General features: G+C 38.3%; 2 protein-coding genes across 2 annotated transcripts; one reads left to right on the forward strand and one right to left on the reverse strand.

Moving 5' to 3' along the window:
* Positions 1-13,658: 13,658 nt before the first annotated feature.
* On the forward strand, positions 13,659-16,813 carry LOC306886001 (transmembrane protein 151B-like; the record flags this gene model as incomplete). The annotated part of the gene is made up of 2 exons (XM_079442849.1): positions 13,659-13,745; positions 15,410-16,813. 2 exons carry the CDS (start codon positions 13,659-13,661, stop codon positions 16,811-16,813), a joined length of 1,491 nt encoding a protein of 496 aa, XP_079298975.1.
* Positions 16,814-19,519: 2,706 nt separating this feature from the next.
* Positions 19,520-32,779, reverse strand: LOC306885945 (calpain-14-like). The gene is made up of 20 exons (XM_079442771.1): positions 32,537-32,779; positions 32,105-32,174; positions 26,112-26,230; positions 25,883-26,016; positions 25,585-25,759; positions 24,699-24,779; positions 24,488-24,573; positions 24,336-24,407; positions 24,023-24,183; positions 23,294-23,469; positions 22,902-23,110; positions 22,719-22,752; positions 22,584-22,640; positions 22,335-22,392; positions 22,160-22,224; positions 21,941-22,009; positions 21,752-21,830; positions 21,518-21,634; positions 20,037-20,092; positions 19,520-19,947 (listed from the first exon to the last, which is right to left on the reverse strand). Exons 1-20 carry the CDS (start codon positions 32,771-32,773, stop codon positions 19,921-19,923), a joined length of 2,082 nt encoding a protein of 693 aa, XP_079298897.1. The 5' UTR covers positions 32,774-32,779; the 3' UTR covers positions 19,520-19,920.
* Positions 32,780-72,089: the final 39,310 nt, after the last annotated feature.

Below are 72,089 nucleotides of genomic sequence, written 5' to 3' on the forward strand. Positions count from 1 at the left end.
CTTCAGAAAGTGTAAGGCTACATGAAGATTTCCAAGTCATTAAAAATTCCTAGAGACACAGCTGGTAGCATTATTTCTTAGCTTAAAATGTGTTGTACCAGAAAACCTTTCAGGGTGTTGAAGAAAAACCAGTCTTGTTGTGGGGGTGTTTTACTGCTGCAGGAAGTGGAAATCATGACTGTATGAAGAACATCATGGATTCTTTGAAGTATCAGGCCATTTTGGCAAGAATTGTGATGCCTCACATTGATGATCAATGGGCTTTCAGGACAATTATCCCAAAGTATACATGCAAATCTGCTTATGCTTGGTTCAGGGATCAGTTGTAGAATGTTATACTTGTTATATAACATTGGTTATATAACACAGTTGTTATATATATATATATATATATATATATATAGAGAGAGAGAGAGAGAGAGAGAGAGAGAGAGAGAGAGAGAGAGAGAGAGAGAGAGAGAGAGAGAGAGAGAGAGAGAGAGAGAGAGTGGCCTCTTAAGTCTCCAAATTGGAAATATTTGTTGAATTTGAAGAAAGCAATGGCGATGTGAAAGCCAAAGATTATCAGTGATCTGAAAGCTGTTTCAGTTGAGGAATGGGCCAAGATTGCAGTAGAGAGGTGACAGAAGCTTCTAAGCACCCCAAGCAGTGTTTTTCGGTGGTTTTAAACAATAAAAGACTGCACGACTTTTGGGAGTTGAATAATTTTGAACATGAATGTTTAGAGCCAATTAGATTTTTTTCATTACTTTACATTCTTAGAATTGCTCATGTGTATTATTTAAACTTTCTCTAATAGTGTACTAATCTCTAGCAGGTGAAGGGGGTTGAATATTTTGGTTTCAACTGTACACACACTTATTTTATTTAACTTTTAGTTATTTTACATCTGAGAAATGTTGAATTTAGCTGAAATAAATCATTTCCAGTTAAGTGACCCTTTTTGATGGTTTTAATTTATAGTTTCAGTTTTAGTTAACTATACCAACCCTGATATAACATTTTTAATAAATAACACTTATTCAGGAAGGATGCATTCATTTGATCAATAGTGACAATAAAGACATTGATACAAAATATTCCTATTTCAAATAAACGTTGATCTTTTGAATTAGTGAAATACATTACATTTTAAAATATTACAACAGAAAATAGATATTTTAAACATTAATATATATTGTATTTTTCATAAAAAAAGAGAAACACTTATTTTCGAGATTGTTAATATAAATGTTCAAACCAAAATACGCAGATTCAGTAGAATGAATGTAACTTACATATAAATAGGACATTTTAGTGTTTATTATTGATTCACCTGTGTGCACAAAACAACATTAAAATGAATGATGCACTTCTACACGGCTGTTAGTTGTGGGAAAAAAAAATCAATAGTGCTAGTTTTGTTTGAAAATGCAGTTAGGTTAGTCACTACCTGTTTTACGTCCCCATCCCTGATTCTCTGTCCTGCTTATATCATGGCCAAACAAACCGGGGAGATGTGCTCGTCTCTGCCACTGAGGATGCAATCGTTGCCTACAGTATGTGGAGCTTTTGGCTGCTAGAGCATACAGAGCGCTTGGGCCAAAGGCTAGAAAGCCCATATGGTGCTCAGCACACATGGACAGAGGCTTCACAGCGCTCTCAGCCTAATGCAAATCCTCAGCGCTTACCAAACAGAAGAGTGGGATTATTAGCGGTGATTGGGGTTTGTGTGCTGTGTGTTTTATCTGTACAGGCAGCACAACACGTCCCATTCCACTTCAGCCTAAGCACTTCACTGGCTTCCCGCTTCTTCACGCTTGCTGTCCATTTGCAACTTCACGTTCGACTCTCACCAGCCCAATTTTTTGCCCTGGTGGAGCTTTGCTTAGAAAAACCAGCAGTTACGTGACCTGACCGAGTCTCTGGTCTGTGGGGAAATGGATGGCATTTCTAACAGATTCACAGAAATGTTTGCTGTAAAGGTGAAGTGTGTCATTTCAGCTCATCTTTCATTGGATGGGCTCCAAGTTATTACCTAAAACCATAAAAAAACATGGTAACACTTTACAGTAAGGTTCCATTTGTTAACATGAGTTAATTACATGACATGAACATGAACTAACAATGAAAAATTCCACTGAAACATTTATTAGTTGATGTTAATTTCAAATAATATATTTACTTATACAGTATGTTATTAATAATAAAATATTATTATATAATAACATGTTATTAATAATATTAGCAAAGATAAAAAATACAGTAGAAACGGAACTGATCATTGTTGGTTAATGCATTAATGTTAACTAATGGGACTTTATTGTAAAGTGTTATTGAAAGCATTTTTTGTTTCTTGAAATAAAATAAACGGTAACTGCAAGAAAATAAAATATTAACACTTAAACTTACTTTATTTCAGCTAATAGCCACGGAAACAGTTCTCATTTTCATTTAGTTTTACTTTGTGTACTAATAACTAACACCGAATTAATGTAGTTTTAAAACTACAGACATTTTTAAAAACAACAAAATTACTAAAACTGTAAACTAAAATTAAAAAGAAAACAGAAAATATAAAAATATATTCAAACTATTGAGATAAAAACTATAATTATTAATAAATACTTTAAGTATTATTAATGTTGATTGCATATTAATCTTGGAAACAAGAAAGGCCTGTATGATATTTTTGCTTTTCCACGGATTGTGGTCAGCATTAATTAGTTGACTACACACTCAAAGAAACTTAGCTTATGAACATTTTTAGTTTGATCATGACATCTCCATACAAATGCAATGCTTTTGACAAGGTGAAGTGCAAAGTTATGTTCAAAATAACCTCAATTTTATATTTTGCATTTTTGCTTTGCAAAGTACAATGCATCATGTAATTACAGAAAAGCAAGAACACTTCCAGGTCATATTTCACTACAAAAAGTGTGGATAATTATATTTTGGCTTGTCTAGTTGGATAAACGGCACTTAAACTAGAGATCAGTTAAGTAGTCGACTGGGTACTCAAAGAAACTTAGTTTATGAACCTACATTTTTAGTTTGAACATGAAGTCTCCATCCAACACTCTCATAAAAAAGGTAAAAGCTGTCACTGGGGCAGTACCTTTTCAAATGGTACACTTCTGTACCTTTTAGGTACTAATATGTGCACTTTAGGAACAAATATGTATCTTTGAGATACCAATATGGACCCTTTAGGTACAAAGGCATGTCTTTTGAAAAGGTACTGCCCCAGTGACAGCTATTGTCTCTTTATTTCTGAGAGTGAAATGCAATGCTTTTGACTGGGTCAAGTGCAAAGATCATAAATGCATGTTCAAAATAGCATTGATTTTGCATTTTCTGAAGAAACTTCAGGTAGATTATGTAATCTCAGAAAACCTATCAAGATCCCTTGTATTTCACTACAAAACCAAAATAAAATAATAACAATCTTAAAAATAAAAGTCCCGAAAGGGTGTTTTCACAGCGATGCCATAGAAGAACCATTTTGGTCTCCAAATAACCTTTTAGTGAACAGTACTCAAAAGAAGCATTTTTTCTTAGTGTGAAGAACATTTTATATTGGTATACTGCATCCCTAAAATAAATAATAAAAAAATGGAAAACAAGATTCATATTAAGAAAGGCTGAAAACGTCTTTGTTTCAGGCATCACCAAAGGATCTGAAAGTTTAGGGAAGCTCAATTTATAGAATCTCCGAAAACCATGAAGTGCCCTGTTTCCATGGGAACTGCAAAGCAATGGAGATGAGGTTACCCACCTGACATTAGTGAGATCCCACGGCACCATCGCAGTCTGTAGGCAGGAACTTTAAACCTTATGACTCCTAAAACAAAGACTAACAAATACACAACACTTCAGATCGAACACCACGACTGTAGTGGGACTAATAACTGATTAGTGATGAAACACTCATGTGATTTATCATGTTGGCCATGAATGCTGCAGTAATGCATTCATGTTGAATGTCTGTTTATATTTTGTGGATATTTTTTGACAAATCCCCAACTGTATTATATACCAGTCTATTCCAATTCTGACCTAATTCAATACAGGGAAACCTTTCTCCTCTGTGGAGCCTCTTCTGACATCAGTGTGTTTTTGCAGGGAATTGGGTGTGGAACAAGTGAGCTGTGAAAATCCACCGCTGTGAATCTATTACTATTGTTACATTCACTACAGAATTATTGATTAACTGCCTTCAAAAACAATTAAAACCTTGAAGAGAGTAAACCTACCCTTTTCTCATTGGCTGAATCTTTTAAAAACACTTCCAGGTCGCATCACAGCTCGGGATCTTCATTTTCAGAGGCACAGATCCATCCTCTATTCACCTCATGCAGTTTACCTAATTTGCCGCGAGTCTAATTTCACAGTCACTGTTGCGTGGCGGGAAGTTTCCACCTGACGTTGAGATTATTATCTTGGGTGTCAGACGAGGCATTTCAAAAGGAAACTTCAATAGGATTCTTGGCACAAATTCACTGTCACCGAAAAAAAAAAAAAAATCATCAAAACATTATTTAATTTGTATGTTAATGCATGAATTCAATTTGAATAATGTGGAGGGGCTTGAATGGGTTTGTATTATAAAAAAAAAAAAAAAAAAAAAAAAAAAAAAAAAAAACAGTAAAAACAATTGAGGATTACTGGAGACAGACACTGCACAATGAAAGTCATCTTACATTCATGTGTGCAGTGTAAGCTGCATAACACTTATTAAAGCCATAAATTATGTTATACATGCGGTTTCCAACTGCTACTGAATACTGGAAAATGTATTTGTATAAATATCCCCTGCTGATTTTGTACATTTGTCCACTGACAAAGAAATGATCAGTCTATAATTTTAATGGTAGGTTTATTTGATCAGCGAGAGAAAACAGATTTGAAAAAAAGTTATGAATTGATTTGCATTTTAATGAGTGAAATACGTATGTGATCCCCTATCAATCAGTAAGATTTCTGGCTCTCAGGTGTCTTTTATACAGGTAAGGAGCTGAGATTAGGAGCACTCTCTTAAAGGGAGTCTCAGCTTGTTACCTGTATAAAAGACAACCAGTCCACAGAAGCAATCAATCAATCAGATTCCAAACTCTCCACCATGGCCAAGACCAAAGAGCTGTCCAAGGATGTCAGGGACAAGATTGTAGACCTACACAATGCTGGAATGGGCTACAAGACCATCGCCAAGCAGCTTGGTGAGATGGTGACAACAGTTGGTGCGATTATTCGTAAATGGAAGAAACAAAATAACTACCAATCTCCCTTGGACTGGGGCTCCATGCAAGATCTCACCTCGCGGAGTTTCAATGATCATGAGAACGGTGAGGAATCAGCCCAGAACTACACAAGAGGATCTTGTCAATGATCTCAAGGCAGCTAGGACCATAGTCACCAAGAAAACAATTGGTAACACACTACGCCGTGAAGGACTGAAATCACCCTGCTCAAGAAAGCACATGTACATGCCCGTCTGAAGTTTGCCAATGATTCAGAGGAGAACTGGGTGAAAGTGTTGTAGTCAGATGAGACCAAAATCCAGCTCTTTGACATCAACTGAACTCACCGTGTTTGGAGGAGGAGGAATGCTGCCTATGACTCCAAGAACACCATCCCCACCATCAAACATGGAGGTGGAAACATTATGCTTTGGGGGTGTTTTTCTGCTAAGGGCACAGGACAACTGCACCGCATCAAAGGGATGATGGACGGGGTCATGTACCATCAGGGCCAGGGCATTGAAAATGGGTCGTGGATGGGTATTCCAGCATGACAATGACCCAAAACACACGGCCAAGGCAACAAAAGAGTGGCTCAAGAAGAAGCACATTAAGGTCCTGAAGTCGCCGAGCCAGTCTCCAGACCTTAATACAATAGAGAATTTGTGGCGGGAGCTGAAGGTTCAAGTTGCCAAACATCAGCCTCGAAACCTTAAAATAATTTATGGCTTTTTTAGGGAAGTCGTGGCCTAATGGTTAGAGAGTTGGACTTGTAATCCAAAGGTTGTGGGTTCGAGTCTCGGACCGGCAGGGATTGTAGGTGGGGGGAGTGAATGTCCAGCGCTCTCTCCACCCTCAATACCACGACTGAGGTGCCCTTGAGCAAGGCACCGAACCCCCAACTGCTCCCCGGGCGCTGCAGCATAACTGGCTGCCCACTGCTCCGGGTGTGTGTTCACGGTGTGTGTGTGTTCACTGCTGTGTGTGTGTGTGTTTACTGCTGTGTGTGTGCACGTTGGATGGGTTAAATGCAGAGCACGAATTCTGAGTATGGGTCACCATACTTGGCAGTATGTCACTTCACTTCACTTAATGACTTGGAGAGGATCTGCAAAGAGGAGTGGGACAAAATCCCTCCTGAGATGTGTACAAACCTGGTGGCCAACTACAAGAAACGTCTGACCTCTGTGATTGCCAACAAGGGTTTTGCCACCAAGTACTAAGTCATGTTATGTGAAGGGGTCAAATACTTATTTGACTTATTAAATTGCAAATCAACTTTTTTTTCTGGATTTTTGTTGTTGTTATTCTCTCTCTCTGTTCAAATAAACCTACCATTAAAATTATAGACTGATCATTTCTTTGTCAGTGGGCAAACGTACAAAATCAGCAGGGGATCAACTAATATTTCCCTCACTATATATATATATACACATATATATTCGGGTATTATTTCACCCCAAAATCAAAAAGAAATTGTTTTGAAATTATGGATTATGATAAATTAAATGAACAGCTCATCCAAAAATGAACATTTGTCGACAATTTACTCACCCTCAGGCCATCCAATAGAGGAGTTTTTTTTTTTTTATTAGATTTGGAGAAATGTAGCATTCCATCACTTGTTCACCAATGGATCCTCTGCAGTGAATGGGTGCCGTCAGAATGAGAGTCCAAACAGTTGATAAAAACATCACAATAATCCACAAGTAATCCACACCACTCCAGTCCATCAGATAACCTCTTGAGAAGACAAAAGCTGCATGTTTGTAAGAAACAAATCCATCTTTAAGACATTCTTAACTTCAAACCATTGCTTCTGACTAAAATACAAGTCCATAATCCATAATAATCCTACATCCAGTGAAAAAGTCCATCTCCTGTTGTCTCTCACATCAAAATGCAGCCACATATTTGTTCAGAACATTTTTGTCAGGGTTTCTAAGAGAGAGGACTCAAATGCAGGTTAAGAGTTGACAGTTTATTAACGAAACAGCTGACAGGACAAGAGATGGTGAGGAGGGGAGAGAACACAGTCCAGACAATAGGCAGGGAATGAATGATGACAGGCGGCCTAGGTGAGCAGCCATAGAGTCCAGTCCAGGATGGCAGACCGCCAGAGAGCAGTGAAGGCAGCAAAGCTGGAGGCTGGAGGTTAGCAGTGGTGGCCAGACACTTCACACTATTCCACTCCACACTAGTGATGTCACAGGCTCGGCACAGGCCTAGCAGCGTGGCCGACCCAGGGAGGGGACCGGTAGCCCAGCCTGCTGGACAGAACAGGACAAGACGAGACGAGACTATACAGGGGACTGAAGAGACTGAATCTACAAACAACTAGGTAGGGAATAAGCAGTATCACAGGACTAGTAAGACAGAGCAAACAAACACTGACATAGCACAACAAACTGGCAAAACAAGAGGGAAAGGGAGAACAATATAAAAGGACAGGAGAACATGAGGAACAGGTGACAACACTCAGACAAACAAGAGAGAACGAGAGGGACAGGTAACAGCACTCAGACAAACGAGATCAGAGACATGAGGGGCAGGTGGCAATACTCAGACAAACCAGGACTCCACAAGGACTACACAAGGTGGCGTGGTAACAAGTAACAAGGCGGCAGGACAGGGGGAGCACATGGCAGACAACATCAAAGACAGAGCCATGTGCTTGAACACAAAACAAACATAGAAACATGAAACACAGACCAGACAGTGAGGGCAGGATCCTGACAGTTTTGGCTTCTAAACAGTGCTTGATATGAGCAGATTTCTTTCCTGATTCAGACCAGACTACGGACTTAAATTTTTCTCAGAAGCAACAGTTTGAAGTTAAAAATGTTTTAATGTTGGATTTGTTTCTTACAAACACACAGCTTTTGACTTCACAAGATGCTAATTGATGGACTTGAGTGGTGTGGATTACTTGTGGATTATTGTGATGTTTTTATCAGCTGTTTGGACGGCACCCATTCACTGCAGAGGATCCATTGGTGAGCAGGTGAGAATGCTACTTTCTCCAAATCTGTTCCCATCTTGGCCTGAGGGTGAGCACATTGCAAATTTCTGGGTGAACTATTCCTTTAACTCGCCTTATAGACATAGATTTGATCCATCTGAAGAAAACACTCCCTGGTAAAAGAGAATAATTTCACTGCATCAACTCTATGGTGCTGAGCCAAAAATACAGAGTCAAGGCCAGCAAACAAGCAGTCGGAAACCATGTCAGAGAGCTAATTAAAGGTCTGAAGTGTGAGGCGGCTCGCGGCTGATAATCCTGCTCACTTCAGTGTATCAGCGTCAAACACTTCAGAAAATCTGGACTTTGCAAAGGTCAACCGTGTCCAGCAGTATCTTCAAAATGAAATACTACATGCAATTGCTATGGATATTTATACAGTCACAGCAAACGTCTTCACTAGTATATTCTGTCATAGTTAAATTCCCAAAAATATCTGGTCTCACAAATAAAAAATGTGTTAAAAACAAGTGTTAACAGGTCATTTTCAGCAAAAAACATTTGATTGATAAATTACACTTCCTGTTACTCATAAATATTACTTTAAAATGATTTCCGAGGTTTAGCAGGTTTATTTTGATGCTTGTTCCTACTGTGACAAAATCACAGGCAACTTTAATGTAGCTTTAATAAATGACAAACAAAATTAATAAAGTCTCATTAATCTGTATTTATGATCTCTCAAGTAAAGAAAATAATTTCGTTTAATCAAAGTCCTTCAGTAAATCAAGCTGCTTTGATTCTCACATCAGCTCAGGCTCTTTTCTGCAGATTTCCTCGGATATCTTCTCTGTGATTCTAACAATCTGTGTTCATTCCATCATGCTGACGCAGAGATTCAGAAGCCACAGAACATCAGATGCAACTTTCAATTTTAACCAGTGTTAAACAAAACCTCCCCGTAAACTGTTTGTTTGGCCTTTTTCTGCTTCTTGCATGCTATTTCAGTCTTTAGATACTCATAAAGACAACATGGATTATGACAAACATGATGTAACGGGGCGAACGAGACGTGAGGATCCAAGTGCAAGCTTTTATTTATAAACATAGTCAATAAACAGGCAGGGTCAAACAACGGCAAACAGGTATAGTACGGGCAAGACAGAGCAATCCTAGGGCTAGCGAGAGTCGACGATCGGCGAACAATATCCAACAGGGCAAGGCAGAGAGATAATCCAGGTATACGAGCAGTAGTCCAAGAGAGGTGCAAACAGAGTCCAAACGGCAAGGCAAAGGGTAAATCCAGGAAACACAGGCAAGAATCAAAATACTAGAAAAACACACAAGGCAAGACCATGATAACAAAGAGGGTTCCGTATCACAGCTAAAACTAGGAGAGTTATAAATGAAGAACAACACTGGAACTAAACAGAAAAACACAGAATTGCTCAGTAAGGCAGCTAACACTAGGGGAGTGATAAACGCAATACAATACTCGGCAGAGAGGAAGAGGAAGTCCATGGTTTATGTAGGGTGTGTGATCAGTGCAATCAGCTGTGTGTGTGGTCAGTGCAATGGATGATGGGAATTGTAGTCTGAGGTGGCGTGCAACAGTTAGTGTGGTGCAAGAGTCCATGCAGTGAGCGAGTGACCGCTGGTGGTGCGTTAACGGAAGTTCATGGCAAGGATTCGTGACACATGACACCTGAGGATATTAGAAAGGGGTTAGATCATCTAACAAACCGCATAATGTTTGTCATAATACATTTAGAAGGAATCCATCATATGCAGCTGCCTGTGATTGAGAGATGCCTGAAAAATTCCTTTCATGTCAAAATTAATGTTCTCCGTGAAAGTAAAATTAATTTGATGTCAAAGCAAATTTATCCAAGTCTAACAATAAATAACAGATATACTGGTAAACTATATGAAACCGTGTCAATTCCATATATATAGGAATGTGAGGAAAAATTCCAGCAGTACTTGTGATAAGGAGATATTTTATTATAACAATACCAACGCGTTTCGGCCTAAGAGCCTTCCTCAGGGTATATATACAGGTCCTTTTCAAAAAATTAGCATATTGTGATAAAGTTCATTATTTTCTGTAATGTACTGATAAACATTAGACTTTCATATATTTTAGATTCATTACAACACAACTGAAGTAGTTCAAGCCTTTTATTGTTTTAATATTGATGATTTTGGCATACAGCTCATGAAAACCCAAAATTCCTATCTCAAAAAATTAGCATATTTCATCCGACCAATAAAAGAAAAGTGTTTTTAATACAAAAAAAAGTCAACCTTCAAATAATTATGTTCAGTTATGCACTCAATACTTGGTCGGGAATCCTTTTGCAGAAATGACTGCTTCAATGCGGCGTGGCATGGAGGCAATCAGCCTGTGGCACTGCTGAGGTGTTATGGAGGCCCAGGATGCTTCGATAGCGGCCTTAAGCTCATCCAGAGTGTTGGGTCTTGCGTCTCTCAACTTTCTCTTCACAATATCCCACAGATTCTCTATGGGGTTCAGGTCAGGAGAGTTGGCAGGCCATTTGAGCGCAGTAATACCATGGTCAGTAAACCATTTACCAGTGGTTTTGGCACTGTGAGCAGGTGCCAGGTCGTGCTGAAAAATGAAATCTTCATCTCCATAAAGCTTTTCAGCAGATGGAAGCATGAAGTGCTCCAAAATCTCCTGATAGCTAGCTGCATTGACCCTGCCCTTGATAAAACACAGTGGACCAACACCAGCATCACTGACTGTGGGTACTTGACTTCAGGCATTTTGGCATTTCCCTCTCCCCAGTCTGCCTCCAGACTCTGGCACCTTGATTTCCGAATGACATGCAAAATTTGCTTTCATCCGAAAAAAGTACTTTGGACCACTGAGCAACAGTCCAGTGCTGCTTCTCTGTAGCCCAGGTCAGGCGCTTCTGCCGCTGTTTCTGGTTCAAAAGTGGCTTGACCTGGGGAATGCGGCACCTGTAGCCCATTTCCTGCACACGCCTGTACACGGTGGCTCTGGATGTTTCTACTCCAGACTCAGTCCACTGCTTCCGCAGGTCCCCCAAGGTCTGGAATCGGTCCTTCTCCACAATCTTCCTCAGGGTCCGGTCACCTCTTCTCGTTGTGCTGCGTTTTCTGCCACACTTTTTCCTTCCCACAGACTTCCCACTGAGGTGCCTTGATACAGCACTCTGGGAACAGCCTATTCATTCAGAAATTTCTTTCTGTGTCTTACCCTCTTGCTTGAGGGTGTCAATGATGGCCTTCTGGACAGCAGTCAGGTCGGCAGTCTTACCCATGATTGCGGTTTTGAGTAATGAACCAGGCTGGGAGTTTTTAAAAGCCTCAGGAATCTTTTGCAGGTGTTTAGAGTTAATTAGTTGATTCAGATGATTAGGTTAATAGCTCGTTTAGAGAACCTTTTCATGATATGCTAATTTTTTGAGATAGGAATTTTGGGTTTTCATGAGCTGTATGCCAAAATCATCAATATTAAAACAATAAAAGGCTTGAACTACTTCAGTTGTGTTGTAATGAATCTAAAATATATGAAAGTCTAATGTTTATCAGTACATTACAGAAAATAATGAACTTTATCACAATATGCTAATTTTTTTAAAAGGACCTGTATATATATATATATATATATATATATATATATATATATATATATATATATATATATATATATATATATAGATAGATAGATAGATATATGCAGTAATTAACTTAACTGCAACATGGATAAAAACGCTATATATAAATAGAGGATCTATTATCTTTACAGAGAACAAAACGTGCAGACATAGACGCTGAAAAAAAGAGAAAGACTACAGCGCTATCTGGTGGACATTTGGCAAATTATACAGAGCTGTTGAGTTGCTGGCTGTTGAATTACTTATAGCTGTAAGAATTACTAGCTGCTCATTTTTCAATAACAATTCATAGTGCCTGCACTTCCACGTCTGAGTCCCCTAGATTTAATTTATATGCACATTAAAAATCACAGTATATATGCATAATATAAAGAGAATTCAGGCAAATTGAGATATTTTGTCTTTAAAATGCCCCAACTGTAAACCACTGAACTTACCAACAATTGACCATCTGATAAATTAATGTCCATTCAGGCAAAACCTTTAACTATGAAGCAACTACTAAAGTATTTGGTACTCAATAAAGTACTAATCAAAGAAAGTTGAGCCAAAGATGGAAATACTGTCATTTACTTTGATTTAAGTGGTTTCAAACCTGTACGACTTTTGTCCCGTTGTGGAACATTAAATATGGTGTTAAGCATAACAACAACCTTTCTTTCATTGCACCTTTTTTATACCCCTTCTTCAGTGTTTCGCTGTCCATGGTGCTGAATATGAAATGGGTCAGATAAGACCGCTGTCAATCATTTTACATTCACTGACACCTTGCATTGCATTCAAGTTATACATTTTAGCAGTTTATCAAACCATGATAAAATCACTACCAACACAATTATTAAAATCATGAAAAATGATGAGCTATGCAAAGCGTGCAATAGTTAGCAGTGGCTAATAAATTACAAGTTTTATTGAACAGAAAATTGAAATTAGTGAAATTCACAAATTCACATTCAAAGAAATTAAATACTACATCTAAAAAAAAAAGGTTTTCTACAAATAATTGCTTCAACTTTTCACCATAATGTCAGAACTTGATTCTACTAACCAATAATTTAATTCAAAATTGGGTGAAAGTGAAATACATTTAACAACTTTTTAGCGTAAAATAACTTGCATTCATTTTTAAACTGTTTGTACATTGTATATACATTTTTTTAGATACTGGACACAGTATTAATTTTCTTTGATTGCATGTGTGAATTTCATCAGAAGCATGTGAATTTAAATGCGCTCGGTTGTCGACATCTGCTGTCAGGAGCTTCACCGAGCACCACCACCATCATCCTCCTCATCCTCCTCCCCACCCCTCAACCTCTCCCTGCGGGAACGTCAATATCCAGCTCTTAACATGCCCAATTTGGAATTTCAAATCCTCGCCAAAGGACCCAGTTTGAGCGGCATAAACCACATTCTTTCTTTAATGGCATCAGAAACGCGTCTCACGCTCGCGTTATCGTACAAGAGGTATGGCGGCTAATCAGACGCTCTGTGAATCCGCATCAGTCAGCTTTTCAATGCATGCGTTTGAGGTGATTGTAATACGATCATTTAAGCATAATATCGATCTTTAATAGGCATTCAAAATATGCATATATTATGCGCATATGTTGCACAAATAGCCTGATCAAATCGCAGGTGTTGCTGCAAACAGGATTAAGCAATGAAATTCAATTTCAAAATGCATGACGGAATGGACAGATTGATTTGAAAGCGCAGGTTGCATTGGTGTGAGTTTGCAATTACTGGATGCTGAAGAGTCGTGGGAGAGTTTGAGGTGGTCCACACCCCGTCATTGTTCCAGCCATGTTCCCTCCAGCATCCGCAGCGACAGCCAGTGAGAGCAGCACCACCACTGTGTTTGAGGACGACCCAGACGGCACTAGAGAGGAGGTACTCAATAACTGATGCCGTTTTCATTTTGCAGTCTTGACGATGCATGAATGGCGCGTGATTGTAGTGAAACAAGAAATGTAAACATGAGCATCTATGTTCACAACATGGAAGCATGCATGTTTATGTGGACATCACTGCATGAGAATGCATGAACAGAGATTGGCGGACAGCAGACAACCAGCATGACACCTAAAGTCAAGTCAGACATTAACAATGCTGATTGATCACATAATCAACCATTGTAGTGATGAACCAATATACTGGCCAGGCCAATATTTGGTCATGCGTATTTGGCAGATTACTGTAGGTGTAGTACTGCAGACTAAACCAGCCTAAGATGGTTTGCTAATTGGTATGCTGGTCTTAAAGCATGAAATGCATGCAAAAAAGCTTTTACAATCAGCTAATACCATGCTGGGAGACCAGCTTATAGGCTTGATTCAACAAGGTTCAAAATCTACAAACAGCTTTGTATATGGATAATGACCATTTTCAATTTCTTTTAGGGAATTGTGTAGTATTTAGTGAATATTTTTTTTTAAATATTGTTCAAATTAAGTATTTATTTTCAAAACATGAAATTAAATTCAAACACCAAACTAATTTACATTAAAAAAAAATAGGGAGGCCTACAGTCCAGAATCAAATGAGAGGAACATCAAATATGCAATTAGTGACAAAAAAGTGTTCAAAAAGGAAAATGGACAAAGTAAAAAAAATAAAAATAATTTTACAGTTTAAAATGAGCTCAGTATGTTTATCTAAAAATAACTAAATAAATCTGAACAACAAACTAATTTAGATTCAAAAATGAAAATTCAAGATTCAATGAATAACAAAAAAGTCATAGATTACACAAAAAAAAAGCACAAGACAAATATGACCAAAAAAACGTGAACATGAATTACAAGCCATTTTCAATGTTCATATATCCAGCATGCATTTGACATAATATTACATGCATTTGCGATGATGTAATGTGTATGGCAGCATTATCTCATCCATCTCTAGATACGGAAAGATTTAGATATATATTAGCTATATGTGCTGCTCTATGATGATAATGAGATGCTGCATGAATATAAACCAGTAAAGGAATACATTTGTGACCATGGACCACAAAATCAGTCTTGTAAGTGTACATTTTTCAAAATTGAGATTTATACATCATCTGAAAGCTGAATAAATACGCTTCATTAATGGTTAGGATAGGACAATATTCGACCGAGATACAACTATTTGAAAATCTGGAATCTAAGGGTGCAAAAAAAAAATTAATATTGAGAAAATCACCTTTAAAGTTGTCCAAATTAAGTTCTTAGCAATGCATATTACTAATCAAAAATGAAGTTTTGATATATTTACAGTAAGAAATTTACAAAATATCTTCATGGAACATGATCTTTACTTAATATCCTAATTATTTTTGGCATAAAAGAAAAATCAATAATTTTGACCCGTACAATGTATTTTTGGCAATATACCCCAGCGACTTAAGACTGGTTTTGTGGTCCAAGGTCACATTTGTGCAAATTCATCATCTTGATTTCAAACAACAGCATGCATGATGCTGCATTTGCATAATTCACTGTACTCACCGTTTCCATGTCCTTTTGAACTCATCTGCATTCTCTTTGTTCTCTTTTGTGGTTGACGAGCAGCAGAGGCCTGTGAAACAGTCACTGAGCAAGTCCATGTGCAGAGAGGTGTTCTGCAAATGCCTGCTGCTGTCCATGCTCATGTACGGCTGCATGGGAGCCATGGTGTGGTGCCACGTCACCAAGGTCACCCGCTTGACCTTTGACAGTGCCTACAAAGGGAAGTCCATGATGTATCATGACAGTCCCTGCTCCGATGGCTACATCTACATCCCCCTGGCCTTCCTCATCATGCTTTATGTTGTTTACCTGGTGGAGTGCTGGCACTACCATGCCAGAAATGAGCTTCAGTATAAAGTGCATGTGGAGGGGATTTACGAAAGAGTCCAGAGGATGCAGCAGGCCAAGCCTTGCATCTGGTGGAAGGCTATCAGCTACCACTACGTGCGGCGGACGCGGCAAGTCACAAGGTACCGCAACGGAGATGCGTACACCACCACGCAGGTATATCACGAGAGGGTGAACACGCATGTAGCCGAGGCAGAGTTAGACTACGGACACTGTGGAGTTAAGGATGTCTCCAAGCAGCTTGTCAGTCTGGAAAAGTCAGCCATCACCAAACTGAGGTTCACTAAGTGCTTTAGCTTCGCCAACGTGGAGTCCGAAAACTCCTATTTGACCCAACGGGCAAGGTTCTTCACCGACAACGAAGGACTAGATGATTATATGGAGGCCCGGGAGGGGATGCACCTGAAAAACGTAGACTTCAAAGAGAACGTGATTGCCTTCTCCAACCCCGACCACCATCCTTGGTACATCTCCAACTACATCTTCTGGACAGCGGCCTTTCTTACCTTATCCTGGCCGTTACGGGTGCTGACCGAGTACCGCACGGCCTACGTCCATTACCGTGTGGAAAAGCTCTTTGGTGCTGACTACATACCTGTGACGCCCTGCGATGAGAGACCTTACTGTAGACGCATCCCAAGGGTCAACACTATTGACAGCACCGAACTGGAGTGGCACATTCGCTCCAACCAGCAGCTGGTGCCCAGCTACTCCGAGGCGGGTCTGATGGACCTGGCGCAACATTCAGGAGGCGTCAGACAGAACTGCGAACGCTGCCATCGCACCATCAGCAGCTCCTCCGTGTTCTCCCGCAGCGCCCTCAGCATCTGCAACGGCAGTCCACGGATCGCCTTCAGCGGGAGTCGCTTCTCCTTGGGAAGACTGTACGGTTCCCGCCGCAGTTGCTTCTGGAGAAGCGGGAGTGGCAGTCTGGACGAACCCGAGAGCCCCAGCGAAAACACGCGATGCCTGTCCGGACAGATCAATGTTGATGAGGAAGACCCACCGCCCTACCAGGATGCGTTGTATTTCCCGGTGCTTATCGTCCATTGCAGTGAGAGTTGCCCCAATCATCGCTCCTTCCATAGGAATGGCTCGTGCGTGGAGACGTCTTTATGATGGACCTCTGTCCACCGATACAAGTTCAAAAGACTTGAGAGTCTTTCCGCTAATGCAGAAAAATCTCAATACCGGATGTGTCCTGTTACTCAGGAATCATTTATTGGCCCACAACACTGTACGCTTACAACAATGGATGGAGCAATTAAGAAATAACTCCAGTAATGCATATTTATAGCAATAATGCAAACAAAGCATTGAAGTTCTTGGTACAAGTAATAATTTTGATTTAACTTGCGCTCTAGGACAGCAAAAATGGGCTGATTTTGTTCACGTGTTCTTGACAGCTATAAAGAACAATGCAAAAACCTCAGCAAAAACCTGATCTTTTTTCTACAAGTATGACCATTTTCACCTTTATGGACCTTCTTAAGTGTTGCACTTGAGGTTACATCAGTCAAAACATCTGTAAAAGAATTTTACTTTGTTTCTCTCATGTAGTGGATTCCATTGGCCCATGAAATGTACGGTTTACATTCATATAAGAACACTCCTCATGTATGCAAAAAAAATATGATGGGTTATTTGTACTTTTATTGTGATTTAACTGTATCAAGCAGAACTATATACAATTATGGCGATGTTTGCAACACTATCTCAAACCATAAAACACATTTCAGGCTATGCAGCTATTAACCTCTGGTATGTTACGCCTTTAAAACGTATATACAATTTACAATGGAATGTATGACTGTTGAAGCTTTTCTTTACATCGCTTGTATGTAGTGTACAAACTATCCAACAAGGACTTTATTATTTAGTGAAGACAGACACAAACAGGCTTGACTATTAGTGAATGTTTAAGGATTTAATTGCTGGCGGCTGCTCTTGTACTTAGCCAGAAACTGCAGTGGATCAGAGTAATTGAAAATGATCAATTAAACACAGTATAAGAGAATATATACGTTTCTTTATGCAGCTATACATTCATTTATTGATTAGTTAATATAGTTTTGCATTTACCATAACAAAGGTGCAGCCTCATGAAAGCTCCATTCAATGTGTTTTTACGGTACCAATGATATCTGAATGCTGATAAGAAGTATTGACCCTCAACAATGGCCTAGAGCTTCCCAAAGACTTTTTTTTTTTTTTTATCTCGTTCATGCAGTCGATCCAGATATAGCCTATATATCTCTGGTCTGTTACCTGTTGTGTCTAAAGGTTCCAAAAGCATTTATCAAAATTGTGTCATATCACTTTTATACTATCTAGATAATGTATACCATATCATGAAAAAGTAAAAACGCCATCACTATGCTGCCTTCATATAGCACACATTAAACATTGTTATGTTAAAGGGATATAAAATCACTGAATAAACTGCTTGTGGATACACAGAAATGAGTAACCACTGTGTAAATATGACTTGCCAGAAAAAAGAGCAAAAGTCATGTCAAGTTACACTAAGGTCATTCCTGTTTTTGTTTTTTTTTATTATTTAAGGAAGTATTTCTATAAAAGTGTTTATAAATCTGCTCTGGTCAACCTTTAATTTTGATTAATTACAAACTGCTTTAATTTGATGAATGTTCTAGAGACACCACAAAACATCCCAGATCAATTCATATCCATTGATGTTACTTACAAATGTTTGCTGTTGATTTTACGCCAAAATAATTTCACTTCGTGGAGGAATAAAGCAAAAAAGGCAGATTTCCTTCCAGTGTGCAGTTATGAGAAAACACCACTAGATGTCAATATAGAATTTGTCATAAAATATCATGGGAAATTTATAAGCAGAACTATATATTTAAGTGTCATGCTGTCTAACTGCATATAACTAAATTAAGCAGTAGTAATAACCAGTTGTTTTAGATGGCTCCACACACAGATGACAGAAGACTTGGTGAGTTTCTGATTAAACTGTGCATGTGTTTGAAGTTCCTGTTTGGCTTAACACTCATGTTTTGTGTCTAATTCAAAGAAAATATTAAACAGCAAGAATAACTGGTTTTGAATGGCATACAGAAAAGACATTTATAAGGCAAGTTAGAAGCAGCCTATTGAAACTTGGGTCAATGTTTGGACACTGACCTAACTGGTAAAGTCTTAACGCTTTTGTTATCAGTCATGTCCCACCCTAAGTACACACACAGAGTTGAGGGAGAGCCTGCTACTGTCTATTACTACAACAAGCAAAACAAAATACAGGTAATCATTTACAAAGCCCGTCAGAATAAAGTAAAGGTACGAATTCAAAGATTCAGTTTCCAAAGTCGGACATCGCTTATGATTTTCAAGGGTGTAGAATTTAGTAGGGATACTATGTCCCTATTTCCAGCGACTAATGATTAATGAACAACAAACACTTCTAAAAGGACCCTATAGTATTATTGCATTTTTAGACATTTAACATGATAATTTAAGTACCTTGGAGTTTGAAGTACTAGGCCTGTACTGATCTACATATATATACATATATATACTGATCTATGATATTTGGATATAGCCTATAACTTAAGTCTAACTGAATTGTTAACAAGTTACCCACCTTTCTGTGTGGCCTCGTGTGCCAACTACTTATATCCTAGTAGCTACAAACACACTAGTTTCCGCTGAGGAGCTAACGCTTTACTGTAGGAAGGATTCATTAATTGGAGTCCAAAGTTAATTTATTTGAGTTATGGCGTTAGACTGCATTTTACTGTAAGTGTAAAGTAGTAACGTGTCAAAACATATAAGTACGATAGAACAGTGAATTCTGAGGTACTGAGTATTGATTTATTGGTTATACAGTATGTAGCACAGTACAGCAAAACAGATTTTTCTAAATGTAGACATTGTGGGGTTTGTTCATCTCATTAAAAAGTGCCATTGAAGATAAAAACAAAACAAAAAAACTAGATTAGTGTGATCTGAATGAAAGTTTCTGACTGAAAACTGTAATTAAATAAGCTAAACTAAACAATTCATGCTATTTAATAAAATGCACATCACAATTTATCAGCATATGCAAAATCAAATAAATTATGAATAACAAGCCTGCATTATGCCACATGTATAAAGTATGAAGGTAAAGTTGAATTTGTGTATTTTATTTCTGTATTGTTATCAGTGCTGTCTCAGAAGTCTGTCCAGGATCCATTTTCTCAGTCTCATCTGGATCATGAGTACATGGTGAGATGCATCCACTACAACAGAGCATCAGTTAAACAGCTGTTATGATCTATGAGTTTTATTAATCTTACTATGAATTAAATATTTGCATTAATAACATTACTTCATTTTCTCCCAGCATCATGTTCGGCCCTCCAGCAGAGAGTCTCTTGAATGTTTCTGGTGATGATCATATGAATTTATACTTGGTGTACATTAATAACAGCAATTAACGTAAATAATCCAGACATGACAAGGACATAATGCACTACAGAGGTTTGGTGTGGATGTTATGCAGTCATTTAATTATCTTTATAAAACATGAATCGAATCATTTAAAGGGGACCTATTATGCAAAAATCACTTTTATAAGGTGTTTGCACACAGTTGTTTGGCTGCAGTGTGTGAAAACATCCAGCCTGTAATGGTAAAAATCCACCCACTCATTTTTTATAATCTAAAGAAATCACAAACAAGCTATTTCAGATTCTCCCTCTGTTCACGTCACCGAGGGGACAAAGCCCCGCCCATTCGTGATGCTGCCCTATAAGCATAGACACAGCCCGGAGTGAGAAGCAGCGGTCCACCTCCGCCATTACTGTTTACTTGCTGTAGCTGCTGGAGATATACGTACATTGTCAGCGCCAAAGAGGCATTTCAAGTGTTGTGTTTTGGGATGCACTAACGAACATAGGAGTCTCCATAGACTTCCTCCATCTGAGCCGCTGAGGACACTGTGGTTAAGTTTCATTGTCTAAGGAAATGTCCCGGAAAAAAATTGGTAAAGTCCCCAATACGTGTAGGGATCAATACCAACGCTTCATGCACGATCGTCAGCCCCAGATTAAGTAAGTATCATGCGTTTGTTTTCCAAATTGCCCTTCTGAAAGAGCTTCTTGGCACTCTGTAAGGCTAAAGCTACCATTGTCTCTGTCTGTTTTCAATGGTGTTGCCTTCTTCAATGATCGTGAATAGGAATGTGGTAGTTAAAAGTTGCATATGAAAGCAATGTGAGTCGATCGCTTGAGTTTATTGAGCTCATAACCACGAGTGGGTCTTATAAAGTTTGTGATAGCATGCCATGCACCATGAGACCAGCTATGTTGTTATTTTCATCCTGCCGTGCTCCCTGTCTGTGTAATTCACAAACGCAAATGTATTATGCACAGTACAATCAGATGACTGACTTTTAAAGAGTATGTCTTCTGTAAAGATAACAGGCTTGTACTAATAGTGAAATGTGATTTTCAAAGGCTAGCACTGCTAATGAAGGAGCTTGAGCTCTTGAAGCTCCGCCCTCTTCTCCGGGAGCACCAGCTCATTTGCATTAAAGCAACATACTCAAAATCAGAGCGTTTTGGCTCACACCCTAAAAGTAGCAATTTTAACAAGCTATAAAAAATGATCTGTCGGGTATTTTGAGTTAAAACGTCACATACACACTCATATCAGAGACTTATTTTACATCTTGTAAAAAGGAGCATAATAGGTCCCCTTTAAGTTGAATTCTAACTTATCTATCTTAGATCAAGTTATTTTTAGGATTTTTTATTAAACATAATATTTTGAACTGTAATAGTACACAAGCTAATGTTTTAGACTCACTGGCCATGCAATCCATGCGCAGGATGAGCACAATAAAGTTTTCCAGTGTAATTTCACCATTAGAGTCACCGTATCGTAGAGCCATGAGATTCAGCATACTGTCACTCAATACAAACCCTTGAACACAAAAGTATGAGCATATTCATTCTATTGTTTTGTATGGTAAGTAATTAAATGGTGACTTTAAGATCATTTGAGAACATATAAGTGTGTTAATGTAGAAAATAATGTTACCTGTAATCGTAAGAGCATTTCGGAGTTCATTCAGAGATAGACTTCCAGTGCGCGAAACATCCTTGCCATAGAAAACGTCCTGATAAACAAACAAAAGAGCAATTGCAAATCATTTTACTTTTATAATGTGCATTTTGAAAATAGAAAATGTAATGATAATTTTTTTTTAGAAATGTGTTGCACTTTTACCTTTATAAAAACCGCTCGTTTCCACAAACGAAGGCATTCAAATTCACTCAGCCTTCCAGTGACACTGAGCTGTGTTTGTTGTTAAAGAGTGTCATGAAACTTGTAATGAATGTGATTTTTTTTTTTTTATTATATAATTTACAAACAACATGCACAAGCGTCTGAAACACAGATCCCTGAAAGCCTTTTCTCACTCTGATCCTTCATATTTGAGGATACATCCATCAGAGCCACCAAGCTCTTACACAAATCCAAGCTGAGTCCTGTTGTCTTCTGTGAATGTCCTGAAATATCAGACCAAAAACATACGCAGAATCACAGATCACTGGAAGCAAAACAGGAATCTGAGATTTAAAAATATGAGCTTTTCTCTGGAAGAAGTTTGAAGCATCACCTGCATAAAGATTCTCATTCAGAAGTCTTTGAAGTCCCTCAGCGTCTACCTCTCCATACTTACATAAACAGACAATTATGATTTGGTTTAACATATAATATTTGGAAATATTTCAAATGTTAAAAAACCTGCTGTTCGTTTTAAATATCCGGGGTATTTTTGTTACTTTCAGCTGCATTTTCAGTCAATTTCTGATCATAATCAGTCACATTCCCTCATAATCCAGAACAGTTAGAGAGTCACATGTACCTTATCAGCATATTTTGGAAAGAGCTGGAAGGATTCATCATTATCCCTGGGAATCATCTGAGAAAAATGGAGATCATTTGAAAATATTTTCACTTCTAAAGCTTATATTTGTATATCGCCCAAGCTGTGCTATACCTTTTTTCTTGTCATGCCATATCCAGAACTGTCTCTGAAGACACAACATCAAAATATTTAATTGTGTAGTTCAATAATACTACATTAAATTATACTACTAAAAGCTGGTACTACTAAATCTGATTTTATTTATGTTCAAATAGCTTGCCAAATCTCAAATCCCTAACATGCATGAACTCTTACTCAATGATGGCTTTTGTCTTTGAATAGACTGTCAGAAGGAAGGATGCAGCTTCGTTTGGCTGGAAAGTTGAAGGAACAATGAGGTATTCGCCTGCTTTAAATCGGAAAAACTCCATGATTTCCCGAGCATTGATGTAGGAATCATTTTTTCCAACGAGACGGGTGTTTCTGAAGAATGAGGAGGGGAATTTTTCCCTTTGGTCCTTTAACTGAGAATAAGGAACAGCATTGATTACTCTGTCTCTGCAAAACAAACCCAAAATTCAACCAATTGTTTCAGGAATATGTTAAATACGTACATGAGCTGGCACCTGCAAGAGTAACAGAAAACAAATATAAATGTTCATTCAAGTGAAGAGAGTCTTTTGCAAATTCATAAGCTGTCAGAATACATTAATACAAACCTCATAAATGTTAAAGCCAATATGGAAATTGGTGGCCAGGTGCCTGTTTCTCTTGTGAGATTTCTGAATGAGAGACACGAGGAGATTTGGAGAGCTTTCATCTCTGGGGTCTTCAACAGGCTCCTTAAGAGTCACACGGAACTGGGGATTTCTTGTAAAACTGTCTATAAATGCAAAAAAATAGACTTGTAATCTATAGGCTATATATAACTCAGACTCCTATCCTATCTGTTTAATAGCCACTGTTAACTTCCCTTAGAAAATAGAACTTTTGATAACCAAGAAAGAATTTACGACAAAATAACGGCGAGTCTTTCTATTGAGTTGTTCTCTTGAGTTGAACACAATAACATAAAGCAAACGACTCTTTTGAGACAGTTCTTCTAATTAATTGTTCAGAATTGGATCAGGGTTGGATCAGTCTGATGAATCCTTTACCGAATCTTTCTGATCAGTTATTGATCGAACATCTAAATCACTCTCTGAACTAAAAGTATCATCACGTCCACGCTCAAAGTAAAGCAAGCACCTCATGTTTTTCACTTCAAGCATTGCTGTCAACCAATCACTATCAACCCTCAACAAAGCCATACATAATTCATTTTCAGCAAATTGTCTTATTTTGACATGATTTGCATCCTTATGCTTAAACAAACTGTAGAAGTCATAGTCATAATAAAATAGACGTAATAAAAATGATATAATACGTTGGATTACCTATGTCATTTGAGCAGCCTCCCGCTGTTGTTCCAATCGCCCACTGGCCTCTGTGCACTTCAGTTTTCCAGGAGGAAGAACGAGATCCAGTAAGGACGTTCACATCAGAACAACATATATCCAAATCTGAAAAATTCCTGCAGAAATCCTCCACTGACATCCTGCAGAGACAGAAAGCCTGCTGTAAATATAGTGACATGCAAATATGCATTATATCCAATAAAGAAAAAAAACAAAACATAAAACGAGATATTTATATAAAAGCATTGATCTAAAATAACTTTAGAGACTTTGGATGATTATTTCTTCTCACCAGAATTCTCCATTGTCAAGCACAACTTTGTATTTTTGGTCCTCAGGACGTACAAATTCCCAAAAAGAAGATCTAAAGAGACCAGATTAACAAGATGTCAGATGCCTAATTGATATATAGAGAAATATTAATTCAAACAGAAGAATTCAGACCTGTCGCTCCAGTCTCCGTTCCACTCTCCGTGACCCCAAGGGTTAAAGATCCTCACCAGCTTCACTGGACGACCTTTACATACAACCTGTGAGAGAACACCTCATTAGATCCCAGGAAACACTTCCTAGATCCCTTAGACACTTCCTTATCGACTTAATTGAGCCAAAAGATACAAAACACATCAAAACTGTAAACCAAATTAGTTCTCACCTCTGCAACTCCTGTGACCGTGTACGCATGCATTTCCACAAGACCATTGGGCAACACGTCATTTTGCAGTAGACCTGCTTGCTAAAGGAATAAAGTTTTTTTTTTGTGATCGTGTTTGCATGGTTTCTAACAGATAGAATGGTCTGTTCTCAATGCAGGGAAAAACAATGCTAAATACAAATAACAAATGCAAAGACTTTTAGAATTCTCACAATTCTGACTTTACGAAGTTACGAAAGAAGAAAACGAAATAGAAATCAAGATGTGTCAGGTATAAACATCTGCAAGCAAACAGGATTGTGAGATAAAAAGTAGCAATTACCTTTTTTTATTTTTTTTATCTATATAGATAAAAAACAGAATTGCAAGTTTTAATCTCAGAATTCAAAATTGTGAGATATAAACTCATAATTCTGAGAAAAAATTTAAATTGTCAAAATTCCGAGGATATACTTAGTAATTCTAAAAAGTCAAAAGTGTGAGATAAAAAGTCACAATTACTTTTAAAATAGTTTTATTCCATGGTGGAAATGAGCTTATATATGAATAGGCTTAACACATTTAAAAAAAATAATAATAATCCCATGCATTGTTTGTGAAAATCTGTGTCAAATCAAATGTATTTTGGTGCAAATTCAGTTGGTAAATGAGAGTCAAATTAGAAATTAAATTCATGACATTTCTGGATATTAAATATTACATTAAAACACATGCATTTGTGCCAAATATATTTGTCAGGTTGTTACATGCCTTCATCTTCAAAAAAAACATGAATTGTCTATTTGAAGTAATAAAAATTAATCATTAATTAATATTGTTTAATGTTTTAAAATAATAATAATAATAATTGCATTGTTTATAATACTATTAAAGACTCGATCTTTACCCCTCCAGGAGTACCACATCCCATCAGGGATTCTGATTGGCTGGCTCGTCTCAAGGCATCCCACAGCTTTCCTGATGCATCACTTAGTTTAATGGTCATGTGTGGTCCACCAGTGAAGTCCATGAGAGCTTCGGAAATGTTTCCTGCATCCATATCTGCATAGGAGCCACACACTCTGGATACAAAAGATAACAATATTACATCATTTGAAGCAGGAAGTATATGAAAGTCAGATGAAAAATCAAAGGCAAAAGCTTTTTCACTTAAATTCTTTATGAATAAATGAACTGAAACATACTTAGCATAAGCTTTCTCTAACAAAGCAGGCCAGAATTCATTGGGTGTTTTGGACTGAACAAAGACGAGTCGGCCGTCAATAGTCGGTAGTTTGTCATCAATAACGACATCCACCCATGACCCAAACCTCCAGAACTGAAAACAAAAGATGATAGTTCAGCTGTTATAGAAAATATAGAAACTTTAACACTTAATGGAACAGTTTGCACAAAAATGGTTTAAAGGCTTACCTTAAAGTGAAAGATTCCTGCATAATCCACAGAGAAATTCTGTTCATCACTGGTAACCTGCTTCATAATTCGTTTTTGAAATGTAAGAGCTCCAACGGATGCCAGAAACCAGCAGTTACCTTCATACATACACACATATGGAATATATATGTCAAAAACATTACAAACTCCATAAAATGGAAAACAGCTGCGTGCAACTGGATTGCATGCAACTCTCAATCCTCCAGCACATTGCACTGTCTGGTGTTTCCAGATGAGTTCGCTGGTTCCTCGGACAGGGCGGGGCTCAGCATCTCGTCTGAAGCGCCAGCGGATGACAGGATGTAGATCGCTGCATCGGAGAATGAGCTAGGCTCTGAAGGTGACGATTTGGCTGCACTGCCTCCGTCAGGAAGAGTGGCATTGCCAGAGTCAGATCCAGGGCTGACTGCTATGCTTTCCCGGGCAGCTGAGAGCGTCGGACTGCACTGGAGGCCTCCTAATTCTCCCGAATGCTCAAGGCTGGACGATTGGTTCCTGGGGACGCAGGCCGTTCATCGGCAGCCACCTCAGGTTCCATTCTTCCCGGAAGTGCATGAGGAAGTGACTAGGTCTTGGAGGGCACCTTTTTCTGCCCGAAACAGAGCTAGTACTTCTTCCATCCTCACTGCCCTTGATGGCGGGGCGGCTAAGGTGTATGTGGAGATCCCCCCAGTTGAGCGTGATATTGCGGTGCAGCCTTGCCTGCGGTGCAGCCTTGCCTGCGGGGTGCAGCCTTGCCTGCGGGGCGCCGCCGCCTGGCAGGTTAATCCACGCTTCCCGTCCAGGGCTTGTTGGTTCTCGTCCGTTTCAACGGCCGAGGCTTACAGAGCTGCTGGACAGGCCGCCTCTGCCCTGCACACCATGGCCCTCCTGCAAACCTACCAGGCCAAGGCATTGAAGCAGCTGTACGAGGACTGACCCAGGTTTGATGCAGGAACTGCGCACAACGATGGACCTTGCCCTTTGAGCAACGAAAGTCACAGCACTGTCCCTTGGTCAGACGATGTTCACTCTGGTGGTCCAGGTATGCCACCTATGGCTGAACCTGGCAGATATGGTCCCTCCAGCCGAGATGAAGTCAGGGTTCTACAGGCCCCTACTTTATCGTGCCCACGAAAGGCGGTGGGTTACGACCAATCTTGGACATGTGCATTCTGAACCGGGCCCTTCACAACAGGGCCGGATATAGGCATGGGCAAGGAGGGGCAATGCCCCCCCAAATGCCGTGACTGCCCCCCCAAACGTGATGGCATGCAAAGATCCCAAATTTAAAAAATATTTCAAGAAAAATGGTCAGAGTGAGCGCTCTCTGCTCTCTATCCCTCATTCAAAGTAGCTACTGGTTGGTAGATGCATAGGGAGGGCGTGGCCTTGTGGTGAACCTGCTGAGCTTCACATCTCAGTCAGTCACTGCAGAGCGGAGCACGCAGACGCACTGTCGTCAGCTGAGCTCAGCCCCTGTTTTGAGTTTCCTTCGCCATCAGTCACTGAAATTATTTGGTTACACTTTCTGTAAGCGTGTTCTCATTCCCTCCATATCTCTCTATCGCTTTTCTCTTGTAATTTGCACCGAGTGACGAGTCGAGTATGTGCCGATTTCTGGTTGCTAAAGCTAGCACTGGCAGCAGCAACGAGGCTGCTAGGGCATTAGCTGCAGCAGAGACCGAATCACCCAGCTCGTCGGGTGATACTGCTCCTCGTCTCGCTACAATTTCTAACCCCCGTGCCCAGTCCAGTACCAGTACACCTAGTTCTAGTTGCACAAGCACCGCAGCCCCCGTCGTTCCCAGCCCATCCGTGGCTGTTGCGGATGAATACAACATAGGCTTAAACACTGAAGCACCGTCACAACCCATAGCTCTGGTTTTCCCCAAACGTAATTTTGGCAAGAACTCCCGCTCATTCTGCCCAGGTTGGTATCGTGGGAGACCATGGCTCGAATATTCAGCAAAGCTAGATGCGTGCTTTTGTTTCCCGTGTCAGAAATTTGGGGGGAACAATGATAGGGATTTGGTTTTCACAAAACAAGGATTTACTTGGAAAACTGCATTGGAAAAGGACAATCTCTTTGTTTTTTTCCCTCGTATGGTATAACGCTGGAGTTCTCTGTAAATTTTTCATCAGACGGAACATTAATGTTCTCCGCTGCCCGGTCGGCTCCTGCAGCCCAGACATCCACATGTGTACCGCTTGCTAATTCACAAGTGCTGTAGGTAACACAGTGGGAACATGGCTCTGTTCCCATAGTATAGTTAGTATAGATTTCTATGCATTTTAGGGGTTTGGGGGGATTTGACACCCCAAAAATGACTTGCCCCCCCTGATATTCTACCTGCACCCCCCAGTGGGGCTGGCTGAATCCGGCCCTGCTTCACAAGCTCCCATTCAGGATGTTGATGCAGAAACGCATCTTTCAATGCATCCGTCCCTTCGACTGGTTCGCAGCGATCGACCTGTAGGACATGTACTTTCATGTCTCGATCCTGCCTCGACACAGACCTTTTATCCGCTTTTGCGTTCGAAGGGCGAGCATATCAGTACAAGGTCCTCCTCTTCAGGCTATCCCTGTCGCCTCGTGTCTTCACCAAGGTCGTGGAGGCAGCCCTTGTTCTATTAAGGGAAGCAGGCATTCACATTCTCAATGACTGGCTCATAGTGGTCCAGTCTCGAGCGCAGTTGTGCGAACACAGGGACACGGTGCTCAGCCACCTCAGCCGGTTGGGGCTTCAGGTCAACTGGGAGAAGAGCAAACTCTCCCCTGTGCAGAGGATCTCTTTTCTTGGCATGGAGTTGGACTCGGTCAACCTCACAGCACGTCTCTCAGTAGAGTGTGCTCAGTCGATGCTGAACTGTCTAGAGTTTTTCTAGCGCAAGAGGGTGGTTCCACTGAAACGGTTTCAGAGGCTCCTGGGGCAAATGGCATCTGCAGCCGCTGTCACGCTGCTTGGATTGCTTCATATGAGAACACTTCAGCGTTGGCTTCACGACCGGGTCCTGAGATGAGCATGGCGACGCGGCATGTACCAGGTCTCAGTCACCCCGTCCTGCTGTCAGACCTTCAGCCCGTGGTCTTCGGGCAGGAGTTCCCCTAGTGCAAGTGTCAACAAATGCCTCTGCCATGGGCTGGGGTGCCATGTGCAATGGGCATGCAGCTGCGGGACTCTGGACAGGGCCCCGACTGCAGTGGCATATCAATTGCCTCGAGTTGCTAGCAGTATGGCTTCCGTCGCATGTCGCAACTCGCCCGCCATCTCCTCAATCGTGCAGCCAACGAGCTCTCACATCAGCATGCCCTTCTGGGAGAATGGCGACTCCACCCCGAGGTAGTACAGCTGATTTGGAGGTGCTTCAGGGATGCTCAGGTAGACCTGTTTGCCTCCCAGGACACGTCCCACTGCCAGCTGTTTTACTCCCTGTCCAAGGGGACCCTCGGCACGGACGTGCTGGAACACAGCTGGCCTCGGGGCCTACGCAAATATGCGTTTCCCCCAGTGAGCTTTCTCGCACAGACCAGGTCAGGGAGGACGACAGCAGGTCCTCTTGATGGCGCCGTACTGGCCCAATCAAACCTGGTTCCCCGAACTGATGCTCCTCGCGACAGCCCCTCCTTGGCAAATTCCTCTGAGGAGGAATCTTCTTTCTCAGAGAGGGGGCACCCTCTGGCACCCACGTCCAGACTTGTGGAATCTCCACGTGTGGTCCCTGGACGGTGGTAGTAAACATCATCACTTCAGCTGGAGCCCCATCTACAAGACACACTTATGGGCTGAAGTGGAACCTGTTCGTCGATTGGTGTTCTTCCCGCCAGGAAGACCCCCGTAGATGCCCGATTGCGGTCGTGCTCTCTTTCCTGCAAGATGGGTTGGAGCGAAGGCTGTCTCCCTCCACCCTCAAAGTGTATGTTGCCGCTATTGCGCATTTATGTGGAGTGCACGCAGAGCTTCAGGACCTCAGACCAACTCTTTGTCTGCTTCGGAGGGCAGCAGAAGGGAAAGGATGTCTCCAAACAAAGACTTACCCACTAGATAGTGGAGGCTATACATTTATATTTACATTTATGCATTTAGCAGACGCTTTTATCCAAAGCGACTTACATTGCATTCAAGTTACAGTTTTTACATTTTATCAGCTCTTGCTTTCCCTGGGAATCAAACCCATGATCTTGGCGTTGCTAGCGCCATGCTCTACCATTTGAGCAACAGGAAAGCCTATCAGGCCTGGCGCTTACCGTGCCCCCTTGGAGTAAGAACACACTCTACGAGAGGCATTGGCGCAGGGCTCCTTGATAGTAGACATCTGTAGAGCTGCCGGCTGGGCGACACCTAACACGTTTGCGAGATTCTATAATCTCTGTGTAGAGCCGTGTCCTCCTGTGTACTTGCATCAGATGGCCAATAACACTGGAACCTGCTCGGTGTCAATCACGCTTGCTGCGCCATTCCCCTCTACGGACCGGATACGAGCGCTTTTATTGCTTCTCAGTTCAGTTCCCTTCGGCGAACCCTGTTGAAGTTCCTCCCACACTCTCGGCAGTCATGAATGGCGGAGCGCCAGACGCCAGGTCCAGCACTTGTGTGTTTGCCCAAGGTCAGCCCTTGTGCTGAGCTAGGTGCCTGTGTGTAGTGATTCCCCTTCGGGTGATCCCACTTGTGTATTCTTCCACAGTACAGCTCCCCTCAAGGTGAGCCCGTGTCTTTCCCTTGCATAGACCTTCTGCCGTCTCTGCTGTGTATTGATCTTACCCCAGGCTGGCTGAGTCTACCTCAGAGACTTCAATATGTAGAACTGCCCTTGGCCACTCCATATGTGTAATCTCCACATGGTACCTCCTTTATGCAGGATGTGGCTTCCCAGTGTTATCCATACCCAGACAGCAAGCAGTGTTGGCCCAGATCCGGCCCACATTTGGCCCGCATAGATTTCACACGGGCCAGATGTGGGCCGGATCTGGGCCAACACTATGTTGTTGTCTGGGTACCCACTGTATGGAACAGCAGTGGCTGTCATCTCTGTCTAAGCCCTGTCCTATCTTCCATCCCAACTGGTGTGGGGGGACTTGCTGGCTTCCGCAGGGCACTGGAGGGGGTCAGCAATAGTGGCGTTTTCATAGGGATCCCATTTACGTCAGTCACTTGACGTTACGTCGAACGTGACTGACTGAAAGGGAACGTCTCGGTTACATATGTAACCCTCATCCCCTGAAGGAGGGAACGGACACGTAACGTCCCATCACCACAGTTGCTGTACCACCGCTGTATGGCCGGTTATGTCAGTCACTTGACGTTACGTCTCCGTTCCCTCCATCAGGGAACGAGGGTTACATACGTAACTGAGACGTTATTTACATTTACATTTATTCATTTAGCTGACGCTTTTATCCAAAGCGACTTACAATTGCTATACATGTCAGAGGTCGCACACCTCTGGAGCAACTAGGGGTTAAGTGTCTTGCTCAGGGATACATTGGTGTCTCACAGTGGATTCGAACCCGGATCTCTCACACCAAAGGCATGTGTCTTATCCACTGCACCATCACCACCCCATTATTATTAAACTCTACTCCAACTAGCAACATTTTCATTTGACCTAAAGACTTAGTTCAACTTCTGTTCCTTTTATATTCACACTGTACATACAGAACACACCTATTTGACTGATTTATTGCTTTATTGCACTGCCACTTTATCTAAGCCATTGAGAGCTGCGACCTTTGAAATGTTCATCATCTCTAAATGATAATGTTTCGCTTTTGCTTTAGTTCAATACACTGATGTATTGCATTATAGTTTTGTTTCTAATGCAATTTATTACGTATGCTTTAAGTACGTACTGCAGGTTTGGTATGGACATTGGTGGTATGCTACATTCATATTAAACAGCATATAATTACATAGTAGAGAACATTGCATGACCTTCACCAAATCTACACTTGTAGCTTGTAAGCACATAATAGATATTTGTATCAGACCTACCTAATCGACCCTGGATAAAATCAAACCTTGAAGCTCCTTGAACAATGTAGACAGGGTTTGACACCAGTTCCTAAAGGAAACAGATTATTAATTTCACACTTTACAGCAGATCAGACGCAATCACAAGGGTACAAATCACTAAAAAGCAGAAAGCCTTGAATTTTTAATTCTAGTCCGAAAATACAAACTAAATCAAATAGAAAAGCATGCATGACTCTGCAGTTCCTTTGTTGTGGATGTTAAGCTTTACGACCACCCACACACTAATATCATCAACTTAGCATCACAACGGTCAACAAGACGTATTTGCATTTTGCAAAGTGACTTTAGGCTACTTTAGATTTCAGGTGAAAATCTGTCATGATCAACAAGTTAATTTCTGAGGTTTCTGCTATGAATGGATCGAGTCTGTGTGTGAAGATGTTCACGTACATGTGGTCTTTTCCATACAACTTTCCAGAGGTCGTCACGCTTCAGGGGACCCAACCCGATTGATTTCATCTCTGGTGGGAACAAGTTGTCTACGAATCTCAGTCTTTCCTTCAGGCAGAACTGCTTGAGCCAGTGAAAGTCCTGATCCAGGAACTTCTCAGGATTGTTGGGAGATCCCTGTCCATCTTTGAGATTACGCTCCGATAAGATGTTTAAACAAACACCAGGTGCTGGCATTGCTGCTCAAATCTGTTCAATAGACAGCACAACAGCACAATGCTTTTCTTTATGGTGAACATGTTTCCAATAGCTTTTATTTCTGTTTACTCACATTTTACTCTTCAGTAAATTAGATTCAACTTTATTGTACAGAGTACAATTAAATATAGTAAACAATGAAAAAACATTACTCTAATTTTATGCTTATTTATTTGTTTTTGGTTTAAGTTGATTCAAATGACACAGACATGCATGAAAAAAAATTGCAGCATGTATGTGCATATAAATGACTGAACTAAAACACAAAGCCATTTGCATGTCAGTTAATAGTTTCTTTCTCATGTATGGATATGGTAAACGTTAAAAACAGAAATGATGGCAACATGAAATGATTCAAAACATACCTGTTGTCTCTTACTGTAGCTGGAAGATTATTCTGTCCTTCCTAAAGCAAAGAGCAGGAGGAAGTTTCAGGAGAAGCCTTTTAAAGTCTGACTCCACCCACTCAGGTGTGATGTAACATTATGACTCTCAGGTCAATATTTAAATATTGTGCAAATGTCAGAGTAGGGCTGCACGATTATGACAAAAATCATAATTGTCGATTATTCCCTTGAGATTTTAATTGCGATTATTAATAACGATTATTTTGAACATATTTATGCCATTGTTTGAAGCTGCATGCCATATGTATTTAAAAAAAGGCTGAAATCACTCTTCCTGAACTTTTATTGCATTTCTATAGCATTTAGCCTCACATGTCAACTATACATTGGTTTGGTTTCTTATTTAAACAAAAATAGGTACAATTATGCATGGTATAATAATGTTATACTAAAACTAAAAGAGAAAAAGGTCTACTAAAGCTATATATTCCATTTACAGTTAAACAGACAAAATTTCAAATTACAGTAACTTATTACAGTACAATTTATATTAGCAGGGCTCCAGACTAACATAGGAGAGCAGTGGCACCAGCACCTGATTTGGTAGCGCTGAACATTAAATATTACAAGTTTTGTCTCTAAGAAATGCACATTAGAACAGGAGCTTGAGTTCAGAGAAGCAGGAGCTGGAGTTGGGATGCAGATGTACACTTGACAGTAGCCTACCGTTGTGAAAACTGTAACTGCCTCATCTTTTATGCATAACCATACAGCACCTCATTACCATGGTAAAAAAAGTAGCCTAACTATATGGTTTCTGTGGTGTTTGCATTGAAAAACAGTAACCTAATGATATTGAGTCAATTACAAATCCACATCAACTGATAGAATAATTAACAAAATAATGTAATTATATTCCATTACTCCTTTAACATATTTAGTATATTAATAATATAATAATACTCAATATGAATATCCTAGTTTTCTGCCACCTATGGTAAATGTGGGTGATTTGTGGATTGAAACGTCTTCTAACTGGATCCTTGTTGCACTGTGTTGATGAGAAAAACAGCTCCGATTTATTTGGCTTTAACTAGTTTAAATTAAAGAGACGTGATTTGTACTGGAGAACTCTGAGCTGAACTCGAGCGCTTCTTACTGGATTTCACAGCGTTGTTTAGCGCGTGATCGCGACTGGTTACTGTAATAAACGCATGTGCTCTAAGCGCGCGCTGCGCTGTTTTCTTTAGAGGGAGCAGATAAAAGGTCAGTGTGGTGCGCAGTTCAAACGAGTACTGCTATTTTGTTCTGCTTTTTACACGTTTGACATTTAACATATCTATCATGCACAGCAGAGTGACAACGACTATCGGTTATGTCTTTTATCCAGTGTCTTTGAGTTTGTTAAACCCCGCGCTGTCTTAAGCACACAGAATAATGCAAGTGGGCATTTTTAATTGTTTATTTTTGTAATCGCGGCTTTGAACGATTATGTAATCGTGGCATAATCGTAATCGCGATTAGAAATTCGATTAATTGTGCAACCCTATGTCACAGTATGTACTTAGTAACGTGTCCACAACATAGAAGCATGATGACACAGTGAATGCTGAGACATAACTATTGATTTAATAGTTGTAATAAATCATAGGGCACAGTGCATAGAGTTTGAAAAAAGTTTTCAATCTTAAAAAATATATAAAATATATATCTAAAGTAGATTATTGTAATCTGAATAAAAGTTTTCTGGTTGAAAAGTTCTCTCTCTCTCCCTCTCTCTCTCTCATAATAATCCTATTAAATCCAATCAATTACCTTATGCACAATCAAATAAACTGTCGTTAACAAGCCTGCATTCCCTTGTGACAAAGAAGCGTGCTAAATTGCAGTAAAAGTACACTTTTTGTGAACTTCAATTATTAAAAGTATACTTTTTAAAAAGTGCACTTTCAGATAATATAATATAATCTAAATTAGAGGCCACTTAAGTGTACTTAAAGAGAGTACACTTTAATGACAATAGGTCTTAACATACTTAAGTGCATACTTCAACATACATTTTACATAATTATGATTTTATTGTGATTTAAATAAGTACACTTATTTTCATATATTCATCAATATACTAAAGCACATGTAAAATAATTTATTTTAATTCCAATTTAAGTGTGTTCTTCAAAATTACATTTGTTAATGTATTTTAAATGTATTAAGTCTATACTATATACTATGTGCATTAATGCACTTGAAATTATTTTTTCTTCTAAACTTAAATACACTTTCTGTCATGTGTGGGTGAAGGGATGAGAAATAGGGCTTTATTAATAATAAAAATTAAATCAACAAACAAAAACTACCCCATAGGTGAAAACAGACTGGCAAGGCAGGGCAGGCAGGACTGCAAACACAAGGAGATTATAAAGAGAGCAAATGAGGAGGGTAACGAGAAAACACAGGTGGGTTCAAATTAACCAATAATCAGGAAACAAGGTGGGTGGGGTCAAGACGATTGACATGAGAGAAAATGGCACATCGAACCAAACAAGACAAGCCATGTGCTCACACAAAACTAAAACACGAGCACATGGCCAGCAAAACAAAAGGTGCGTTCGACTTCATGCAGCACTTAGCAGACCGATCGGCGGCTGACTTGAAGCAGTGCATGCCGGTTAGAAATTTAGTCCGACTTGAACCTGGGCCGACCACACGTCACTGTCACGTGTGGCATCAAAGTACCGCGATAGCGTTTCGAGAGCAGCCGGCTGACTCAGCCGGCGCAATTTCTCCAGAGCGACTGCGGGAGCGCTGATGACGACACAGCTGTTTCACGATTGGCCAAATTCACCACATGACAACATCGACGTGTATTTCGGGTTTATTCTGACAACTTCAGTCCCACTAATGCTCATATACGGACTTTCAAAAAAATAAAAATAAATTAACTTTTCATGTCATCTTCATCTCGTAAATCATGTTTATTTAAAGATTACAATTATTTTTACTGCAATCACTTTTTTGTTAATTCGTTTATATAGGTTTTGTGCACAGGTTTATTTTGGACCTTTTTCATACAGACCCTTTACAGTATTAAGCTGCATAACCTATTTAGATAATATTTTTTTTATGGAATAAATCAAATGTCAATCTGACTTTTAATATAATGTGGTCATCATGGATTCTGATCGATACTAATTGTCTAGTTGCTGGGTTCATCCATCTTCACTTGCATGTGATTACTGCCAACAACTCTGGCTGGATGTCAACTTAATACAACATTCAGATCACTTTCAGAAACTGTTTATAAAAACAATAATTATTAACCTTTACTCACTTTCGTAGCTCATTGTGCTCAATTTCATACAACAATAACGGCATTTCTATAGCTTCCAGTTCGTCTGCAATAAAGCAAGCAAACGCCACGTGATCTGCCATGACTGAGGTAGATGCAGCAAACTACGAGAGCGGGAGAGCCCCGAAGTGTCCGACTTGACGACTCCGTTTTCAACTCCGCCCCTGACTGCAAGCGGCTACTCTCGTTGACCACCGTCTGTAGCCGTGCTTCAAGTCGAACGCACCTAAAATCACTAGTCATGTGCAAAACAGGACACGAACACGCAGCTAATGAGGAGACTCATAAGCTGCATGTTCACAAAATATGACAAACATGAAAGCAAGCATCCAGTGAAAAAACACAAGCTGCGTGCCACACAGAACAAGACAAAACAAGAACCGCGTGCCGAACAAAACACACACACAGAGGACAGAGGAGCACACGGCCCAAGCGAACTCAAAATCGCACGCTCCCACAGCGAGAACAAACCTGGAGCGTGAGTGTCCGAACCCCGACACGAAACCAGAACCGAGCCTGAACAAGACAGGAGTGCCGGGATCCAAACACCACGCCCCAACATGAAAGAGAGCGCGCAGCTTGAGCATACTCAAAACCGCACGCTCACCAGAAAACAAGACAAGAAGGGAGTGTCAGGGCTCTGTCACAAAACCATGAATAAACTACACCGAAGTGACAGAACCCTGACAAGAGTATGATTTCGACAATGAGTAGGTCCTGACACGTGTTGTCTAACCCCGATAAGAGTTCAGAATGTCTATGAATGCTGATCCTAATGCATCTTTTTTATTGGCAACGTGGATATTAAAATCACCCCCAATCAAGACTATTAACTCTGATAGAAAAATCACCAAGTTCTTTAATAAAGTCTGTATGGAGCCCTGGTGGCCTGTATACAGTAGCCAGTACAAACATCACACCAGGTGCGTGCGTGCGTTGTGACTGGTGGAGAACAGACAGATCCGTGACAATAAGGCAGATATAAAAGATTAAAAGCTATTATTTAGTTGTAGATGCCTTGAGCACAATCACAGCAGTGAGTCTGTGACCCATAGACATCACCAGACTCTTGGTCTCATCCTTTGAAATACTTTTCCCAGCCTTTAATGCAGCCAATTCCAGTTCTTGCTTGTTTTGGGGAGTTTCTGTCTTTACTCTCCTCTCCAGCTGGTGAAATTCATGTTCAATCAGATTTAAATCTGGAGATTGACTTGGGCAATCTAAGACTTTCCATTTCTTTGCTCTTATAAATTCCTTGACTGAACTGGCAGGGTGTTGTGGTTCATTGTCCTGATGCAATATGAAGCACTTCCCAATGAATCTGGTGTTATTTTCTTGAATATTGGTAGGCAAGATGGTTTTGTACCCTTCCAAATTCATTCTGCTACTGTCATCACACATTAAGTCATCAGTAAAGTTGAGAGGGCCTGTTCCAGAGACAGCCATGCATGCCCTTGCCATGACACCACCTCCACCATGCTTTATAGATGAGGCTGTATGCATCACCCCAGCTTTCTGGAAGTTGTTGGTGATTTTACAGACACGTCTTTTAGGATTCATTTTCACAGCTTTTATGATTTGTCTGTCATCAACTACTGTTGTTTTCTCAGCCGATCAGGTCGTTGTTGGTTGCTGGTGTCGCTGGTGGTTTCCAAACTCTTGATTTCTCCATGCCTTGACTTCTCCTTCTCTTCATCTAATGATTTATCATTAATACTTTTTTCTCTACATAACGTTATATTAAGCACCATTACTTCAAAGGAATTATACTTAAAGCCTGTCTTCTGTGAAATAGCAACACCTCCCCCTTTGCCCTTTGGACATGGCTCATTTTTATAACAGTAATATTGGAGGGTCGACTTGTTTAAAATAATGTATTCATCTGCTTTTAGCCAGGTTTCTGTCAAACAGTGCACATCTAGTTCATGGTCAGTGATGATATCACTTACAAAAAGCGCTTTAGTAGAAAGGGACCTGATATTCAGGAAGCCAAGCTTTATCATTTGTTTCTCTGTGTTATATACATTTTTCATTTGTTGAACATTAATTAAGTTGTTACTCATAAATTGGTTTGGATGTTTTCTGTATTTTCTAGTTCGGGGAACAGACACAGTCTCTATAGTGTGATATCTAGGTGAAGGAGTCTCTATGTGCTGAGAATTAACTGACTTCTGTGACGTGAGGCGGCTAGCAGATGGTCGGTTTAGCCAGTCTGTCTGCTTCCTGACCTGGGCCCCAATTAGTCAAGTACGAACTCTAAGACTATGTGCCATATTTCTAGAGAGAAGAGCGGCACCACCCCAGGAGGGATGAACACCATCTCTTTTCAACAGGTCACGTCTGCCCCAAAAACTCGTCCAATTGTCTGTAAAGTCTATGTTATTCTGCGGGCACCACTTAGAAATCCAGCCATTGAGTGACGACAGTCTGCTATGAATCTCATCACCCCGGTAAGCAGGGAGGGGACCAGAGCATATTACAGTGTCTGACATCATACTTGCAAGTTCACACACCTCTTTAACATTATATTTAGTGATCTCCGACTGGCGAAGTCGAACATTATTAGCGCCGACGTGGATAACAATCTTACTGAATTTACGTTTAGCATTAGCCAGCACTTTTAAATTTGCCAAGATGCCAGGCTCTCTGGTTCCTGGTAAACAAAGGACTGTGTTGGCTGGTGTCTCTATTTTCACATTCCGTACATTAGACTCGCCGATAACTAGAGCACTTTCATCAGGTTTTTCAGTGGGTGCCTCACTGAGTGGGGAGAACCTGTTTGATGTTTTGATCGGAACGGAAGAGCGGTGTTTTGACCCATGACTAGGCCGCCTCACAGTCACCCGGTTGCCCTGCTACATGGGCTCTAATGCCAGAACCGAACCATATACAGGACTCCCTGAGCTAGTCGCATCCAAAGCAGTATCTACAGCCCTCACATTCTTACTGCCCTCAACTAAAATTTGTATCTAGTTCTAAAACCTTCTCTGTCAGCCTAACTATTTCTGTGCATTTATCACATGTGAATCCCTCGTCGCCGACAGAGAGAGATAAACTAAACATGTGGCAAACAGTGCAAACAAGAATAGCAGGAGAAGAAGCCATAATGATCCATGTTTAAACAGAGAGTCTCAGTCTCAGAGGATGTCTTTAAACGTCTGACTCTGCCCATTATCCAGGTGTGATGTAACTTTATGATTCTTAGGTCAATATTTAAATGGAGCTTAATGTAGATCAAAGCTCAGAACAGTAACATGCTGAAAAACCTCTTCACATGATGTATCATCATCATTTATGAGACTGTACCTCATAAAATAACTTTATAGGAACTAATATAAAGTGAAATATAGCAGAAAAGGAATGTTTTACTCATAAAAGGGTAGAATTTCAATGCAAAGAAGAGGTTCCAAAGAATCAGAAACTAGATCAAGGTCATAAATTGATAAAGGAGGAAAAGGGAGGTGGAACTTATACATAATGACGTTTTTTAGTAGCACAAGCAATAGGAAGGCCTATTACTTATAATCATGGGGATTTCTATAAGTGATTTTCTCTTTGTAAAGCTCTGTACACCAAAAGCTAAAATTATATATTTATTAGTATACACTAAGGACATATCAGAATCAGAATCAGAATCAGAATGAGCTTTATTGGCCAGGTATGTTTACACATACGAGGAATTTGTTATAGTGACAGAAGCTCTGTGCAACAGAGAGACAGGTCTGATATGTGCAAATTTGAAATGAAAAAATAAGTATGTGTGATGAATAATAAATATCCATTGTTTAGTAATAATTCAGCAGAGTAAACTAACTGTAAAGGGACAATTCTAAAAATTAATGCTCACCATTTTGGAAGGTGATTGATTTTGGTTGTAGAAGAGGAGAATAATATTTTAATTTGGGGGAACATCTATGGTGACAATAATAATTTACAAAACAGGTTGTTATTACATTTTTTTTTTTAAGAAATATACTCTAATGCCCAGTTGAATTTAGGTGGTGATTGGAACACCATTAATTGCACGTTTTCCTCCAGTACACGGATATACTTCATCTAAATTCCCAGTTAATTTGTTGTGATGAATGGAGGCACAGATATCCTGATACGATAAACTTCACTTGAAGAAATAAAGATAGATTCAGACAAACTTTTGAATAATTTCTCAGCATTGGTCAGTATTTAGTGATCATAAAATGATTAATACGTTATCAGTATTGTGTGGATTTCTTTGAAATGGGTGAATTCTGTGGAATGGGTGAATTCTTTAAAATGTGTAAATTTGATTGGAATTGATTTGAATTGAGATTATTTAGCATAGAAAATAATTAGTGTTTTTTCTATTTCAGAATGCCATCAGCCAGGGAAGAGCGTCTCATCACATGTGTATGATATCACTGGTGCTGTCCAAAATGGGAACAGTGACTTTGAGATGGTCTCTGGTACAACTGATGAAAGCTTTCATTTAGTTCATCAGGTTCTGTAAATATAATCTGTGCATATATTTTTATAATAAATCATCTTTTCATAAAAATATGACTTATTGTATCATTATTGTCAGACTTTGTTTCCCTGTGTCTTATGTTTCCACGTGCTCCCTGTGTTTCCTTATGCCCTTATTTGGACTTCCTGTTCCTTTTCTCGTTTAGTCATTATTAGTTAATTTGTCCCCAGCCCTGTGTTTTATTACTCCTGGCCTGTTTCTGTTCTTCCTCGTTTGATTTCCTAGTGTTCTTTAGCCCTGTGTCTCCCTCAGTGGCGGCTGGCCAATAGAAGGCGCTAGGGCGCCGCCCCCCTGAACCACACACACAAAATAATTATATAAATTATTTAAATGTATATTTGTATGATGTGATATATTAGAAAATCTTCTGTGAAAAATATATGTTTTCACCATCACCATATGACGTCTCTGCTGCAGTGACTCTTTGTAAATGTGTTATTTTGTGAATATAGTATAACATAGTATAACATGCCATTATCTTGCCTCTGTGGGTAAGTGGATATAACATCTTTTGGTGACAAATAAAAGGTATTTATATCAGATCAATCCAGTAGCATAAACCTAGCCACTGTATTAAGATATTAAGCACTAGTTTGACCAACTAGCAGTCAGCCAAACATTAAACTTAAGTCTACTTTTAATTTAACTGACTAAAAAATATAGGAACTGTAGAAGAAAATAATTACATCACTAACTTTTAAGACTAATCTCAGAAACCTATGTAGCTGGCCTCAGTATATAAAACATATAGATCACAGTTATAAAACAGATGGGCCATGTCATGTACAGTACCAAAAAAGTGCTGATCAGTCACAAGTAGCATGATGACGTTTCTGTCATCCATACCAATGGGAAAATAATTGAGTACATAATATCCTTACATGTAGCAGAAAATAGGTTGTTTATTTATTGAAATGCTACTGTATACCTTGTTTTGTTTAGGAAACCAGGGGGCGTATTACAGAAAGTTTCTTATCTTAGGTCTTAACTTAAGATATGATATGTTAAATTAGGATTTGTCGCAAATTCGTATTACAGAAGCAAATCTTAACTTGATTTGGGATTCTTATCCTATCTTACAAAATAGTATGTTATCTCTAGTTAGGAAATCTTAAATGGCATCATCAAGCTGGACAATTCACTCTCAGGCCTGTTACCAAGCAACCAACACTGCCCGAGCTGCTGATGAGGGAAACACAAGCTACTTCACTTTGAAAATCGCCTTTTGCAAAAAAAACATAAGGCATTATTCACTTGCACTACAACCAGTAATGCTCCGTGACACCTTTGTTGGTCTCTATAATGCTGGTTGTAGTTCCTGTGCTAACTGTAATATGTTGTGTGGCAGTCTGTAATTACTTACAAGCATTTTGTCATCAAAATATAACACATCTTCAGGGTCCTCCAAGAGTCTTTCTACCATTAAACATCTTCATTCTTAATAAATGTAATACCATTGTCAGACAACACCGTTATAAGTGTTTTTTCCGTTAGCTTTCAAATAATTTTGAAGTTAAGACAGCTGTGGGGTTGTCCTAAAGTTAAGACAGTTTTTAGGGTTTTTTGTCAAGTTAGGAGGTTTCTGTAATAACGCTTTCCTATCTGTAGTTAAGATAAGATAACGCACTTAGGAAATGTTCTATAATAGCTTTTGTCCTAAATGTGCTCTTAACTGAAATTACCATGGTTACCAAACAGATAAGATAAGATTTTAAAGTTAGGATCTTTCTGTAATACGCCCCCTGGAGAAGTAAAGTGCAATGAGGAATACTGGAGTTTAAACATTAGTAATAATATAATGTGCATGTTATGTTCACTCAGAATCACTTTGATAAAAATGTTTTGCAGGTATGTGATACCATCCTGATTCATTCCAAGGAGCAGTTTTCCTTCATCCAGCACCTCGTTAGTGCAACATTGCTGCAAGGAGATTTGTTTCCACTACACAGTGTGACGTTTCCGGAATCAGCACTTGAAACAACAGTGGAGGCATACCCCATGCTGAACCAGGCCAAGCTCAAAACAGAACTGTCCCTCATCTATGAGAACCCTGAGTTTAGGGTTGGCAGTGGTTCAGTTCCTCTGTACCAGTTTTTCATTGAGAACAATCTTCAAAGTACTTTCACAGAGACTGTCAGTCTCCCTAGCCCGCCAACGCAAGTCAGCCGTCTGCTGCTTTCCCAAGCCCGCCGTCCATGGAGAAGTTAACTCCAGCAGAGAGTGTGGCAAGCCCTTCGGCAGAGTATGGCAAGCCCTCTGGATGAAACTCTCTCCAAACCGGCTCCTCGCAAGTGCCCTCCGGTGCCTGCTCCTTGCATGAGCCCTCCTATGAACCCGCTGGTCCCCTCCAGCCCTCCTGCGCCTCCTACACCTCTGCTGGTCCCGTCCAGCTCTGCACTTCCCAAGCGCCCCCAAGTACCAGATCGAGCCCCTACTTCCCTCAAGGATTTTTTTTTTTTTTTGGGGGGGGGGGGGGGGGGGGGGGGGGTAGGGCTCCTGCCGAAGAGGCTGGGGCCGCCCAAGCTCCCGGATTCGCCATGGCCTCCCGATAGGGTGACCACCCGTCCCGCATTTTGCGCATTACTGTAATGCGCGAATGCAACAAATGTCTCTGTTTGCAGGATTCTCTTCACTCTCACAAAAAACAGATGCGCGCTCTCTCTCGATCAGACATTAGGGCTACGTGTGCAAGCTCAAAACTTATACTCTCTCCTGGATTTAATGTTGCCAGAAGCGCAACCTGGAGTGTGGGCAATGGGCATCCATCGGCAGACACATAAATCGGCGCACAAGACAACGGATGTAATGTAAATCAGTATTTAAATAACATAACAGTAGTAAATGTATCTGTCTCACACGTGTCCCGCATTGTCCCGCAAAATCACATCTACTGTCCCGCAACAGATCTATTGCCAGGTGGTCACCCTACCTCCCGAGTCCCCTGTCCTGCCATGGGTCCCGGAACGGGCACCGCTCTGGAGGCCAGTCGCCCACCCCCCCCCCTCCCCGTTGGATGATATATGACGCGAGGATGCGCCTTCCGGAGGGGGGCATGATGTCAGACTTTGTTTCCCTGTGTCTTATGTTTCCACGTGCTCCCTGTGTTTCCTTATGCCCTTATTTGGACTTCTTGTTCCTTTCCTCGTTTAGACTCATTATTAGTTCATTTGTCCCCAGCCCTGTGTTTTATTACTCCTCGCCTGTTTCTGTTCTTCCTCGTTTGATTTCCTAGTGTTCTTTAGCCCTGTGTCTCTCATACCCGGTCTTGTTTGTCTTACCGCCGTGTTCCACGTTCCGTGTGTTGCTTCAATGAAGGATTATAGAACGTTCTCCTTGTCTCCTCGCTCCTTGCTCCCTGAGCAGCGTGACAACTATTGTGTGATTTATTATTGTATATATTCATGTAGGTCACTGATAATGAGCCTTTAGATGTCCTCTACATTTGTTCAGATAGTGAGTAGAATTCTGCAACCCAAGAGCCCAAAGATGCAATATTACATTTCCTTAAAATCTTACTAAAATGTAAAAACACATTTATTTCTGCATTAGAGGCCTCCTACAACAAATTATTCAAATTATTATATTATAGTATATTGCCAAGGTGTTGAGATCATGGGATAAACCATATTCACTCCGGCTCTTCAGCGCTTATGTTGTGAATTATTCTAACATTGAGGGGACACACACACTAATATATTTGTTCAAATTAATTATATATTTTAGATTTCCAAAAATGTATTTTACTAAAAATTAATAATTCCGCCCCCCCCCCCCTTTTATTTCTTTTATTTGTTGAATTTCTTTCTTGTTCATATAATGTTTAATGGTAAATGGTCAGTAGATGTCGCTGTGCACAAGTTTATAAAACAGCCCATTGAACAGTCAACAATCACTGAACAATTGATCTGACCTCTCAATATAGAAAATAATAATGCGCTGTGTGGATGTTTGAATTTAATCCCTTCTTCTTCTTTTTCTTTTTTTTTACATTTTCTTGACACAGACAGTATAAAAGACAGCAATGATTAGTAACAGTAAAGGGTAAACAAAATATTTCTGCAGTGCATGAACATGAGCTCCAAAATATGACGCATGCATTTGACTAGTACATGAAAAAATAGGAAAACAACCATGGCTGCTGTTTTCCATTTCATCAGAATCACTTGTATCCAATGAGCTGATGTATGAAATAATAAATCAGTTGATTATTGACATTTCATTTGAGAGTCCAACGTGTCTTTATCAAGAGACTGCAGGTGAACATGCTCAGACTCTTTTCCCATCTGTCCTGCTGCGTCTTACATCATATTTGACCAGTTTGTTTCATTTATTATTAATCTTTTCAAGTATTTTCTAGAGTTTCTATATGGCTCTTCCAATCCAGATCACAGGGGTTTCACTGGTGAATTATTCTGTGCTGTGTTCCCATCTTTTCTTTAGAGAAAAGAGCTAAAATCATTTGCTATTTTTGTATCCAAATCAATTAATTGTTTAATAAATGTAGTAAACTGCATGTCATAGAGATAATTACCAGAGCACACCTGCCCTCTCACATTTCTCAAATTCACTTCTTTTATTTTCTTTCTTTTTTTTTTGACATTTGAAAATTGCCAGGGAAATCAAGCCAAAAGCTGGTAACTCACATATAGAAAGACATTGTGGTGTCATGTGACACACACACAAAACATAAAACAGGAAATTACATCATAAATTGTGTGTCAATGTCTGCAGGTCTCTGAAAAATATCACATAATTTTATGACAAGTTCAGGTTGTCAAACTTGTTCTGATAAAAATAGAAGCACCTGTTTGATATTTTATTAAAATATTTAATTAATTAATTAATATTTCATGTAATTTAATGCAGACATTTAATTAATTCTAAAAGTGGATAGTGTTAATTGTAAATTAATTAAAAATATAAAAATATTTAATGAATTATTATTTATATAAATGTAATTGTATATAAATAATCAAATATATAATTAATAATAATAATAATAATAATAATATTGCATTTGTTTGAAATCAATTATTTGCAAAAGAGAAAAGTTTTAAAGGAATAAGTCTAAATTAATTAAAAACATTAATCAATTGCTATTTGTATAAAAATTATTTTATATAAACAAATTAATAATATAGCATTTGTATTGTATTTTATAATTTTGTTACTTAATGTATTAACTTTAAATTATTTGTAAACATAGAAAGTGTTAAAATAATAAGTGGGACAAATACTTCATTTTGCAAAGTGAAAGACAAAAAAATCTTTCACAAAATATTCTGTCATAAAATGATTGAGTCATCATAGACTAAAACCATAATCATATCACACATGCTTCAAGTAGATCTCAATCAATCCCATTAAACTGACTTCTGTGTGCTTGTTTTCTAAGCATTGGTGTCACAACAGGACGAGACTGATAGATTTGTGTTTTATTATTTCTATTTCACATGCTAATAGTATACTGTAGCTTCAGGAGTGTTAAATGTGACATTTATTAGTTGAGCGACTAACTCTCCTTCACCGTGTACGGCTGACATTTCTGTTGAGCTGCGCTGCAATTAGCCCACATGTCATCAGGCATCAGGGCTGACGACTGCATTTATTCATTATACTCATATGTGAGAACACACACGCCAACTCACACACCGAGTCGGTCTGAAGATCCTCATGCAAACTCACAGTGTGTCTGAGACAACTGCCACAACTACATTCACAGTCTCAGGCGCTGAACGAGGGGTTAATTTGGTGAAAAACGTACACACGCACACGCTTACCTAGCTACATATTGCACATCAACTTCCATGTTTTTAAAAAAAGTTAATGTACAAAACATTAAGAACATTTCCGGATGTCCTTAGCAACTCCCTAGCAACCATCCAGGACAATTTAGCAATCGGAATAACACCTCAAAAGATAATTTTTTACATTCAAATGGTGAAAAATGTTGAAAATAAGTGGAAAAGACCTTAACAACTTATAGCAACCACCCAGGACACCTTAGCTACTCCCTAGCAACCACCCAGGACACGATAGCAACCACATTAGTACCTCAAAAGATCATTATTTACATTCAAATGGTGAAAAATGTTGAAAATAAGTGGAAAAGACCTTAACAACTTATAGCAACCACCCAGGACACCTTAGCTACTCCCTAGCAACCACCCAGGACACGATAGCAACCACATTAGTACCTCAAAAGATCATTATTTACATTCAAATGGTGAAAAATGTTGAAAATAAGTGGAAAAGACCTTAACAACTTATAGCAACCACCCAGGACACCTTAGCTACTCCCTAGCAACCACCCAGGACACGATAGCAACCACATTAGTACCTCAAAAGATCATTTTTTTACATTCAAATGGTGAAAAATGTTGAAAATAAGTGGAAAAGACCTTAACAACTTATAGCAACCACCCAGGACACCTTAGCTACTCCTTAGTAACCACCCAGGACACCTTAGCAACCACATACGTATCTATATAATTGTAAATGAATAACTAATCTGTTAAGCATCCTATAATGAGCTGTTAATGAATGTTATAAAGTGTTAGGCATAAATGCTTCTTAAATGTGATAAACGACATATATTGATCCGTTTGATGTAGTAACAGATGGCAGGTGTGAAACTGCTGGAAATGTCATCACATAGAAATCACATCTGATAATGAATGAAGAACAGAAGCTTTCCTAAGATGAATTCATTTTCTTTTAACGATATAGTTAATGTCACGTTGTGTAACAGAGGTTTGATGTGTAAATGCTGAAGTGTTTTATTGCACGTTAGCCTTTTACACAGTGAGACGGACAAACAGTCTTCTTCACAAGCCATTAATAAAATCTCTGAATGTCTGAACATCACTTCATCTCATATTTGTCTGTGTTAATAACTCGTTCTTGTGATGCCCTTCATATCTGTCTGTGTGAATATGTAAAATCCCTTTGACAGCGTTTATTAATTTATTGGTTACATGCTCAACAGAATAAAATTAAAAGGGTTTTTCCAATGCGAATGAAGTCATAATTCTCAAGACAACCTACATATCATTTAATAATGTCTAAATATTTATATTAATAAATTATAATGATCAAATATTATAATTGTATGTATATTATGATGTATAATTATGTTATATATTATATTACGTATTTTATTTTAGATACATATTCTTTCATAAATACAATTTTGTAAAGTGTATATATAAATTAATAACTGGTATTAATAGTAATTATTTATTATATACATATTATTTAAATAATGTATATAATTATTTGATCAATTAATTAATAATACATTTTTAATAATATCTTTTAAATTCTTACTTGTGTAAAAAATATTATAGGCATTAAATGAATAGATCACTGAATCGTATTTTAATACAAAATAATAAATATATTAAAAACCATAACAACACATGGACTCCCGAAAACACTTTCACAGCAGCATCCCATTAAATGCACTACGCTTTCACAGGAGGAGGAGGAGACAAAAACAAAAACAGCACACTCCCATAATGCGCTGCAGGCAGCATGAACAGCCAATAAGAACTATGTACAGTGTCATGCTGAGATGCTATGCTAGAATATTTATTTAATTTACCTGGGTTCTCCTGCAAGTCTTAAATCTGTGCCTAGGGCTCATGGCTTGACTGGTTATCTTCAGTCTCTGCTGGTAGATTCTTTAGCAACACCATTCTTCTCCACTGACACCATTCAAAACTAGCCTTAAAGTAGTGCATTTGTATGAAGTAAAAGCTGAGCAACTACTATTAATATATAGGTATTATAAACCTCCTTGATCTGTAACATCAAAAGTAGTGGATATTTAACAGTGTGACCAGCTCTTTTGCAGACAAGCCTCTCAATGAACCATAATATATCATATATAATCTCAAAACCCTCACACCGATTTCCTTCCCTGAGGATCTGGTCAAATACATTCACAGCAGGTCGCCACTAGGGGGTGTTCGACTTAATTTCACATTAATGAAAAGTATTTAAAGAACCTATTAAATCAAAATGGGCATTTAGTCCATGCATATTAGTAATGAGACCACTATGCATTTGGTAGATGCATTTATCCAAAGCGACCTGCATTGCATTCAACGTATACATTTTATTAGTTCATGCATTCCCTGGGAATCAAACCCACAGCCTTGGTGTTGCGAGCACCATGCTCTACTGTTCAAGCCTCAGGAAAATATTGACTTTGCAAAAGATGTATACACAAAGTAAACAAAAACTTAAAATTTTTGTTTCATCCACATAACACCACTGCCATATAAAACATGAAAACCACTAAGTGCATCTTTAAATATGCATATCAAGTGTTATTATAGTATAATTGAGATACTATATTTTTTAAATATATTTATTTAGTTTTAATTTTATATTTTCTGTTTTTATTAAAAAAATAAAAATGACAAATTTTAGTATTTTTAATTTTTTTATTTTAAAAATGTCTAGTTTTTATTAACTTTAATTTCATGTTTAGTTTTAGTTATATCAAGTTAAACTAAATGAAAATAAGAAATTTAGCCTTTGCAACTCATTGCAAAAAATCAAGAATTTGTTTCTATTTTATGTTTTAATTTTCATTGTAGTTATAATTTTGTAATTTTGTTGTATTTTTGTATATTTTAATCAAATTTGTTTTTAAATGTATTCATAGTTTTTATACATTTTTATTTTAGTTTGTATTGGTTATTTTAATATATATATTTTTTAAAGTACTATATTAAAGAAAATTTCAACAAAGGTTTGAGTTTTCATTTTAGTTAACCACTCAACATGTATATGTACATTAATTGATGATATTTTCTATCTTGCCTATCTCTTTTGCTTTCAACTACCTTAGCTTTTTTTCTCTCCTGGTCTTTCATTTTGTCAAGGCTGTTACCTCTTTGCATTTTTGCAGCGGTTCTGCAATATACGTCACCTTTTAAGAAAGCAATTCCCAATAAAGTCAGCTTTGTTCTGGAGCCGGCAGCACCATCTGCCTTTGTGTCAAAATAAATGCAAAGAGCTTTTTAACTGCTCTCCACTCGGGCTTTAATGACACCGGAAAAATGGTGAACACGACAAAATCTAGGCAGCGGTAATTTGAAGGAGCAGAGCGCACTTATTATTTTTATCCTCATTGATTTATTACAAGCCCTTTTTTCTCAAGCATGACATGTAATATTGACGTTATTAGATATAATGTAGTGTTCTCGCCTCAGCCTTCTTTTGATTTTTGTCTGTCAGCACATTAGGCGTGTGTGTGAGGGTTTGCATCCATGTGCTTTGAATGACTATTTGTAAACTGAATACTGCCTACTATTTTTACAAAATATCATATGAAAGAGAATGCAATCTGCAACAATAAACATTTCAAACAGCATATACTGTTGGTGCACTGTCGAATCATATTGCATGTTTTATGTCAATATCATCTTAAAAATACATATTTATTTTGCATTTTTAATATTCTTCTTTTTTTTTTTTTTTGTAAAAATGTCTTAAAGCAATATTTCACCCAAAAATGAAAATTTAATGAGTATTTACTCTTCCACAGGTCATACAAGAAGTAGATGAGTTTGTTTCTTCATCAGATTTGGGGAAATATAGCATTGCATCACTTGCTCAGCAATGGATCCTCTGCAGTGAATGGGTGCCGTCAGAATGAGAGTCCAAACATCTGATAAAAACAACACAATAATCCACACCACTCCAGTCCATCAGTCAACATCTTGAGAAGACAAAAGCTGAAACAAATCCATCATTAAGATGTTTTTTAACTTTAAACTATTGCTTACTGCTCAAATATGAGTTCATAATCCATAATAACGCTTCCTCCAGTGAAAAAGTGGTCTGGTCTGAATCAGGAGAGAAATCTGCACAGATCAAGCAGCGTTTACAAGACAAAACAGCTCTAAACAAATGTGACCCTCTCTGTGAAAACCAAGTCATTTTTTCTACATAAAATCATCCTTCATAAGGTAAAGAACATTCTGTGATAATGTAACCTTTATATCTTTAATATTGAGTAAGGCCATGTCAAAGATTGAAATTATATTGAAATCAAACTTTGATGCTTGTTATCTCATAAGTAGATTTTGAGGCTTTAGCCCGGATTTCACAGAGAGGGTCACAAATATGTTGCTGGATTTTGATGTGAGAGATAAAAAGAGATGGACTTTTTCACTGGAGGAAGCATTATTATGGATTATGGACTTGTCTTCTCAAGATGTTAACTGGACTGGAGTGGTGTGGATTATTGTGATGTTTTTATCAGCTCTTTGGACTCTCATTCTGACGGCACCCATTCACTGCAGAGGATCCATTGGTGAACAAGAGATGCAATGAATTTCTCTAAATCTGTTGAAGAAACTAACTCATCTACATCTTGGATGGCCTGAGGGGGAGCACATTTTCATCTCTGGTTGTGATAGTAGCATCATCCCCCTCTAAACATCCATAATGTTTCCATGAAAGACTGTTTGTGAGAGTTCCTCTGATGTGAAGGTGAGCAGTTATGACTTTGCCCTCCATGTGACTCTCAATTTAGCACCTTTGTGTTTTTTACAGTGTCACGCCAGCCTCAATTAGCATTACGCTGTTAAACGCCCAAGCAGAGCTGAAGCTGTTATTGTGAGTCTTCTAAGAATTAAAACAATGACCTTTTGCATAATCCATTTAAAGTGCTGTAGATCATGTGACATTTGATTCAACACAACCAGGTTGTGTTTTAAAGTCTTTAATGCATTGAGACATAAATCAGTATAAAAGACCAGCACGTTGTTAACGCAACTGTGAAATGGCATTTTATTTGCATTTATCTTTTTTGAAAATGGCCATATATTTTCTAAAGCTGCAGGGAATGTAATTTATGCTAAATATGAAATGCAATAAATGTAAAAAAAAAGATGCATAATTCACAATAAGCGCAAAATGGAAGCAAATTAGCCTGTGGTATAATCTCCGTGCTTCTTTTTTAAAAAGCTCATGCTTTTTGTACCATCCCTACAAATAAATAAATTCAAAATCAAAGGAAAATAGTCAATTTTTAAGACTCAACAGCATACGCAAAGCAATAATTAGGATGTGTGCAAATATCTGGAAAGCATCTGGATTTATTCTGTGTCTAATCCAGTAAATCCTGGTGAACAGAACTAAATGAACAGTAGCACATCAGCACATCAGCACAGGTTAAGGGTGGCGTGTTTTAATGTGCTGTGGTGTACAAACGCTGTGCTGGGTCAGATGACGGCCGTCCTGGTCAGCGATCCTGCGCTCAGAACTGTAGCCAGCGGCTTTCTAACGTGATTAATGAACATTGATTTCTAACTAAAACCACAAAAACAGCACCTACTGCTCATCATGTCGTGGTTTACAGACCCCACCTGGAGAACCTGCTCAGCAGACGAATCTTTTCTCCATTTGGTCAATTACTAGGGAACCAGCTGATGAAAGAGAAACCTAGAAAGAGTTCAAGTTCTGCATCATTACTACAGCTTTATTTACCAACATAAGCTCAATGGAAATACGTGCCTCTATTTGTAGTTTCCAGTTGAAATGAACACTAGAGGAAGTAAAACTCCCACAACTTTTATTCCTTTTCACACAAAATATGATTTGCTGGTCCACAGTTTCGATCAATAAAGCCTAATTTTCGCATAATTACTTCAGGAATATTATGTTATGAATTCAAAACACTTTTAACATGCTGCAATAATTGAAAACTGATACTTTTGAACGTGTCGTCAAATGTACAGCTTCATATGCATGAGTTTTCTAATTCAGTAGGTTTGCTCGGTGGCTCGCTCAATGCGGCGTTGCACTTGAGTGATGAAGAGCTGAGTGATGAAGAGTTAAAATAGCACGACTGCATCACCAAATCAGTTTTTGCATTTTTAAACATTATCGTGTAGGTTTAAGGTTGGGTTTAGGATATAAAACGGGATATTTCCAGCACGATAGAGCATTAACGTTTAGCGACACTGCTCAGATATTTGAATTATGAACCACAGCAAGTACCTGAAGCAACGTAATACAAACACAGCAATACATGCCTCTATCAACGTAAGAAAAACGTGACAGGGTCACATATCGAACCTGCGTTTTAGCACCACTCACTGGACGTTTCCCTTTGAAACTGCTGCAAAACGTGCAGGTACATAATAACGGTGCTGCAGAAATGTATTTAGGTTGTTATTTACAGATGTTCAGATTAAGGACTTTTACAAAACCAAAAAACACTATTTAATATTTCTTGGTTTTAGTTTGACATATTTTAGTCCATCAAGTTAAACTAAATGAATTAGCTGAAATAAAATAAGTTTAAGTGTTTAATTATATATTTTATTTGATTTGTTAATGTTTATTTTATTTAAAGTAACTGATTTTTTAGCGGGCTTTTAGTTTTATTTAACTATAATAACCCTGTCAAGAGCTAACTTGAGTTCTTATTAATTTCTAATAGGTTTAGTTTTGAGTTATTTTAATATATCAAGCTAAACTAAACAAATGAGATTAAATAAATAAGTAAATAAATGTGAACTAAATAAGTAAATGTTGCCTTAGAAACGTAGGTTGCTGCCAGGGCGTTGCTATGTGGATTCATGAGTGTTCCAGATGGTTGCTATGCGATTTAAATATTATTCTAATAACACTTTTTTTAAAAAGTGGATTAAAACTGCAAAGTCTGCATGGTCAACTGAAAGCGTGATTCTCCCGAGACGCTTTATAATGCAAATGAAACAGTGTTTTCCATATGAGATGCATCTCTGTCCTCAAGAAGCACTTGGATGTTTTTAACAGCGCTGAAGTGAAGATATCATATCCACTCTCCCTGTGTTCCTGCCTTAAAGCAGAGCATCCTATTTCCATATGAAAGCTCAGATTGGCCGCTTGACACCGTCACAATATGTGATAATTGACTGCTGGGATTACAGACGAACATACAGGTTAGCAATCATGATGCTGATGAATCTATTCTACAACTTCACACTGAAAAAAAAAAAAATAGTGTAGGATTTACTTTGAAACAGTTTGTCACTCAAAATCTTACTATACACTCAAAAATTTACTAGAAACTGCTAGTAAATTTCTCCGATAATTACAAAGAAACAGCAAGTAACATTGAATTAAACATGAAATTTTGATGTAGAAAGACCGAATAGTATTTTAAAAACTATGAACAATTATGTTTTCTCTTTTACAGATCTTAGATCATTAAGACATCAAAATGACATAACAGAAACAACTTGAGCCATCATATAGTAAAAAAATATATATAGCAAGAGTAGACAACGCACAAGGTCACAAATACACCAGGAGACAGAATATATAAAACACAAAATATAAATTAAATATTACATAAATATGTAGTTTCACGTTCAAGTATTTATTCGAATTTTAAAATATTCATATAAATGAAATATTATTAAATATAAAATAAATATTGATGAACTATATAGTTTCATGTTCAAATATTTATGCAATTTTAGCAATGCACTTGTCATTTCCAGGTACATTTTTGGCACAGCTGCACTAGTCTATATTTACCAGTTGTGAAAGCAAATATTGATTTATAATTTACAGAAAGCGTGCACTATAAATGTTACCATTCAGCGTTTATGACCTCCTGACATCAGGAAAAACGCAGTTTGACGAATCAGCGTTTGTTTTCATTAACACACACACACACACTCACGCACACAGCAGTGTGATGCTCTGTTACACACTCATCAGTTGGGCTTCAATCAACATATAACATCTGCTCGTATCCCACTGTTACACCCGGAGCAGATGCTTTAGTGATTTCACTCTCTACCCATTATAAACGCCCTAATGAGAGTCATATCCAATTATATCTATTAAACAAAACTGCAAACAGCAGTTAAGGGCCGAACACACCAGCGGCATGTGTGGCGTAAGGCTGAGGATTTGTTGTCCCTCTGGTGGTGAAATTAGGAAAAGAAGTTCAACTATGAGTAGATTTACATGACTTAACTTCAATTTAAAAGGTGTAGTTCCGCCAAAAATCAAAATGTGATGTAATTTACTCACCCTCAGGCCATCCAAGGTGTAGGTGACTTCTTTCTTCAGTAGAACAGTAAAGAAGATTTTTAGCTGAATCTGTGGTTCTTGGTGATCCATAAAATGCAAGCCAGCAGCTGCATGTTTTTGAGAATAAAAAAAGCATGTAAAGGAACACAAAATGAATACTCCTTATGATATATCAAGGTCTTATGAAGCGAAACATTCGGTCTGTGTAAGAAACTTAACATTATTTACAACATTATTACCTGTAATGTAGAGCCTCAGGCAAACAGGGAAATCTGATTCTTTTCTGTAAACTGGTTCTTCTGGACAGTTTGAATTAACTGATTCAATTAACCAGTCTGTTTACGTAATTACGCAAAGACGTCACACATGCAAACATGAAAGCACCCAATAATGATGTGAAACGTAGATGTTTAATATGTCTAAAGCAAATAAAGGGAATAAACTCATCTTCATTAGCTCATCTTTTTATATAAACAATGAGAAACCATAAAAACCTTCATGTGGCCCCTTCATTACATATTGTCTCAATATATCGCCCCCTCAATCTATCGTCAGGAGTCACAGGTATTAATTTTGTGATGCCTGGTATGCTTTTTTTGACTCTCAAAGTGCTGGGAGCTGCTGTTTTCTGATGCAACACCTGCATGTTTTTCACTCAAACTCACTCAAAGTCCAAAAAGACCAAATCAATGTCACGCTTTCCACTGCGAAAATCCTCTAGACAAACACAGTTGCTAAAAGTAACACAGCGTGTCAGTCTGGATATAGCACAGTGTCCACACATGATGCGGCGGCACCAAAAATAATGAAGATGCAAGCATAAAAACAGACACTCGCCGTGTGACAGAAATGCTTATATCTTAATTAATGACTCAACGAGGAGCTACAGTACACAGCACAACACCAGTCCATATGCTCACCTGCTGTTTGACACAGAGTTCAACTTGTGGCCAGAAATATATTCAGCTGTCTTGATCTCATGTAACCTGTTGAGAACAATGAAGACAATGAAGCTTTTTAATGCACATTTTCACCATTTCTTAATGCATAAAGAAAAGAGATGATACAACATGCAGGTTTGGAGTTTCTCTTCACCTTCAAGACAGAAATAAGATCCACAGCATGGCAAAGAAAGGTTTAAGCATGATATTCAACTGCACCTTTGGGTCTTCCAACATCAATTCCATTTATTTCAGTAAACAGAACAATTCATCTGGGAAATTTACTGCGTTTCCTGTGTTTTTCATCAAGGAAGATATCCAATTACGTCCTCATGAATTTAATGTTTGGGTTGAAAGTTTTGTAGACTTTGAGGGTTTTAAGAAATTGAGGTCAGGATCTAAAACAAGTTTATTTACTCTAAAACTAAAACTATATTATATTAAACATCAATGCTTAGTTAAAAGCAAAACAGAAATTCTGTCATTTATTCACCCTTGTTCCATTCAGTCTTCTGTCAAATAAAAATTACATTGGACCCCATTGACTGTCATTTAACATGAAACACAGACGCTTTTCAAAAGATCATTTTTGTGTTTCACAGAAGAAATAAAGTCACAGATTTGGAAAGACATGAGGGTGAGTAAACGATTTAGGAAGAAATTCAAACATGTCACATTTATACTACAGAGTCAAATTTTGGTTGGTAAGATTTTTTAATGTTTTAGAAATTAAGTCCCTTCTGCTCACCAAGGCTGCATTACAGTAATTTGATCAAAATACATGAAAAATTGTGAAATATTATTGCAATTTCAAATGGCTGGGTTCTCAGTGAATATATCTTAAAATATCATTTATTCTTGTTATTTAAAGCTGGCTTTTGAGCATAATTACTCCAGTCTTCAGTGTCACATGATCTTCAGAAATCATTATAATATACTGATTTGCTGCTCAAGAAACATTTCTGATTATTATCAATGTTGAAAACAGTTGTGCTGCTTACATTTTTTTCAGGACACTTTGATACATAAAGTTCAAAACAACAACATTTATTTCAAACAGAAAACTTTTAGATTATCTGCATCTACTCACACTTTTGATCAATTTAATGCATCCTTGCTGAATATGAAATATTGTTGACTATAAAGTACATATCTGTTCTGTAAGGAGGTGATCATCTCTAGGTCCCATGATGAGACAAATGAGAAAAGGAGTGCTATTTTCATGATTAAACTGTAAATGAAGCCGCATTACACGTGTCACCTTGACACTGACCGGCCGCTCCTGCATTAGAGACATAAATAGCTGCTGTCCGTGACATGAAGGGCTTCACAGAGACAGCAGCGCTGGTGTGGAGGCTGCGAGCGCATCCCGAGGATCCTTCCAGATGTCCCTCCCGTGGCTCGAGCGCTGTCATCTCGCTGACATCTCACCGCCATCACGTTTCATCAGCACCATAATTAATCAGCCCTCTAACAATGCGCTGGCCGTGACAAGGAGAACGCGGGCTCTGCCAGGTCTGCTGTGCCACGCGACGCCGCGCCAGTGAAAGCCTCGCCAAATCCGGCGCCCTCGTGTCACGCTGTCTCACCTCCACCGACATTCTTATTCATTAGCCACTTTCACACTGTTCCTCTGCTCGCCTCTTTCATTCATGCTTATTTCAGCATGCTGGGAAACTGACAATGTCATACAATTAAGGCAAGGCAAGGCAAGGCAAGGCAAGTTTATTTATATAGCACATTTCATACACAGTGGTAATTCAAAGTGCTTTACATAAAAGAAAGTGAAATAGACATTAAAATCAATAAAAACATGGAAATAAGAATAATAAAAACAAGGAATTTTAAAATGATATAGAAAATGATTTAAAATAAATTTAAAGAAAATGATTATACATAAAATTCATTGCAGTCAGTTCGGACATATAGCACAGTGCTCATTCAAATGCACAGTTAAACAGATGAGTTTTGAGTCTTGATTTAAATGTGGCTAATGTTTTAGCACATCTGATCTCTTCTGGAAGCTGGTTCCAGCTGCGGGCCGCATAATAGCTAAAAGCAGACTCCCCTTGTTTTGTGTGAACCCTTGGTATTTCTAACTGACTCGATCCTAATGATCTGAGTGGTCTGTTTGGTTTATATTCAGTGAGCATATCAGCAATATATTTAGGTCCTAGGCCATTGAGTGACTTATAAACGAGTAAAAGTACTTTAAAATCAATCCTAAATGTAACTGGAAGCCAGTGTAAGGACCTGAGGACTGGTGTGATATGCTCAGATTTTCTGGTTCTAGTCAGAATTCTGGCAGCAGCGTTCTGGATGAGCTGCAGTTGTCTAATGGTCTTCTTGGGAAGGCCGGTGAGGAGACCATTACAGTAATCCACCCTGCTGGTGATAAAGGCATGAACAAGTTTCTCCAAGTCTTGATTGGAGACAAAACATCTAATTCTTGCAATATTTTTGAGATGATAGTATGCTGATTTAGTTATTGCTTTGACATGACTACTGAAACTAAGGTCTGTCTCCAGAATCACCCCAAGATTTCTGACTTGATTTTTCGTTGTTTGACCCCTAGAGTCAAGATATGCATTCACCTTGAGAACTTCATCTTTGTTTCCAAATGCAATGATTTCAGTTTTCTCCTTGTTTAACTGAAGAAAGTTCTGGCACATCCAACTGTTAATTTCATCAATGCATTGGCAGAGGGAGTCAATGGGGCTGTAGTCATTTGGAGATAAGGCTAGGTAAATCTGGGTATCATCAGCATAGCTGTAATAGGCAATTTGGTTCTTCCTCATTATCTGACTTAGTGGGAGCATATACAGGTTAAACAAGAGCGGTGCAAGAATTGAGCCTTGTGGGACTCCACATGTCATGGCCGTCCACTTAGACTTATGCTCTCCTATACTCACATAATAACCTCTCCCTTCTAAGTATGACCTGAACCATTTGAGTGCCATCCCAGAAAGCCCGACCCAGTTTTCCAGTCTCTCTAAAAGTATGTTATGATCGACAGTGTCAAACGCAGCACTAAGATCTAGTAGTACCAGCACTGATATTTTGCCAGAATCAGAATTGACGCGAATATCATTTATTATCTTAATGAGTGCTGTCTCTGTGCTGTGATGTGCTCGGAAACCAGATTGAAAATTGTCCAGGTATCCATTTGACTTTAAGTAGTTGTTCAGCTGATTAAAAACTACCTTTTCAATAATCTTACCTATGAAAGGAAGATTTGATATGGGTCTATAGTTGCTCAACATGGTGTTATCAAGATTGCGCTTTTTCAGAAGGGGCTTAACAACTGCAGTTTTAAGGGAGTTTGGAAAAGTCCCAGAAAGAAGTGAGGCGTTCACCACTTCTAAGAGATCAGCTTCTAAACAGTTAAGCACATTTTTGAAAAAGGATGTGGGAAGTGTGTCAAGATAGCAGGTTGAAGATTTAAGGTGCTGTACTATTTCTTCCAAAATTTTGTTATCAATTTCTTTAAAAACACACATAGTCACTTCTTTTTGAAATTGCGGTTGAATCTGTGTGACCTCTGCATAACTTGAGGATGTGCCAATCTCCTTTCTGATATTATTGATCTTCTCAGAAAAGAAGGAAGCAAACTCATTGCATTTGCTGTCGGAGAGCATTTCACTGGGAATCTGACTTGGGGGGTTTGTCAGTCTCTCAACAGTCGCAAAAAGAGTGCGAGTGTTGTTTAAGTTACTGTTTATAAGGTTTGAAAAGAAAGTCTGTCTAGCTGTGGCTAGTTCCACATTGAAAGCATGAAGGCTGTCTTTATAGATGCTATAGTGAATTTCGAGTTTCGTCTTCCGCCACATCCGCTCAGCTTTTCTGCATTGTCTTTTCATGCTCTGAACTGCTGTTGATTTTCTCCAAATTGATTTCTGTTTCCCCGTCTTCTTGCTGACCTTTATCGGGGCAATATCATCAATAACATTCTTAATTTTTGAGTTAAATGACTCCAGGAGAAGATCAACAGAGTCTGCAGAAATGCTTGGTGTTAATGATATTGCCTCCATAAATAGCGCACTAGTGTTCTCGTTAATGCATCTCTTTCTGATAGAGACAGATCTAGATTCAGTGGTGACCGAGATCAATATATCAAAGAAAATACAGAAGTGATCAGATAGTGCTACATCCTTGATTACAATGGATGAGATGTTTAGACCTCTACTGATGAGTAGATCTAGGGTGTGTCCACGATTGTGTGTTGGTCCGTGCACATGCTGACTCAGGTCAAAAGTGTTTAAAACAGTTATAATTTCTTTTGTAGTTTTGATTTCTGCATTATCTATGTGAATATTAAAATCCCCTGCAATAGCAAAACAGTCAAACTCTGAGGAAATCATTGATAACAGTTCAGTGAAATCATCAACAAAGGCTGGAGAATATTTTGGAGGCCTGTAAATAATGATAAACAGGGTTGTCCACCACAAAATTACAATAGATTAAATTGCTGGAATATCTCACAATTCTGGGTTTATATCTGGCAATTATGAGTAAATAATTTTTAGATAAGTCCGTTATCTTTTTTATTTTATTTATTCTGTGGCGGAAACAAGCTTCCATGCTTTAAGTCACTTTGAATAAAAGTGTTTGCCAAATGCAAATGTAAAAAAAAATCTGAACTTTGGCAGCCTGATCAAATAATAAGTCAAGGATGTTTCATGGCTGATATTACTGGAAGTCGAGTGCACTGCATTGTGGGATGCAGTATACAGGGCTGGAGCTGCGAATTGATTCATGATTCACTGGTTTTCAATTTGATTCGAACGTTATTTAGAATGATTCCATTTGATTCAAAACACTGAACATCAGTTTGATTCAGTAACTTTAATTATTATAAATTAATTTAAATAAAGTCTTCATTAAATGTAAAAAAGCAAAGGCTGTTTAAGCATTAAAAAGCTTTGCAGGCATTACTTATTTAAATAATTTGTTTAAAGTAAAAACTACTATTAACACAGTATAGTGTAGAAATAGTGCAAGTAGTACAGTAGGAAGCTTTTACAAATAAAGCATTCAAAAGCAAAACTGAGAATATAAAATAAAACCCTGAATTACTCTTAATTTCGAGTTACATTGTGGTATGATGTTGGCCTGTTTTCTGTTCAGCTCCTCATTTTGTGGCTGTGACCTTTCACGCAATGTTTAATGTTTAAAACATACTCTCTATCAAACAACCTAATGATGCATGGGAAGCTTTTTACCAAGCTGTAAGAACACATCAACTCGTCCTGAGCTGAGTTTAGCAGGAACAGAAGGGCTAGAAGTGACAATTTGAAGTTAAAAGCTTCTTAATTATTATTTTTTTTCTTACAAGCATGCAGCTTTTGTCTTCTCCAGATGTTAACTGATGGACTGGAGTGGTGTGGATTATTGTGATGTTTTTATCAGCTGTTTGGATTCTGACGGCACCCATTCACTGCAGAGCATTGCAGAGTATTGGAATGCTACATTTATCCAAATCTAATAATAATTTTAAAAAAGTGTCTACATGTTGGATAGCCTGAGAGTTTCCTTTAAAGTTGGGGGTTTGCTAAGTATGAACGCTAGTGATGCTAGTCTCAGCACACAACCACTTATGATTATGCACCGCACATGATTGTGATTCCACTCGGTAACCTCTCGCATCTGGACATGTTTTTTTTTACTTTGCATAGAACAAGAGATCAGGTCGCAACATGATGAAAATTAATTCTATAACTTCAGAAAGAAAACTCACAGGGTCTGATAGTTTAGCAACCTTTAATGGGAACAGATGGAGGCGGTTCATAAGGTTCACGTAAGTGATGTCTGTAGAATTTTAAAATGGCACAGAATTCATTACCTGCCCACTGCAGCTGTGAACTCTCGGATAACCAAACCAGATGAGGTCAGATTATTATCAAACTTGCTGAAGCAGAAACTTGCTTTCGCGGCTGAAGGGAAAGATACTGACAGTCTGAGACCTTGGTGTGGGCAAAAAATGATTATTAACGTTTAGGTGTGGAGTATTAAAAACTGTAAGCAAAAAGTGAGGAAGGGCTGCAGTGCTGTAAATCATGACGCTCGCATGCTTTCGTAAACCCTCTAAAGACAACGTCTGAATAATTTCCCTCGACAGTCCCTCATAATTCACACACCAGTAATCTTTTCATATATCTGATAAATCTTCTTAGAGATGCCAGTGTTGAATGTTAAAATCATAGGCTGAAACGTGTGAACACAGTACGTGAACATAAACGTTTCCAGCTATGCAAGCTTCATTTCACATGTCGTTGCATTACGGATGTCAGAACACAATTCCTAACTCAACACAACTAGGTGTTACATTTACTGCATGGCCACAAGGGGCAGTACAGTGGGCAGTTTTGTTTATGCTACACTGTATAACATTGCTGTAAAAAAAAAAAAAAAGTTATGTAAATCAATAATTACAATTGTACTGTAAAACTACAGCAAACTCTTGCATGCTGTAAAATTGTTGTGATGGTGTGTAAATATTTGGTTAACTTATTTCATTTGAGTCCACTGAGAAGGAATATTTCTTAGTATAAAACTGCAAACACTTAATTTGTAATAGTAAAGTTACTAAAAATATGACTAACTCAAATCGTTGCAGTTTATCATCAGCTATAGCTAAAGCACTTGACAAAGAGCTCATCACTGTATCAGCACCTCTACAGTTACTGTCTTTAAATAAAACAGCAGAACATCAGTGTTTGTGGCTCATCATTGACCGAAGCACATGCTCTACTCTCCAGCACAATGGTGACCCACAAAGGAAGAAGCTGTGGGAATGGTTAGAGAGTCGGACTCGTAATCCAAAGGTTGCGGGTTTGAGTCTCGGGCCGGCAGGCATTGTAGGTGGGGGGAGTGAATGTCCAGCGCTCTCTCCGAACCCCCAACTGCTCCCCGGGCGCCGCAGCATAAATGGCTGCCCACTGCTCCGGGTGTGTGTGTGTGTGTGTTCACTGCTGTGTGTGTGCACTTTGGATGAGTTAAATGCAAAGCACGAATTCTGAGTATGGGTCACCATACTTTGCCGTATGTCACATCACTTTCACTTTTAAAACTAAATTAAACTAACAGATCTCTCTTGTGCAACATAATACAGTTCAGTTAAACATTTACTCTCCTTATGGATAACACCTACTGTTAACAAGCAGAATCACTGAATGACAGAGAAACAAGAACTACAACTGACTTCAGCCACAGCCTTAGATGAACTCAACTGAAATACAAGACATCATTAAATCTCTCAAGATCTGATTAAACAACTCCACAAACAGTTTCACTCACGTATATGAGAGCGTTTTGCACAACTCAAGTATAAAAGCATGTCAGTTCACATGTTTTAAGGGCATTTTCTATTTAAACACATGCAAAACTGTGACAATGATGGACAATACAACACTCAGTGTCCAAACAACACTCAAATTCAGGTCTATAACTGCATATATCCATTGACCACAGATAGGTTGAAGATGAAAATAGATAAACATTTTAATGGGATTCCAGAAAATTATGAAAAAGGAGGGATATGACAGTCAATGTGACCCATGGACCTTAATTAATTCTTTAAAAGGTGCTGATGAAACCAGTTTTGCAGTTCAAGAGTCTCAAAGGCTCGCGTTTATGAAAAAGAGAAGCGACGTGCACAGAATCTCAAATCGCCATGAGACAGTTTCAACGTTCTGAAAAGGTTCTGATCAAACATGGTAAATGAAGATTGTTCAGACAGCTCATCCTGGTTGAGATGTTTAAGAAAGAATAGACATTATTCAGCCGTTATTGAGCTTATCCCAGTTTCTAAACCACCAGCATGTCATTAGATACGACTTCGTGTCAAATTAAATATTTATTTATGACTCATATTTAACAGTCCAACGCAGAATATGCTCATTTGAAAGGAGTCACCAGATGTCACAAATGATTTATAGTGGCCAAATAATGCCGCATTAAAAAGCACACTAAATTCTTCCTGATTCTGCTATGAATATTAATAAAGGTTATTGCTGAAGCAGGTTTTAATTTCTGGCTCTTAATAAATAATGGATAAGGACTCTAAAGCTTTAAGTAAAGCTTGTTTAATTAGCAAGTGCTCACCTGAAATGCAGTTAGTGTGAGATATTCAGAACTCCGTCTCATTAGCATCTGCTGTCTCAGGACGTCATTAAAACACCGAACACACACACACACACACACACACACTGAGCAAGTGCACAAGCCGCGAGCTGTTTCACCTGTGCTGTGTGCAATCGAAATATCATCTGCTTTTTATAGTTTCTCTAGTGCACGTCTAGAGAATATAATCACATAGTGGGTCACATATATGTTTGGTAGTTGGGCAAATAAGAGGCTTAAAGAGATTGTTCACCCAAAAATCTATCAAATGTAAAGGAATAGTTCATCCAAAAATGAAAATTCTGTGATTCATGTCATGCATTTCGAACCCGAATGACTTCCTTTCTTCTGTGAAACACAATAGTAGTTGTGATGTTTTTGGTCTTTTCCATACAATGAATATAAATGTGACAGATGCTGTCAACCTCCAAAAAGGAGGAAAAAACACCTCAAAATCAGTGCATATGACTTGTACATATAGGGAACAGACTGAAAAGAGCAGCATGAACATCATCTGCTACATGAAAATGAGTAAATGAGTAAATGTTGAAGGAACAGTTCACCCAGAAATAAAGAAATTTGCTGAAAATGTGCTCACCCTCAGGCCATCCAAGATGTAAATGAGCTTGTTTCTTCATCAGATTTAGATGAATGTAGCATTGCATCACTTGCTCAACAATGGATCCTCTGCAGTGAATGGGTGCCGTCAGAATGAGAGTCCAAACAGACAAATCAGCTGAGAAATCTGCACAGATCAAGCACCGTTTACAAGCCAAAAACTACGGAAAAACTTGAGGAAAAAAAATCTACTCTGTTTTTCTGAATTAACGAGTTAATTATCTCAGAATTACGAGATAATTAAGTCATTAATTCAGAAAAACAGAGCAAAAACTTTTTTTTTCATTAAAAATTATCTCGTAATTCTGAGATAATTAACTCGTTAATTCAGAAAAACAGAGTAGATTTTTTTTCCTCAAGTGAATGCAATACGCTTCCGTAAAAAACAGTCTAAAACAGCTCTAAACAAATATGCTGTTGGATTTTGATGTGAGAGACAACATGAGATGGACTTTTTCACCTGGAGGAAAAAAGTTTGAATTTAAAAACATTTTAACACTGGATTTGTTTCTTACAAACTGGCAGCTTTTGGCTTCACAAGATATTAACTGATGGACTGGAGTGGTGTGGATTATTGTGATGTTTTTATCAGCTGCATTCTGACGGCACCCATTCACTGCAGAGGATCCATTGGTGAGCAAGTGATACATTTCTCCAAATCTGATGAAGAAACAAACTCAACTACATCTTGAAAGAGTATATTTTTAGCACATTATCCCAGATGTTTCTCCTAAAATTTCTTAAGAAAAATGGACACAAACGAGTCAAAAGTATTCATATGGATATAAAGAGCAGCTTTGCTGAGAAATGTTTGAATTCATATTGAGTTTCCTTTGAGGACTTTGGCATCTTGGCAAATCTGAGCACAGTTTGCGATTCTTCTGAAACTCTAGAGAAGATGTGTATGAGATTTCTGGAGTCTTTTCAGGGTTGGATCAGTGGTCAGTCGCTTATTATGCTGCAGGGCAGTGCATCGCATCAAAGCAGATGACCAGTTCTCCCCTTCACTTAGGGCTATGAAATATGCAAGCGCTGCATGCGATTCTGATATAAGACTGGAATCACAGCGCTTTACTTCAGATACAAGCACAGTCAGCACAAGGGAACGCTTGCTAGATTAACAGAGAAACCAGTGCTTACCGCAGCACAGCACCTTTAATAATGCATACTCACTCATGCATATTCTTTACATCTTGTCAAGCATGCCAGAATTAAACATGTTTATCATCTCAAAAACTGACATGTTTCACATTGGGATTCTTTATTGAGCCACGACTGAATAGCCATTTCTCTCGCGGCATGGACAGAATTCATCCCGTTATAATTCCAGACGAGCAAAACGGGTGAAACTTTAGTGCTGGGACATCCATTCTGTCAGACCTGTAATTCACTGGGCAGTGCTGACAAAGTGGACGACAGTGAAGTAATCAGCAGCATATTCTACAGGACGTAATTACACGTCTCGTTCACGCCCGCCATGCCCTTAAAGATGTTAGAAGATAAAGCTTAAAGATTTACATTTAATGTGCTCAGCAGCTCTGCAAAAGGATCCAGAAATGTGATTTTCCCAGAGAAACACAAAGAAATGGTCAGATTTCAGCAAGTCTTTCACTCAATATGCATCGCTAGCTCGGTGAATTATGCTCGATAAAAACTTCTGGATGAGCCTTTATGTGATGTAATGAGATCAAATGCAGCCGTCTGAAAAAGAAGTGGGTCACTTTGCTCCAAAACAATCGTTTTGATTTCATTTATGAAGTTTCTTGTAGGAATGACAAATCACAAATGAGATCTCTTTAATGTCTTTCTCCTGCAGCTATAAGATTTTGCTGAAGTCTGAGAAAAATTTTTTTATCTCACATGTGTCTCCTCTAGAGTTTCAAAAGAGATCTGAATATCTCAAACTGAGCTCAGACTTTATAATATCACCAAAAACTGTTATCAAAAATCTGAGATTTCATGAAGTTAAACATTTCCCATCAAATCCTTCCAACAGCAAATTATCTGAGCTTTTAATTTATTAATCTCTTCTTAGCAACCACTTGCAATCACCAAAAGCACTTTAGCAACCATATACAATAAAGTCATAATGTGGTGGTAAAATCCTCAGAACTCCATAGAAACTGAAGATTTCAGCTGCTTTTCATGTCTTTAGAATGAAGACAATGATTTAAGTTACATAAACTATTTTTTTCTGGTTAAATTTGATAAATTAATCCCAAAATGATGCTATCACTCTAATTATCCTCATTTTATTTGTGCCATATAAATATCACTCTATTTTGAATATTTATTCTTGTTTACAATTATTAATATATTGAGTAAAATTCAGTTATACGTATTTCTTCAAGCTCATCTAATAAGCTCCTATCAATGTGGGCATTCATTTTTATTACATTCATAATTTTGTATTAGATTGTATTTATTGTAATGTTAATTTGATTTATGTGTCTTGTTTATGCATGGGGTATACAAAACACATTTATTTACAATTTTTAGAAGGCCTTTTAAGACACTCAACTTTTGTAAAATGTGTTTTTGCATGTTTTGTCTCCTGAGTAAAGAGCAAACCGCTCTGGAATAACACAATCCTTTGCATTGTAGTGCTTATTTCTGACAGTGGACATCAGTGTGTGTTTTGAAAACAGAAAAACTTCCTTCTGTGTCTCCAACATCTCCAGGTTTCCTCCGGCTAAACTCAGACGGTTCTCTGGTGTGAAAGTCGATACTCCACCTGCTGAGGTATTGAGGCACTGGAGATCAGGAGGAGAGGATTGAACCGCTGCCAAACTCACATCCTCTAATCTCAGAGCCTGAGAGAGACGAGCCTTATCTCGCCTGGAGAAGTAGCATTGTTAAAGCCTCAGAATTATCCCACATTCACAGTGGTCTGGGATTTCTCATAGCATTTTTAATACCCAGAATCTTCAGATGTATCTGGGTTTGTGTTGCACTAATCCTGCAGTAAGACAGATTCATGTTTTATGGTAATATCTGCTCGCTCCAGATCATTCAGCCAGAACCTGACAGATTCTTCCACATCCATTTTGTCTTTGACAGATATATATACAAACATTTTCAAATGTTTCTTTCTTTATTATTACTATTTTTATTTATAGTCCTTCATATGATAATATTGTAGCAGAATATTTTTGGAAATTATTATTAAATGCAATTATATATTTACTTTAAGCACGACGCTCATAAAAAATTGCAAACATCCTGATTTATGTGCATTAAAACTAATAAAACAGAAAAAATACATATAGTTTCTAATTGGATCTGAAGAAAGGATCAACATCTCAATGACCCCAGTAATTAAATAGTGTGATTGGTATTTATTTTTGTGTTTTATTTCCTATAAATATAAATAAGCCTTTTTTGCAATATATTTAATATACTAATAAAATGTGACCCTGGACCACAAAACCAGTCATAAGGGTAAATATTTAGAAATTAAGATTTGTAGATCATCTGAAAGCTGAATAAACATTGATGTATGGTTTGTTATGATTGGACAATATTTGGCCGAGATACAACTATTTGAAAATCTGGAATCTAAGGGTGCCGAAAAATCAAAATTTTGAGAAAATCGACTTTAAAGTTGTCCAGTTTTTAGCAATGCATATCACTAATCAGAAATTACGTTTTGATATATTTACAGTAGGAAATTTACAAAATATCTTCATGGAACATGATCTTTACTTAATGTCCTAATGATTTTTGGCATACAAGAAAAATCAATAAGTTTGACCCGTACAAAGCCAGGCAAAGACTGTACCATCTGCGACAGCTGAGGAAATTCAGGGTCTCACCAGCAATCCTGAAAACTTTCTATTCAGGGACCATAGAAAGTGTATTGACTCAGTGCATCTCAGTGTGGTATGGAAACAGCTCCAATCAGGACTGCTTAGCTGAGCGCATCTCAGGGTCTGCTCTCCCCTCTCTGCAGGACATCTACCTCAAACGCTGCAAAAATAGAGCTGTTAAAATCTTCAAGGACTCAAATCACCCTGGTAACTGTCTATTCACTTTGCTTCCATCTGGTAAGCGCTTCCTTAGCCTGATGGCAAAAACCGAGAGACTTATGAGGAGCTTCTTCCCCCTAAACTCTAACTCTGTGTCATAACATCACTTGACTCCATGTAAATATCACCATATCAATAAGCTATTCATAATTTTTCTCTACCTCATATTGCTGCTATTTAAATACCCTGTACAACTTTTTTGCGCATTCTTTTGCACATTCCTCTTATATTACTATTTAAGTCAACAACATACTGACCTGCACATTTATATTTATATATTTTTTATCTTTTATTTTATTCTTTTATTTTTTCTACTTTTCTTTTTCTTAATATTTGTATTCTATATAATTGCACTGTCCTTGGAGCGGACCTGACTTACATTTCACTGCTGGTTATACTCTGTATAATTGTGTATGTGACAAATAAAACTCTTGAATCTTGAATCCATGTATTTTTGACTATTGCTACAAATATACCCCAGCGACTTAAGACTGGTTTTGTGCTCCAGGGTCACAAATTATACTAAAAATATATGAATCATATTTTCAAGTAAAATAGGTTGACTATTATAAAATATACAAATATAATATTTTAAATTAAAATATTCTAATATTGACAAGTGTTCTGTTTTTTTGGTGTCTTGAACTGGTGTTCATTAGGGAAAAAAAACATTTTCATATTATAAAATAATACTACATTAGTGATGCTATTAAAATAAAATATTATAGTATTTAATATAAAGTATATTTAAAGATAAAACAACACTATAGTATTTAATATAGAGTATTTAAATTAATATAGATTTTTCAGTTTAACTTTAAAGTTTTAGTAATTTTGTTGTGTTTTTGTCAGTTTGAGCAGTTTTTATCTTGTTTTCTGTATAAAACCCATACTGTGAGTGCGTTTGATTGAATGACATGTGAGAGTGACAGGATATTTCGTACAGGATACGCTGGATGGGTCAAGTCTCCATGTCTGGATTGTTTTCAGGAGAATGAAAGCGGCTCAGACGGTGTGAGTTTCCCAGCAAACACACTTTCATGTTCCGAAGTCTGACAGCCGTTTGATGTTGTGAGAGAGTCACCACAGATGTTTCAGGATGTGAGATGCAGCTAGAGAAACCAGAGGACGATCTTTGGAGAATCCCGCGTTCATGCATCTCAAACCTGAAGGCTTTCTCCAGACAAAAACCTGCTGTGCACAGAGTCAGAGGAAACATTTAAAGCAACAGTCCACTCAAACAAAACCATTCTGGCATGATTTACTAACCCTCACGTCAGAGCCTCAGCACAAGTTCATTGTGATCGCACGGAAAAAAGCAACCGAACAAATCTGAAGAAAGATACCGGTTTGGAATGAAATGAGGGTGAGGAAATCATATTTTTGGGGTGAACTATTCCTTTAACTTGCTTATTCAAGTAAATCTGGCCTCATTTGTAAGATGTTTTTCCATTTATGACTGTTAGCTGTTGTTTTGGTGTTTTTATCGAACAGCTCTCTCTCTGAAGTTAGAAACGCTTGCAGATACAGAACAGAACAGTGTTTCTCTCCTGGGACGAAGACTTTCCTGAGGCCGAATGAGTGTATAACAACCATCCAGGCACACAACTGCTCATGCAGAAGTCCCGCTAGAGTTCAGAAATCTCTGATATGCTGAAATATAAGGAAAACAGGAGAGACGTGGGCTTTAATGAGTATTTGGGGTTATCTGCAACTTCTCTGGCATTCTGTCGATTACCGCTGAAAATAAGGGCAAGTTTTCACAGCAAACACACTTTCATGTTCTGAAGTCTGACAGCCGTTTGATGCTGTGAGAGCACTAAATGCACTAAAAACAGAAAGGTTTTTGAAAAGTTTTGCTGTCAAATGAGCCCCCTTCACACAGATCCATGAACACGACTAAAACCACTACATTATGCATGCCAGGCAAGCGTTTTTTGAATAAAGTTGCCAGCCACCGCCAGCATTTTTGATGATTTTCACTAAAATATCATGGCCCCCAGAATATTTTGTTGTATGAATATCTGAACATGCAATGCACCAAAATAAAGATCAGAACCTCTACTTTTAAACAAAAAAAAAAAAAACAAACAAACAAAAAAATCTGTTTTTATTCTAGCCTCAAGCATTCTTTTTTAATCAACACTTGAATGGTAGGTTTCATAAAAAAATCGTATTCAGTACTATGATCAAAGCAAAGATGCAGTAGTTGGCTTCCATCAGCACTTCCAAAGCTTGCACAGGCCTCTTCCTGGATCGACATTTCATGGTTATGCGGTTAGCATTGATGATTGCACTATTTTACATTTACATATTCTTACATATGAGATTACTCGTTTCTGCCTCTTCTTCTTCTGTGTTTTTGATTGGCACGTTCTAGACTCATTCAGGAGATGCGTAATAGCGCCCCCGAGCACATAACAGCAAAAACGCGCAAACCTGGAAATTTCCATGTTTGGCAGGGAAAGAGTTAATAGTCTTCTCAAAACTTTATTTATAGTGTGTTCATGGAGCATTTGTCTGAAACGTTTTAATTGGACGTTCATGTAACATATTTAAATGTTACTACTTACTAGTTCTTTCAGAACATTCCAAAAAAGTAACAAATTCAAAAATGTATTTAAAAGTAACATTCCCATAATGTTTGCAAAATGATAAAATGGAATGTTTGCTTAATGTTTTCTATAACTTTGGCAAGAACCAAACATTTTTTTTTTTTTTATATATATATATTTTTTTTTTTTAAACAAACATTTTGAACTTTCAGAGAACATTTAGAAATAAAGTTGTCTTACCTTAACAGGAACATTAGGACAACATTCTTAGAGCATATTTTTGTTATGCTCACTACTACTTTTTGTTAACATCTAACTAAAGGTCAGAGAATGGGGTCAAAATTTAGTGTCTTTACCCTCAAGTTGTTCCAAACCAAGAAATGAGTTTCTTTCTGTTGTTGAACACAGTTGCTGGTCCCGATTGACTGCCGTGGAAGTCAGTGGGAACCAACAACAGTTTGGTTACCCATATTCTTCAAAATATCGTCTTTTGTGTTCAACGGAAGAAAGAAACGAACACAAGATTGGAAAAGCTTGAGGGTGAGTAAATGATAAAACAGAATTTTCAATTTTGGGTCAACAACACTATTAAAACTCATATTGAAGGTCAAATAATGCACATTCTCACAGGAGAAAAGCCTGAAAGACAAAAATAGAACATGCAACTTCTTGTATATTGTGATATTCAGTAGAAAAATTTATCAATTAAAGACTGTTAAGTCTGTAGGCTAAATCCAAGTCAATAGCTTCTGAATGTAGGTCGTTTCAAAGCAC

Source organism: Barbus barbus, assembly GCF_936440315.1.
Source record: "Barbus barbus genome assembly, chromosome: 20".
In the NCBI taxonomy this organism is placed as follows: Eukaryota; Metazoa; Chordata; class Actinopteri; order Cypriniformes; family Cyprinidae; genus Barbus; species Barbus barbus.

Excerpts from the sequence above, each read along its gene's own strand:
- LOC306885945 (XM_079442771.1), bottom strand. The coding sequence starts at position 32,773 with ATGCCAGCACCTGGTGTTTGTTTAAACATCTTATCGGAGCGTAATCTC. Across the intron at positions 22,753-22,901 it reads AAGACAAAAGCCATCATTGA|AGACAGTTCTGGATATGGCA; the intron begins GTAAGAGTTCAT and ends TTGTGTCTTCAG. Across the intron at positions 22,393-22,583 it reads TTCCAAAATATGCTGATAAG|TATGGAGAGGTAGACGCTGA; the intron begins GTACATGTGACT and ends TGTTTATGTAAG.